At 39.3% G+C, this 72,089-nt stretch overlaps 1 protein-coding gene across 5 annotated transcripts; it reads right to left on the bottom strand.

Moving 5' to 3' along the window:
- Positions 1–20,331: 20,331 nt before the first annotated feature.
- On the bottom strand, positions 20,332–42,928 carry arhgef37 (Rho guanine nucleotide exchange factor (GEF) 37). 5 transcript variants are annotated; one of them, XM_079892887.1, is made up of 14 exons: positions 42,553–42,628; positions 38,141–38,553; positions 36,073–36,368; positions 35,388–35,517; positions 34,530–34,677; positions 34,178–34,377; positions 33,906–34,036; positions 32,638–32,742; positions 32,238–32,351; positions 30,219–30,536; positions 28,366–28,494; positions 25,140–25,335; positions 23,998–24,170; positions 20,332–20,875 (listed from the first exon to the last, which is right to left on the bottom strand). In XM_079892887.1, the coding sequence occupies exons 3-14, from the start codon at positions 36,355–36,357 to the stop codon at positions 20,666–20,668; spliced, it is 2,139 nt and encodes a 712-aa protein (XP_079749013.1). In that variant the 5' UTR covers positions 36,358–36,368; positions 38,141–38,553; positions 42,553–42,628; the 3' UTR covers positions 20,332–20,665. The 5 variants fall into 5 exon arrangements, with proteins under 5 accessions (XP_079749013.1, XP_079749015.1, XP_079749014.1 ...); XM_079892889.1 differs by having other exon boundaries at positions 38,165–38,553; XM_079892888.1 differs by having other exon boundaries at positions 42,541–42,556.
- Positions 42,929–72,089: the final 29,161 nt, after the last annotated feature.

Here is a 72,089-nt window from a genome sequence, read left to right as displayed (position 1 = left end):
AAAACAAAAAAAACATAGCACATAAAACCAAAGGCTATAGATATTTTGTAATGAAATCCTCAAGTTGTGGCTCACTGTAAGAGTCCAGCTGCTGAAAATGGAAACATCTTGTTAACACTCCAAATTTTCAACCTGCTAGATTCAATAATTTGACTCTACAGGCTAACAGTGGGAGCGATGATGAGCCAGACAGACTGTGGGTGAAACATATATTTATTTTAGAAGACCATGAGTGAGAGAGAGAGAGAGAGAGAGAGAGAGAGAGAGAGAGAGAGAGAGAGAGAGAGAGAGAGAGAGAGAGAGAGAGAAGGGGGGGGGGGGGTGTTAGTGTTTCCATTTTTTCCTTTGCTCTCCCTGTGGAACTGTTCCTGTCAGAACAGTGTCTCTGCATTAGCTCAGCGCTATACGCTTCCAGCTAGCTCAGCGAGGTGCACAACGTACCCCAGGCAACCCAAGTCACCTCAACACCTGGCTGAAGGCTTCTCATTAGACACAGTGCAAGCCATGCACCTGTAAATCAGGAGGGAACGCTTGCTGTAGGGCCATTCTGTTAGCATACACGCATAGAAACCAAACCCACTTAGAGATTTGATTAACACTTCCAACGTGGCACAACAATCACTGAAGCAAAGAAAGTCACATGTACTTTAGCCTATTAATATCTATAATGTTTAAAAGTTTGGGGTCAGTATTTTTTCTTTTATTTTAATTATTACTTTTATTCAGCAAGGAAAGGATGCATTAAATTGATCTGAAGCAAGGGTGTTAAACTCAACTCCTGGAGGAACACAGTCCAGCTCTGCTCCAACACATACCTGTAATTTCCAAATAAGCCTGAAGGATTGACTAGCTGGATCAGATGTGTTTAATAAGGGCTGAAAGCTAAACTCTGCAGGGCTGTGGTCCTCCAGGAACTGAGTTTGACACCTCTGATCTAAAGTGACAGAAAAGACACTTTAGATGCGTTCACAACATATTCATTAAACACAACGTATCTATGGCATACATCTCAAACAAACTGTATTTACATACGCTGCTTCCTTCTAGCTGAGTGACACATTACCAAATCCAACATAACTGGAAAACCAAGGAAAATAATCTAGCCTGCTAGTTTGTAGTAAGAATGATTTATATGAAGACAAACATTGCAAGCGTATTTGGTGCATGGTTTTCATAGTGATTCATGCAACTACATCCAATAAAGGAGTGACTATTTCTTTGTCTCCAACCTCTAGCGATTAAACGCGGATATGTGCGTGAATGTGTGTGTTTTTGTGGGGAGTGGGTGGAACGGCTGCACTGACTCACTATAGCAGAGACCAAGATCAGCTAAAACGCTGGTGACTAATGGAGGGAGAAGCTTGCCTTAAAAAAGAAGCAAGGAAACAGAAGAAGAGGTGGGCTTTGAAAAATGCATGCACCCCAAACCCAACACTGCTGGGTTTACCTCAACTGCTGCATTTCTCATAAGAACATGCAGATGTATTATTGAGCAGCACAGTTCCGGCCCAGGACATAGAGGTCACCACATCAATGCCGTCAGCTGAAATAGCCAGAAGTCAGTGTGCAAACGTGCACATGAGCAGCATGTGCACTGAGCTCAAAAACACTTCATTAGCATTGCCCTAAATAGCCATAAAGTCTGTCCTCTAAATAAAACTAGCGTTAAATATGCATTTCCTGTCTGGGATCTTTTTAAGAATGTAAAATTTAAATGTAAACATGAATAGCGTATGGGTGGGGCAGCCTGGTTGTATAAAAGCAATGTAGACATCATTGATGACAGGGGCGTTTTCTACTGCATTCAGTGAGGGATTTTTTTTTTTTTTACTCAAGCTCATTGTAGTAAAAGGGTTTGGCTGTATTTGTAGGAATCTTCTGCAGAACTTTATGATGTTAAAGTAGATATGGAGGCTATAAAGAAGACTTGAACTAGTTGCTACACACTTTTAAGGTTAATGCCTGTACATAAATGGTAAAGTCTTGACAACAGAAAAGCTACTGAATATATATACCATATATCTACAATATATCCACTGAATATATCCATATCCACCAAAGCTGATATAGCATGTTAAAGGGATAGTTCACCGATTTAAAAAAAAAAAAAAAAAATCTGTCAACAGTTAATCACTTATGTCATTCCAAATCCATAAAGCTTTCGTTCATCTTCAAAACACAAATTAAGATTTTTTGAATAAAACCTGAGAGACATTACTTTAAAATAATTTGGGTAACACTTTTATTTTAGGGTGTGATCCTCACTATTAACTAGTCGCTTATTATCATGCATATCACTAGGATATTGGCTGTTTATTAGTACTTATTAAGCACATATTAATGCCTTATTCTTCAAGACCATACTCTACATCCCTTAATCCTAATACCTAAACTTAACAACTAACTACTATTAATAAGCAGTAATTACGAGTTTGAGGCAAAAGTCATAGTTAATAGTTAATTAATAGTGAGAATTGGACCCTAATCTAAAGTGTGACCAAAAATGATTGTAATTTAAACGGTAAAAGACTGTAAACATGATACAGTAAAAACCTGTTAATTCCCTTACTATACACGGTGAATAACCGTAATAGATCTAACCTTACATTCCCTGAAATTTTACAGCAAAATACTGTTAAATGTACCATTTTGGAAGTAGAAAGAACAAATCATCTTATAATTTACAGTAAAAAAAACAAACAGTAATTTACATTTCCAGAATTCTCTGTGCAACACTTTACATCTTAATATCATATATGTATCTTTTGTTGTTAAATTAATGTTTATTGCCTAGTGTCATGACTGTTACCATGATTGCATTTTGTATTTGTGTGTGTGACACTGTGTACCTTATTAGTATTTACCTCAACTTGTGGAAAAGCTACTTGTGATTTGATTCATTGTGTGGTTTTCTCTTTACCCCCGTGTTATTACGGTGGTTGTCATTACGTGTTTTAGTAGCACCATGGCCTTGATAATTCAGCAGAAAAGGGCTGTTGGATTTATCGGTTTATTTATTTATTTGTAAATTACTGTTTTAAATTGTAAAATTTACAGGTTGTTCTGTTAATATGTTTGAATTTTTATTGTATTTTTTTCAAAATTATTCTGGCAACCACAGGTGCCGGGATTTTCCTACCCCAACTCCCCAATTAAAAACGTTAGGATTTTGTTTTAAAGAAATCGTTAAAGTAATCTATAATCAGTGGTTTAGACACTATCGCTTTATATGATAAACAGATTTAATTTGGGCTTTAATTCACAGATAAACATTGATCAACGCACATACATAGAGCACATCAGATATGGTAAACAGTAGCTCAGACCTGCTTGCTTACACGCTCAAGTTTATGTTTACCAAATTTTATGCACCCTATGCGTTGATGAATATTTATCACGTTTTGGTGGATTAGACTTTCAATGGAGGAACAGAGATCTCTCATCTTTAATTAAAATATCTTAACTTCTGTTTCAAGATGAACGAAAATCAGGTTTGGAACTACATGAGGGTGAGTATGATGACAGAATTTGCAGGAAAACTATCCTTTAAACACAGTGGTAGGGCATGATGTCACACTGGAACTTGCCATTTATACTGTACACCCTATTACAGGTTTTTCAGCAAATTTTAAACAATCTGTGAATCAGCCAAATAACACGTTACAACTTTAATTTGGAGGATAGAATTAACAAATGATCCTAAATTAAGACCTAGGCGTTTATAAAACCATTTGTGAAACTAAGGTGAAACTCCAAATCTTATAGTTACTGAAATGCAAATCTCCCCTATACTCAACTCTTCTAAATGAAAAAAGAGGCATATTTGCATGCTAACTGCTAATGCTTGTAATTTTAATATCCAGAGGTCACAGCTTTCTTATCTGTGAAATAATCATTTACAGATTGTGCTGGGAGCTACAGGCTCACCTTTATCCTGATAAGCGTTCACTGTTTTGTTAATAGTTGGCTTTGAATTAACCATGTGGTCTGCTGGTTGACTTTTGCATGAAGGGCAAGCGGGTGATAAACAGGTCATGGAGGTAAAAGAGACTGAAAAACAGGACCTGTACACATTAACTCAGGCTCTTCCTGGAATTACAGGGGACCAAGCAAACGGTCTCTTGCTGGAGGCTGTGCTGTCATAACAACGTTATGAGCTACGCTATAGCTCACGGGATGGAAAAAGAAATCATCCTTGCTTTATCCTCGCACACCACACCACACACGAGACGGTGTCTGATGTCACAGTGGGATACACTCTGGGATTACATCGTGCATCAGCTGGGAGGATGAATTAGGCAGGATAAACATCTGCCTGCATGCTTATCAGATTAGAGGCCAGAGATGGAGAGTTGGAAATATGGAAAAGTGGTTTGGTGTTATGATTATGGTCAACTTACATTTAAAAAGCATTTTTTCTATGAACATGTCAATCTGCCCAGTCAAGTATTAGATGCAAACAGCAGGACATTGGTGCATTCAAATAACAGTATTGGTTTGCACTGTCAGAGTTTTCCCTATACTAGCACTGACCAGTGAGGTTGGAAAGCACAGGAAGACTGTCCTGTCCTGTCCTGTCTTGTCTTGTCTTTGCTGTGGATTGCTGGACCGCTGAAGCGGCCATCCATTATTCAGCTCGTGGGGATGGGCGGCTTTATATCCTGGGATTAAGAACTCAGCACTGATGAGCACATCACGCTCTCCACTGACACACATACATACACACACACACAGCAGGAGGCAGGGACACAGAAAACACACCTCCTCCGCATGAGTGCATCAATTCTGGAGTGAAAGCCTGGATATCTTGGGATCGAAGCATCTAAACCTTGGCCATATCTTGAAGGCTGCTCTCTATGCGGTATTGAACGCATATAATTCATAACACAAGTATCAGCAAACGCAGGCATGAATGCATGACCAACATATTGCACTAAGTCCCAGGGTCCATACTTAGTCAGCATGAAATCAAAATTCACCCTGTGTATTTTCTAAAAGCATTTTACAGATCTTACTGTGAACAATTCATCCATGGATATGTATCATTAATCAAATGTTTTGACCTTGTAATGTTTAATCAAAATGTCGACAGACTTTTCTCTGGTGATGTGTGAGAGCGACCTTAAAAGGATAGTTCACCCAAAAAAATTCTGTCATCATTTACTCACCCTCACGTCATTCTAACCTTGTACAACTTTGCCACGTGGAACACAAGGAGAAAGTGTTTTTTTTTGGACCACAGCGACATTCATAATATGGACGAAACAGTTAATTTTTTGTAATTATATTTCACATAGACGTTGTAAGTGTGCCTTGTTCTTAAATGTCCTGGACTTTTACCCCTGGTTTCACAGACTAGGCTTAGGCTAGTTCCAGACTAAAATGCATGTTTGAGCTGTTAAAGCAACTTGCACTGACATGAAATATCTGAAAATATGTCATATCCATTGTTTTGTCTCAAGATGCACACTAATAATGTTTATTCTAAAACAAAAACTAAATGTCCTAATTGAACTAAGGCCTAATCTAAGCCTTGTCTGTGAAACCATTGTATACTTAAACTCAAACCAGTATGTCATGTCCATTTATTTACTTTAATTAGCTGTGTAATAAGAGAGATAATGTGCAGTCATGGTCATTAATAAAAAATAAACTCCTTTATGGATTTATTTTGCGATAATGACAGCTGACTGTACATTATGCCTTACTTACTTGATTCTTCCGATGTGAGGGGGTGGTTTTGAGCATCATGTTACCTCCAGGAAGAGTTACAGGAAATAAGAACAAATCCATTTCTTTTCTTTTTTTTTTTTTTGCATCAGCACATTGTTCCACCTTAGATATAGGTTAATAAAGGCTTAAAGCACGAGCAATCGATCGAGTTATGCAACGTTATCAAACAATCTCAACAGATAGTGTTTTGCGATCAATAGTAAAAGCATAAATCACAGATGCCAAAACATCTTTGGGAAAATATCCAGCTCTCACTTTAACCTACAGAAGCATTAAATCTGTAGTGTATTCAACAGCAGTGCTGATCAGAAGAGCCATCTGTTAGATTAGAGCCCAGCCTACAGGTGTTCTATTCATGGCACCTTCGCATCACTCATCACATACGCAGATGTGCAGAGGGCTTTTAGAAACCACACAGCAGCTCATGTTAAATTACACATATATTCAATTTAGACCCTATATTAAAGTTAGTTCGTCATTGCGGTTTTGGAAAATGCAAACAGCGATGGTTTGTACCAAATATCTCTGACTATGTTCGGAAAATAATGTTTCCATACAGCAAACTACTGTTTTAAAGGTCACATCCTGATAGCAATCAATAATAGAAGTGGTCTAAATATTTAAGATTTAAACACCATCAACGCCGAAATGAACGTGCAGTAGTCAGGTGGAAAAGGTCAGTGCTCTTTAAGATGTTTACATTCATTATTATTGTAATGTTATGTGCTTTGAGACATGAGGTAATTTAACACCGTCTCTCGTGACGCTTTGCATATTCTGCTGTGTGTTCATGTGTGGCGTGGCTTTGGAGACGCTCTGGGATCTTTCGAAGCTAGCTCTCCGAAATTGCCTAGCCTACCTTTAAAGGCAATATACAGTATGTAAACAGTATGGTGAATAAATATCTCAAAACGTAATATTCGATTTCGAAATTGTTTTCACATGAAATCAGAGAGTCTTTTACAGTTCTTTTGTATTTGTACTGTAATCATGTTTAAAAACAAATCGCTTATGGATACTTTGCCATACTATAAATGAAACGTTGAATACATTGCATTGTGGGACAAATATGCATATGTGTCAGTCAGTCATCATATTCCACGCATAGAGAAAATGTGCATATATGGAGATATATATATATATATATATATATATATATATATATATTGCAAACAGTGCAGTCATAGTACAGTAAAAACAATCAAACAAACAAAATATAATGGTACAGTGTATATTAGTACAGGTATGACAACATACTATATACAACACCATTCAATAGTCTGGGGTCAGATTCACCAAGAAAGATCATGTGACATTGAATCCTGGATTAATGACTACATTTTAAAACATATTCAAATAAATTATAATAATTTCACCATTACTGTTTTATTGTATGCAAAAATGCAGCCTTAGTGAGCATACGAGACTTCTTAAAAAAAAAAGCCACAAACATTTGAATGGTAGTGTACATTATTTTGCATATTGCTCCAATATTGTGTAAAACTGTCTTAATTTTGACATGTTGAATAAAAAAATGAATCCACAAGATGTCTAAAAGTGTTGATATCACTGCTGGCTCATTCTTCACAGAAATAAAAGGTAAAGTGAAGTGTGTAAGAAATTATTAGTCTGCCCCGACCCATATTCCACTCCAAGATAAGCGGTTGATCATGCTCATTCCCCAAAATGGCTAAATTATCATATACAAACAAAGTCAACCAGTTTTATTGTTTACTGCCCCATTTGAGTGGATCACACCATGAGCAAATGATTATCAACTGTAGAACGGGAGCAGGTGAGGTAAACTGAGAACCATCTCAGACAACATGAAGTCTGAACTTAACAAACAGAGCACAAGCAACTTCATTTACATTAGGGGTGCTAAACTGTCATGGGATAAAAGGTTTGAGATTTGGATGTTCTGGGTTCATTCGGACCTAAGGTGCTACATGTGTTTCGTCACTGCTCCGCAACAATAAACTTCTTCATCAAAATCATCAACGTCCTTATTTTTTTCTTCCAAGCGCATTGCATTATGGGACACGGTAGCCCATATCCAGCTGGTTCTGGTTGTATGTAACATTTTGGCAGAATGTTAAGAAAATGTGCATACTGTGTACAACATCCATACTGTAAAAATAAGATTTAGTATATAGATGGTAAAAATAAAAGTAAAATATATAAAAACAGAATAGTTTGGACAAGTCCATGGCCAAGAGAATGTGCCTCCATGGGGAATTTGCCCAAATATTTGTGTGACATTTGGACAGGTGATGTATATAGTCATGGGACCAAAAGCTTAGTGTTGACAAAACTAAATTTCATCATCCTTTTTCCACGGTGTCAATGTTTCACTGGACCGGTTAAAGCGGAGGACGGAAAAATGTCTTCCGGGACTCGTGTCAGACATGAGTGCTGTCGATCATGATGTAATTAAATTAGGCGTAAGACTCTTAGGGCTCGGTTTGCCATAGACCGAACAAACCTGGGCGACTTCAGGCATCTGCAGCAGGACAACGCAAAAAGGGAGGGAGAAATGGAGAGCAATTTCCTTGCAAGCCATAATCTGACGCAAATCCCAGCAGGGCAGCAGGGAACAGAGGTCAAGCAACTGCGGGCACTGAAATGACCCTGTCTCAGTTTATGAAAACTCGCCAGTGCTTCAGCACTGCACTCATGCTGACCTGCCCCTCTGTTTCCATATTGACAGCAATAACAGTAAACCGAAGACGAGTGCCGCTTGATGTCATTTCATGCTGATAAATTATTTTCTTCTGAAGTTCCTGGTTTTTAGTGACACTGTGCTCCACAAAACGGAATGATTTCAGAGTTCTGCTCACAGATATCAACTCTGATTTTTCATTTCTTTGCCTCGTCATTTTTTCCCCCCATTTAATATCAAAGAGCTGTGGAGAAAATGACTGGTTAATTTAAATCTCTACTCGCCACAGGCGGGAAGTCGAGGACACCTTAACCTTCAGATATGGCGCGCTGCCTCAGCAAGTGTGTGGAGCGTTTCATTACTGCCACTATGGAAAAGCATTATCTGCTTGTTATGATTTGCAGGCAGATTATTACAGATGAGAGACATAAAAAGGAAGGATATTTATTTGTTTTGCTGCAATGGCAGACAGAGCAGCACAAAACTCCCCCTAGTGGTCACATTAGTAGTCCATGAATACAGCTCCAGACAGCAATAGTACCAATCATTCACGTGACTGGTCGCCTGAGGGGATTCACAATTCCTGCTTCAACTCAAAGGCCAGGCGGTTATTACACAAAAACGGCACGTTTTAATATACTATTATTTTATACTCAAGCACAGTAGGATTTACACCTTCGCTCTGCCTGACTGTCTTTGTGAAAATTCATTGAGGTAAAATGAGCAAAAAGGACTTTGAATAATTCAAAAAAGAAAGTTAATTTTCCTTCATGCCTTTCTTGGGATTAGTTTAGGTTTGAATCAAAACTGGTTTAGACGGTGTTTTCATTTCTAGTTGTCTCCTGCAGATTATTGACACTGAAAACAGGGTTTTGTTGCGGGCTGTGTTTACACACTAAGCATATTACAGTAGGGGCAAAACAATAAGTCCCAAGTTTGCAGTAGTTGTACATCTGTGCAGAGGGGCCGGTTTAAAAAAAAGGCAGTAAATGCCAAGATTAGACTTCGAAATCCCTTCATCTGCACTAAAGATTATTTTGGCGAATTGAAACAGGTGTTTCCGGCAAGAGTGATTACTGTGTGACGAGCCAGAGGTGACCCCATAAACGGAGAGGTCTAAAAGAGCTCCATTGCAGTGGCTCGTGGTTATCGCATCCCCAAGAGGAGCCGTAATCTCTCTGGGCTGCAGGCTGCATGGAGCACTGCCCTCATGACAGGGACCAACGACATTTTTATTGCAGCTGCATTCCTCGACTGTCAGCGCTATTGTGCGGCTGACCTTGAGCTGCTGAGCAACCTTGACCAAGAAGCAGCAGGGCAGCTGCTACAGCGAATGTGAAAATGAAAGGTTACTTAATGAGATGGACAGATACCAGACCCACAGGGGGAAATGAAATGATTAAATGGCTTAACAAACGTGTGAAATGAGGAAGCTGTTCTTGGAACGAAGAATGATTGGTGGTGCTTGCTAAGGCGCGCTTCACCATTACTACTGCTCATGATTAAGGATTTAAACTTCACTGTGTAACTCGTCCCACTCAATTTGTGCTACAGACATGAATGATACCGCAAATGGCTTGCGATGTTCACCCAGTGGACATTCAAACGAGAGAGAGAGAGAGAGAGAGAGAGAGAGAGAGAGAGAGAGAGAGAGAGAGAGAGAGAGAGAGAGAGAGAGAGAGAGAGAGAGAGAGAGAGAGAGAGAGAGAGAGAGAGAGAGAGAGAGAGAGCTGCCAAGTAACACATTAGCAACCACCAATCAATGCCCTAGATACTACCTAGTAACACCCCAGCAACCACCTAATCAATGCCCTAGATACTACCTAGTAACACCCCACCACCTAATCAATGCCCTAACGACTACACAGATGAACCTTCCAAGATCTTAACAGCCACCAGAACAACACAGGAACCACCTAGAACACCCTTGCAATGCACTTGCAACAAGCCAGAACACCCTGGCAACTATACAGCAACACCTTAGTAACCACCAGAATGCTCTAATCAACCACTAGAACACATTTAGCAACCATATAAACTGCTGTCTTCACCAGCACCCAGAAAACCCTAGCAACCACCCATAATGCCATATTAACCACATAGCAACCAAAAGAAAGTGCTAACCACCAGAAACACTAGAAACCACCAGAAAGCATTTAACAACCACCCAGAACACCATCGTAACTACATAGCAACACCTAGCAACCCCATAATGCACTAACCATCACCACAAGACATTTAGCAAACCACCCAGAACATCCTATTAACCACATAGCAACACCTTAGCAACCAAAAGAAAGTGAAAAATCACCTGAACAAACTAGAACCCAGCCTTGCTATGCCTTAACCACCACCTAGAACAACCTAGCAACCACATACCAACATCTTAACAGCCACCATAATGTGCTAACCACCAGAACAACCACCTAGAAACTTCCTAACAACCACTTATCAATGCATTAGCAATTAAAAAACCCAACATCTTCGCAAATCGCATTGCAATGAATTTGCAACCTCCCCCGCCCCCCCCAAACTACCTAGTATTGTGGTGGTAAATGTTATCTTTTATGCAAAAATCTAGTTTACATTTATAACACACCAAAATGTTTCCAAATAATGCTAAACAGATCACATTAGAAACAGATAGATGCTTTTGGACAGACCGGTTTACTAACGTCTAATGAAAGTGTGTTAGGAGCAGCTCCATTGAGTTTCCATGGCAGACAGTTCAGTGTTTACATTCTGTTCATTGTTAATCTCCTCTGAACATTCTCAAAGTTCCTCCAAGCAAGTTCTCAAAACATCACCATGGGTGTATCTAAACAAAACAGTCTACCAACAACAGCTAAACCCAAATGATGTCTATTCGTTTCCCATCAGGCCCATTAAGGTGAGGATGGGAAAAGCTACTAACTCAAGAAAAAGGAGATGATGGATTCGGGAAGACAGGAGCTGGGCACATGATCACTGTGTCTCAAAACAAACCGTGAGATCAGACTCGGGCTGGGTAAAGACATGGGATCTGCAGCAGCAGTATTCCCTCCCCTCTCCCGCCTGGATACTTTCCCAGCCACCCGCCTTTGGGAAGGTGAACGACAGGGCTATTTTCCTCACACTTGTATGAAAAGATTGCGCATGTCAGTATTCAAAGAATGATGGCTGCTGGTATTTGAACTGCCAGCAATAACAGCTCTTCGCCAGCACTGAGGGGATTGTCACAACAGAAATAAGCAGCACGCAAACCAATATTATGAGCATTCCTAATTAATACACAGTGTAAATATCTCTGAATTAATTAGAGGATTCTAGGTAAGTAATGATTTGACAAATCTAGTGAACTGTAAAAGCCCTTAAGGTAACATTCTGGGTTCAGTTTAGCTCAATAACTCTAAACAGCTCACTGTAACTCTACACAGTGGCATAATGTTGACACACACACACACTAAAATAGTCACTGTTTCTAAAGTATAGCTAAAAGACGGTGAAAAAAACAGTGTGTCAAGGATTTTAGTTTAGACAAAAAATAAAATACCTTCAAAATAAAAATAAGAATTATATACAGCAAGGACACATTAGATTCAAAACAAAAGCTACCATAAAGAAACTTACAAAATGTTAAAATATTTCCATTTCAAATAAACACTGTTAATTTGAAATTCCAATTTATCAAAGAATCCTGAACAAACATATCATAGTTATGTTGCTGTAATATAAAAAATATTAAGCAGCACAACTGTTTTTGACATTGATGAAAAAAATTCATGAGCTTAAAATCAGCATATTTCTGAAGGATCGTGTGACACTCAAGACTGGAGGAATGATGCTGAAAATTCGATCACAGGAATAATTTACATGTTAAAATACATTCAAAACATATCTTTTACAATGTTACTGTTTTTACTGTATTGTTGAACAAATAATTGCAGCCATAATGAGATTAAGATACCTCTTTTAAACAAAAAATGAACAAAAAAAGATGCATCATATGTCCTTATGATGATCAGAAGAAGGACAGGTTTCCATAACATGACAGCCACAGGAACACTGGATACGAGGGCGTGAAATGGACTCTGAAAGGTCAACAGATCTTGCCTGCGTGGGCGAGCGGATGGGTCACTTCATTCCCACCGCCATTATGATCCCCATTTGTGGCTATAGCTTCCTTTATGGCTATAATCTGCTTTATGTGTTTTCAAATAGATAGGATAGGGTCTCTACACAAACTGCATTATCATGCAGCGCAAATACCGTCTGCAAACCTGAGTGGCTTCTTCAATCAATGCTTTAAGGCGCTAAGATATGTTGAGCCTTGCCAAGTGTTCTCAGCTTGACAGCCCAAAAAATATGATACAATATAAAACTTTTAAGATTATTGCAATCAGTAAACAACCTTGAGGGGGATCGAACAATTACTAGATGTTCTTGAAGAGGTTTTTGTGCTAGTAGACTAGAATCAGTCTGACATTAGGGCTACACGATTGGGGGAACAATGGAGATTTGTGATAATTTCTGATAAAAAGTGTAAAAAACGTTTTATGCTTGTTTGTGGGGCTGCACAATTTGGCCCGATTTCTTTATTATATATCAATATGACTATAACATACTTAAATAATAATAATATTTGTGTTCTTGTTGACCACAGCAGTTTCTAACACTGAGAGGTCAATATAGATGTGAAAGCTTGTACACAGAAATGCGTTTCAGATCAAAGCATTCAGCCGCGACATATTTGAAATCCACATAGTAAAAATAATTGACAGCCTGTAAGTTGATCAGACAAGAGTGATTAAGTATCTCATCAGATTACCAGAGGTGAAAATGCGCTAAAAACTAGAGCACTCATGAACATGACCCCCTAAACATATACAAACACCGCTCCTTTCCTTTTCCCACCCACCCCCCTGTTGATGCCTGACATCATTGACATTCTAGGCCAGCTCTGTTTACAAGAGCTTGAAAGGGAAGAGCAAAGGTAGAGAGATCTGAAAGAATGACAGGAATCTATATACAGGTTACATATGCATGGTTTAAATAGAGGTGGCCGCAAAATGACGTAAGTCTCAAGTTTGATGGTTGTGGCGCTCAACATGGTTCTTCTCCAGAACTCACACATACACAAAATTAAGGAAAATGACACTCCGATGGAACATTTCGCAGGGCAAGGAGTGTGTTTTTCGATATCCAGAGAAAACATTATGCCAACCTGGGGAAAATCAGAGACCACTGCAAATGGAGGCCCCATGTTTGGATCCTCAGTGAGCTGATTTTTTGGATCTGTTCTTGCCTGCTTGTGCTGGACGGGCTCCATGACTACGTGGTCTCACACTAAAAGGCCAATATGTTATTTAAGGGGACGAAAGTTCAACGGCCCAGTGTGCATGTAGGCCAACAGAAAGTCAACACATTCATCTCTATTTGCCAATATGATGTTTATGCACGTGACTTAAAACTTGACAAGATTTACAACTTATCTCCATGTAAAAATGGCAAGACTTTCCACATCGTACCCTCTAAAAATACACTAGCCTCTAATGTCAGATAGGCATGACCATGACCTCTGAACTTAAGCAGCTTAGAGTTCAGTCCTATAAACAGATGTGTGATCTGTTGAGTCTACATTCCCACTCACACAGACACGCTCAGAGGTCACTAAAGGAGGTGTCTGAGAAGTGTTGCTGTATTTCGCATTGGGACCACAAGGGACTTTGAGTGTAAACTGTGCACCAAGTCCCCCGTAATGAGGGGCTTCAGTTGGGCTTAAAAGGTAGGCTAGCAATAGCGAGCTAGCTTTGAAAGCATAAGATCCCACCCTCCCTTCAGAGCGTCTCCAAAACCACTTCTCCTTCAAAACACATGAGATACAGCAGGGAGCAAACAAAAGCATCACGAGTGACGGCATTAAACTACCTCATGTCTTAAAGCACATAACATTACAATAATAAATGAACATAAACAACTTAAAGAGCACCAACCTGTACCACCTGACTGCTGCAGATTCATTTCAGCATTGATGTTGCCATTGAAAGGCATAAATTCGAGTCACAAACTGCTCTTCCGAATCTCTTCTAAATTACAATAGTTATGGCGAGAGCGCAGACTCGTTGTTTTGGTTCAGGATGAACTGTAAATGGCGGCTGCTGTTTCAGTTTCGGTGCTCGGTGACTGATGTCTGTCTAACTCATAGCATGAAACGCACTGATGACGTGTGATGGGTGCACGGAGGTATGATAATATATATGTTGATTCGGACCGAATGCAATGATTGGACAAATATTTTATGGTCCTACACCTTCCACAGATGAGATATATACATATAAATACATTTAGACCTCTTAACTTAGTGATTGCTATCAGGATGTGAAGAGACTTTCAACCAGCATAACAAAAGTTTTCTGGAACAAATCGCCTATACTTTGCTTTTAAAGGAACACTCCACCGTTTTTTTTTTAAATAGGGCTTATTCACCGTCTTTCTTACATTTAGATCAGTGGGCAAACTCATTTTTGTCTCAGTGCATGCATTGTTTTAGTTTGGAAGCGCCACCACTAGCTTAGCTTAGCATAATGAATGGAATCCTTTGTTGCCAGCTAGCATGTCATGAGTAAAAGTGATTTAAAAAAAATAATTTAAAAAAACGAATTACTTCTTGTGGCCTGCGTATTCACAACGAGTACAAATAGCAATGCAGATTAAAGGAGAACTCCGGTCAATTTTAACATTGAGCTCATTTTTTTGTACATTTGGAGTGCTGTCAATACAGAGAACAACGACAAAAATCGGTGTTGCCTACACCGAGTTATTCTATTTTTAAAATTTGCACCCTGTTGACTTCAATGGGGCAAGTACTAAACCTGCTTTTAGCCTCTTAACATCCTTGATGTGTCATTACAAGTGCACAGAAAATGTGAGTGATTCCTTCTGAGTGAACACGAGTGAGTCTGACTGCAGTAGATGTGAAAGATATGTATAAAAATGATGTTATTTAAGCCAGCGCAAATACCTTTGTTTACATCCTGTTTTTCGGTTGAAGTCCAAAGTAGTCGATTGCAGAGTTCACACACATAGGTTTAATACCTATGATCACGCGCGTGAACTCGGCAATCGACTACTTTGGACTTCAACCGAAAAACAGGATGTAAACAAAGGTATTTGCGCTGGCTTAAATAACATCATTTTTATACATATCTTTCACATCTACTGCAGTCAGACTCACTCGTGTTCACTCAGAAGGAATCACTCACATTTTCTGTGCACTTGTAATGACACATCAAGGATGTTAAGAGGCTAAAAGCAGGTTTAGTACTTGCCCCATTGAAGTCAACAGGGTGCAAATTTTAAAAATAGAATAACTCGGTGTAGGCAACACCGATTTTTGTCGTTGTTCTCTGTATTGACAGCACTCCAAATGTACAAAAAAATGAGCTCAATGTTAAAATTGACCGGAGTTCTCCTTTAAGACTAGGCGATTTCCTAGGCAGATATTGACTATATTGGGGGGAAGCACAGGCGAAGCACTGCTACTTGGGCGAAGGGATATCACACTCACCACCAGTTCGTGTTGACTCTCATCCTCACGTCCTCAGGCTGTTGAGCGATCGCAACCTCCTCCTCCTGTCGTTCTATTTCCAAAGCACGCAGCTCCTCTTCTGAAAACTCTGGTTCATAGAGGTATGGTTCTGGCTCTTGACTGTCTGAGAAGTCACCCTCCTCGCCTCTCACAAAATCTGCCATGTTCATCGCCATTCACTATGTCTACTGTAGGAAAAATAGCCGGCTACTATTCACGCTGGTATGTTGACGGAAATTGTGGGATTTCATGTGTTGCGTGATATCTCTGTGCCCAAGTAGCAGTGCTTCGACTGTGCTTCCCCCCAATATAGTCCCAAGTCAATATCTGGCTAGGAAATCGCCTAGTGTTAATCTGCATTGCTATTTGTACTCGTTGTGAAAACGCAGGCCACAAGAAGTAATTCGTTTTTTTTAATTTTTTATCAATTTTACTCATGACATGCTAGCTTGCAACAAAGGATTCCATTCATTATGCTAAGCTAAGCTATCGGCGGCGCTGCCAAACTTAAACAATGCATGCACTGAGACAAAAATGCATTTGCCCACCTATCTAAATGTAGGAAAGACGGTGAATAAGCCCTATTTCAAAAAACGGTGGAGTGTTCCTTTAACATCTAGCCAAGATAAGCTTTGGTGTGGGTTAAAGTTGGTTGTGCCACAGATCAGCTGACAGCCCTAACACAATCATGACACCAGCGCCAAAAAGTTACTAAATACAGTCTGAGCATTAAGCCGGACAAGGCCACAGTGTCTATTTCTACACAGCAGCTTTTGACAGGTCAACTTACACAAGCTGTTCTTTGCTAACCTCAGGCTCTGGCATCTAGAGGATTCCTGATTGTGCCGGGACAAAAAGTCTTACTGGATATTGAATAAAATATGCAACCAATCCCTCCCTCCTACAGAAAAAAATCTTAATTAGTATTTTTGTCTATTTTTGTCTTTGTAGTAAAATACATTTACTTAAAATAATTAAAAATATATTTACTTAAAATTTCTAATATAACATTTACATAATATTTACATAAGATATTAAGATATTAATTTTTCTTAACCCATTAGGAAAATTCTTTTTTTCCTTGTTTTCATGATTTATGCTTAAAACAAAAAAGTATTAGCTATTATATAAGATATATTCAAAGATTTATTCTCAGAAAACATCTTAATATGTTAAGCAATTTTGCTTCTCAAGTACTGTAACTGCACCTCGTTTTAACACAGTTTATCTATTTACTGGAAAACGCAATGAATTTAGAAAATAATATAACAATAATAATATTTACTTTTAGTAAAATAATATTAACTTGTTAGATTTAGATTAACATGTTAGATTTAAGGCAGTAAGACTTATTTTACATGAATATATCTTATATATCTTAATTCATTTCCCAATTTTTCCATTTTAACCATAAATTCCATTGAATGCTGTTAGCTTCGAGCCATTGATATATTGGTGAAAATATTTTAATGTCTCATGCAATTTTACTTTAAATAAATGATTTTTGTTTTAAAGATGTTAAAGATACCATTTCTGGAAAACAAGACAAAAATACTGAAAATGAACTAAGCTTTAAGGTTGTTCAGATCAGGGTTGTTCAGTGCCACAAAGACAACCAATATTTACTGCAGACTTATAAACCCCTATTGCATGGCTTATCCTCCGTTATATCTCCGTCTAACACACACACAAACAAACATCTAAAGCAGGGAGTTAGAATAGGTGTGTTAGGTTTGCTTGCTCTCCGACTAGGAAATGCTTCATAGTATTTAATGTTGTGAGGGATACATATATCTAATTACCGTAGCATTTTCCCATGGCTCTTTAGCAAAGAGGAAGAGAAGGGCCAGGGCATGGATGTAATGTGAGAGACGCCACCTCCCAGAGGAGGAAGAGGAACAGCAGCTGCAGTTCCAAAAAGCTCCTACAGGGGGCGCCATAGAGGGATCCTGCCGACAAGCGGCTATTTTTAGACCATTGAATAGAGAAATGTATTTATAGAGCTTTGAGTTCTGTCGCATAGAGGAAGCAGTAGCTGTAGGGGTTCAGAGGATCAAAGCTTAGCTGACAAGCAGCTCTTAACGGAAGTAGGAGAGACTGACAGGCGGTGCACTCTTCGGACAACGAACCGCAGTGTGTCTACTCTGCCCGCAGCACGACAAAACACAGTCATCATCAGCTCTGCCGTGGTGACATTTGCACATTCTCACAGGAATAGCTGCACTTGGGCTAAAAGCAGCCTCCAACCCAATGCACATCTCCAAAAGAAACCTCTGCAGTAGACAGAAACACTCAGCCTTGTTCACGTCAGTGTTTTAATCTGCTGGTCACAAATAGAGCATTCCGAGGTCAGGCAGAAGATTTCAGCCAAAGCTGCTCGCTGTACAGCTTCTCAAAATAACAGCAGACATGTGAAGAAATGAGATGGATTTCAACAGTTCTGAAGGCTTAATTCAAGACTGAATCAGTTCAATTTTAGAGTGGACATGAGGAATAATAAATAGATATCTCTTAAAAGTCATATGTACAGATGATGCAATATTCAGGGGGTAATATCACCAGGAGGAAAGCAGCTGGGAGATGGATCCCTGTTAAGGCGATTGTGAAGATCAGATGAATAATACATGATTCTGTTTGGGGGATTAATCCAACACTGAGTAAAGGTAACTTCAAAAGGAGTCTTCACAGAGGATGCTCTGGTGCCTCTAGTGGACAGCAGATGCAACTGCAGGCAGACAGTTGTTTATGACGGACACTGCAGCAGATCCTCCGCACGTTTGAATCTTTCAATAAGTCCTTCATCACAGAGGTTATGAAGTAAGCAACACAAGAACAATGCAGTTCTGAATCTGCATGCAAGCAATACGAATAGCGAATAGCGAATTTCGACATCATTACAGTGTCTTTGATATCCACCACCCAGTGGCTCCAAAGAGTATTTGGACATTTAAGACGCAATTAAAAATGTATGAATGTCATTGCATTAATAAATAAATATCAATCCAACCAGCACATGCAAACAAATCATAATAATGTGTATTTCATCACATTAACTATTAACTACTAATGTTTGACAACTAGAAAGTATCACTACACTTTATTTTATAGTACATGCACTTATGTGTACTTACAGTGTACTTGCCTAAGAAAGTACTAGGTAATATAAGGTAACTACATGGGTTAAGGTTAGGTTTAGGGGTAAGGGCAGGGTTAGTACCTACTAGTTATTAACCAGTTAATACTAATAAGTACATAGTATGTACATGGGGAACAGGACTGTAAAATAAAGTGCTATCCTTTTTTGAGTGGTCGACTGATATAGATTTTTTAATGGTTGATAGCAATGCCGATATTTTTTGAGAGCAGGGAGGCCAATGGTTGATATAAAACTGATATATATGATATCATACAATTTAATGTAAAGATAGTAAATATCACATATTGCAATGAAATTTGTATTTATTTGATGCAATATTTACTAAATTGTATCAATATGAAAAAAATGACCGAACTTAATTTAAAAGTAAACCTGCAAAACAAAAAGATTTATACTTTAGATAGCAACTTCTTGATTCTGTAATCATATTATAGTATTTTTCACAAAAAAAACGTAAGACGTGAACTTTTCTCAAATAAAGACCTGCTGATGCTAATATTATATATAGCACAGCATAGTTTGAAGTGAAGAACTTAAAAAGTTTGTCGTTCATGCGTTTCCAGTGACAACAGAATTCTCTTTTCCGCATCCAATTTGGAGAACAGGAGATCCAAAGGCATTCTCATCACTGTCAAAATAAAAGTCTGCCAACATTTATCAGGCAAACAGAAAAACTCTTCAGCTGTTGCAAATATATTTTTAAAAATGACAATTACTGGCATAGGCAATTTATTGGTCGACCACTTTTTTGCCTTAATATTGAACCATATATCTATTGTTTAAAAATGTTCAACCTCACAAACTTCTTTATGTGAAAAGTACTGCTTGGTGTTTTTACGATATCAGTTGGATTGATATTTTGTTATCTATGCATTAATGACATGCATTATTTTATAGGACAATTAATTTGTGTCCTTAATGTCCAGATACTTTTTAGATCCACTGTATACATTTAAATAATAATAAAACTGTCCATCAAGTATTACTAAAATGGTGCAAAAGCACTAATTTTGTAAGAATATTTTGTCAAATCTTGCATGTTAGTCATCTCAAGTAAGCTGTAAACCAGTGCAAATGAGGTTTGACTCAAAATCCTTTGTTGTTGAAATAAAATCCATATTCTCAGTTTCTTCAATAATAAGACAGTGAAGCAGACAAGTTAGTACCAGGGCAGCCAAAAGCATCATTTCGACGGACGGCTGAGGTGTTGATCCAAGCGGTAAGTGCAGGAAACGGCACACTCCACCAGTAGCTGTGCGCTACAACAGCATGTCTGCATGCCCCTGCAGATCTTCTCTCATTGGATAAAACTATCTCCCACAGTAACAGCCCTGGGCAAAGCGGAGATCAAGTATATGGATGACCACTCCACAGCAGGGCACAAGCACCACTCCAGTACATACACCAGTCAAATGACGCATCAAACAGCAGCCATCCGCCCCCCTCACGTATGAAGAGCCCTAAAGGGAAAGTGCTTCTCATGGTCTGTGTGTGTTTGGATACTGGCTAGCAGCAGATGATGTTTTGTCATGGATATTATCCACAGCTAGCGATAAGGGAAGGTGGGTGAGGCGATCACAGAGGGGAGGATGGCAAGGTAGTTGGACGGGACGTAGCCTCTCTGGCCACGCGTCTCCACCAGACTCCATTCCTTGTTTCCACGCTTATCGTGAGGCTCCACCACCCGAACCGGCTCACCAGCCCTCAGAGAAATCTCCCGACTGCTACTCGCGGTGAAGTCATAGCCCGCGTACACCTGCAAATGGAGAACAGAGAGCGTTTCAGTCTGATTGGTAATAAGAGGAGTTATTTTCTGTGAGTTCTGAGAGTCAATGGCTGCGTTTACACTTGGCATTAACATGCGACCTGTATCCGGATGTTGTCCACATACACATTGAAAAGACAAGTGTAAACGCGCTTCTGATCGGAATGTTATCCGATCAGCGTGTCCAGGTTCGGAGGTAGTCGAGGACGCACTGTGATCGGATCTCAGTGTAATGTAAACGCAGTCCAGCCATCGTGTCTGCATTCACAGGTGGACATCACACAAAACCCCGCCCACTGTCCTCCTCTCTCCAGGAATTGCTGCACGTACCTGTGTGGTTTTGCGATACAGTCGAATGCGAAGTACATCGCAAATACACTGAAATGTTTGCCTTCGCACCTGAAAGTAGTGGAGCGGCTAAGTGATATAATCATTCAGTTTATGATACAAGCGTGAAAATTGGCATGAGCAGTCTCCATGGGTCACTTGACAAGAAAATTGTCCGAGCCACTTGAAATTTCAAGATTTTTCATTTTTCAATATGGCCGACACCTTAGTGGAGCAGTTAAGTGATATAGTGGTTTATTTGGTGATACAAGCAAGAAAATTGGCATCAGCAGTCTCTGATGGTCACTAGACAATAAGCCACCCACAGCTACTTGAAATTTCAAGATGGCGGCCATTTTTCAAGATGGCCACCACCTTAGTGGAGCAATTAGGCTTATGGCAATTTTCATGCTTGTATCACCAACTAAATGATTTCTTAAGCCTAATTGCTCCACTAAGGTGGTGGCCATCTTGAAAAATGGCCGCCATCTTGAAATTTCAAGTAGCTTTAGGTGGCTTATTGTCAAGTGACCCACAGAGACTGCTCATGCCAATTTTCATGCTTGTATCACCAAATAAACCACTATATCACTTAACTGCTCCACTAAGGTGTCGGCCATCTTGAAAAATGGCCGCCATCTTGAAATTTCAAGTGGCTCGGCCAATTTTCTTGTCAAGTAACCCATGGAGACTGCTCATGCCAATTTTCACGCTTGTATCATAAACTGAACGATTCTGCCAAACATAAGCACTTAGCCGCTCCACTAAAGTTGCAGAACCATTCATTTTCTGTAAAGAATTCACATTTTTCCCAGCACAGCTGGCAACGTTCTCGGACCCATACGTTTCTCTGTACTGTTTCCATTACGACATCTATCCACATTATTAGCACTTGCAGCCTCTTCATCCTCCTCATTTTGCGAGATTTGTAAAATGTCCCCCGACTGAAAACTGTTTTTAAAAGAAAACCCACCACTTCAGGTCGACTTTGCACCAGAGCCATCCTTTTTTTTTCTTTTCTTTTTTTCCCCGCGGGAATGCGAAATCCGATCTGAGATCCGATCTGTTATCCAGATACAGAAGCCACTTGATGAGGACAGGTGTAAATGCACCGTGTCCTGATTGGCTTATGATCCGACCTGCTTGATCGGATCACGGTGATCGCATGTTAATGCCAAGTGTAATCGCAGCCAATGGCAAAACCCACACAAACAGTAAAACCGAATAAGAAATCTGTCTAGAGAATGTATGTGTTTTTTGAGTGCTCTGTCGAGTATATGCAACATCTTTTTAGATTTGAAAGTTGAGAGGTATTTAGTGTTACACAATGTGCTTGAGACATGTTCAAGTGTTAAGAGTGGGATGTTTATGATATTACAGCTCATAAGAGAATAAAAATAGCTGGGTGGAAAAAAGAAAATCTGAAAGGATAAATTAGATGAAGTGCTCCCCCCTGTGGCTAATACCCATAATGCTTTATGAATCATGTTCATTAGTGGTGTTTGCTAAGGCTAGCATATTGATCACACCTTCTCCCAGGGATTTGAACAAACCTCAAGCCCTAAAAGTTGAATGAAAAAGTTGCAGCAGCAGACCTATCCTAATATCAATAACATGCATTTTAAAAAAAATAGGGAGGATATTCATTTCATGCCGACTTTACACAAGTGATATTGGTAACAAAAACTAAAAAATAATTCATTAACTAAAAAGACTAACATAAAACTAGACTAATATATTTGGTAACACTTTATTTTACAGTGTCCTTGTTACATATGTTACATGTACTTACCATAGTAATAACAGTATGATGCATAATTACATGCAACTAACCCTCAACCAAATCCTAACCCTATTGTAAGTACATGCAGTTACTTAATATTACTCAGTGCTTAAATATATAATTACACTGTAACAATTACACCTTCAAATAAAGTGTAACCATATATTTTAATGGCTAACTAATAAATAAAAATAGACAAACTCATTTTAGTTTTGATAGGTATATTTATAATTCATAGCATAAATGTCTAAATAAATGAAAAAAAAATCTATTCAAGAGAGCCCTAAAACATATCTAGGGAGATTATTTTTTGCCAATAAGCAACGTCATAAATATGCTAAAAGCCACCCAGAACACCACTGTGGCGAGTTCTGCATGGGCAAACAACTCACATTCTCTTCACATTCTTTTCTTGAAAAACAATGCTTTGTAAACGCAAAGATATAAAAAAAATCCACTAGAGACTACAAAAACTGGATATATAATTGATCTGGGAGCTGTAAATGTTAGCCAGTCGTGTTTTCTCACAAGCTGAAAGAGAATTTCTGCACTGTCACAGTCACAATGATAAACAACCTGTGAAGGTTGTTCAGAAAAATGTCACATTTTTACAGTCACAAAAGCAGTGCGTCTCCCACAGTCAAAATCTGCCTCCCACATTCTGCTTCCCTAAACATGAAGCCACAATGATATGGAACCATTTGACTGTCAGATCAAGCAGATGACTGAATCAGAGTGTGTATGTGTGGGTGCCGCGAGTGTGTGTGTAGGTGGCCGTGATCGAGTATATCACTTCTTCTGACAAGGAGCGGCAGTTCATTTCTGTTCTTCCAATACTGAATTCACAAATGCGGAAATGTGTGATTGATGATCATGAGATACGGAAAACCTGCCATCAATCTCCAAAGGTCTCGTTCTGTTTGACACACGAATCAGACCCAGTAACTAGGCGGCCTTATGACCCGTCAGTCAAAGCGCAGGTCTGTGCCTGTGTGTCACTCACCTGAAAACAGGGCGTGGTCACGCTGTTTAGGAGCGGCTGGGCTCCGGGTGTGTAGGAGTGTCTTCGGGGTCCTGGACCGGTGGGCACGACTTTCAGATGAGGAGACTGTGGAGGGTCAACGGTCATCTGGTGGTAGCGTGTCAGTTTTGAAGCAGGCACATATCCCCTCGGGCCTGAAGAAAATTAAAAACAAAGTCCTATCAAGACACTCAAATCCGCATATTTAAATAGTTTTATTCTGCAGATTGATGAAAGCTGATTTGAAAGAGTGCTTTAACTGTACTTGACCAGCAGATGTCAGTCATAACATTACCAAAGGCTTTCAGCAGCAATTGTTGTACTGGTAATACTATCTATACTGGGTGGGTATATGATATTTTTTATATATACTTACATAAAATAAGACATGTTGATCCCAGAACAACATTCCTGTCCAAAACCATAGTACGAACCCCTAAACCTAACCCATAATTTATCCCTTTAAATCAGAGGGAAATGATAGAGGTGAATAAGGAGTATAGAAGTGTAGAACCCACTAACCCTTGTTGTAAGCCTGAACTTGACATTAACTGTAAACCGATACCTAAAATCTGATTGGTTGATTTATGTTCACCTCTCTGGGTCCAAGGAACGTACTAAAGTCAAAACATTAACTACTAAGCAGAGCAACAGAAATGATATGAAAAGCAATTTTAGACAAAATATGAATGTTTAAAATACATTTAGACTATGTTCTCTATTATTACAGTACACCTCCATTATTGTCATTAGACCTGATCTTTCCATTTTGTAGATGCCACATGTTATGAAAATATCACTGCATTAAAGTAAGTGTAATTTGTATTATCACATGGTTTATATTTTGCTTTAAAGCGGTTTAATCAGATGGATTTTATATTGCATTAGAGAACGTGAAATCTATGTTGGCAGAGGGGTTGTTCTGAGCATTAAAGCAAGTTTGCATTTGCATAACTATTTTCCAATTTGTTCTTAGGCCCATTTGCATGCAGAATTTGAGAGAATCAAATGGATCAATCTTGTTCACCCAATAATACATGTTCAAGTATAAACTGATTCCAGCTCAGTTGTCTTTAAATGCACTATGACTTAATTCTCCACAGTTTTCCACATGCCAGTCTTACCTCCTGCATCAACCAGCCAGCGGCGACGGTCTCCTCGCGTGTCCATCTCACTGACGACAGCTACCAGCTCTCCCTTACTGAGGGTCAGGTCAAGGTCACGGGTGCCCACCACAGGGCCTGTCAGCTGGTAGATCTTCTCCGAGCCATGCTTAGCGTTCAGAGCCTTGAGACGCTGCTCACACGCGGGACTGGGCGGCTGAGACGTCACAGACATGAAACAGAAAAACATGTTTTATTTAGTATCTAATCAGATTTAACGTGATATTGGATGCAGCTGAATAAATTTTAGAATGAAAATGTACATGAAGTGCAGTAATTACAGTGCTGGATCACTTTGAACTAAGAAACAGAGAGAGGAAATGAACATGAGAGGAAGATACTCCAATGATTTACATCAGTGATCTACATTTTGATCCCTTTCAGGAAACACGCAGTACTGCTGAAGATTACAGGCCATCTCTCTGTTTGATCCTTCTGCCTTCACTCGAAACTTATCAGGACAGATTTCTTAGCAGGGCTGAGACTACCAAATATTATATTAATATGATATTTGGAAAAAATGACATTGCGATATTTTGCAATATACAGTATATTGCGATATGAAAACAATTTCACCAGATGACTTGAATAGCACTATTAGGAAAGAAGGAATCATTCTAGAATGACTGGGGTGATTTTGTAATGGAGTAAATCTGCATAGAAAGTAATAAACAAATTACACGCATAGATAAATACAATAGAACAAAGATATAAATGAAATAAACAGTGCTTTCATTTTTTCAGGTAAATCTAACTGTATTCAGGTACAGAGTCAGACATTGAATAATCAAATGTAAAATAACACAGCATAGTCTTCACTGTATAAATTAAATATAATTAATTTAATTAATTATCTTTGTTAAAGCAGCAAATGTCATTTTTTCTTTCTATTTTGTTGTTTGATTAACATTGGTGACAAACAGCTGTGAGTATATTATAGGGTATATTAAGACAAATGCAAGAATGAATCCAATATAATGAATGATATGCATCCGTTTTCTTTCTCAATTGTTTATAACACATAACCGACTGTTTATAAGGATATTCACCAAGACGGGCATTCTAACTTAATTTTGAATTCTCGTGTCCGTTCAAGCTCAGAAATAAGAGAAAGAGCACTGAACTTTGTGTCTGCCCGGCTCTGTGCGCACACAGAAAACAGCGTGCAGTTACAGTCTTAAACATGCGCTTGATGTTTAAACTTACAGGACTTAAAAACACATGCAAATGATAAACTTTCACACTTTGCAATTAATCCACGAATGGCCCGTACGGATCATGAATCACGGATCAACTATGATGCCTATTCTTGACATCGCACACCCTGCGATGTGACTATAGTGGATGCGCACATCGCAATATCGATGCTAAAACGATACATCGTGCATAGGGGTGTGACGGTTAGTATATAACCGTGAGACCGACGGTTATAGTCGAACACCGTCATTAGATCTCTATAACCGCCAAAACCGTGTTATTAAAATATTTTTTACAAACATTTTTTATCATAGAGAATGTTTAAACACTAATTAAAAACAATTGTTAACAGTCTGTGTCATTAATGGTCTACGTCGTTTCCAACTGTATTTGATTCTTTGCCAAGTACCAACGAAAGTTTTGTTTTGTAAATCGTCAGACATAATTTTTACCACTTCATTAAGTTTTTCTTTAGAAAGCCTTTCTTTAAAGCGAATTTCGTTTTGTATAAATTGTATATTAATTTTAATAAATGTTTCATCAACGAATTGCATGTATTTAATAAATAAAAAGAAAATATAGTAGACAATATAATAACGTGACATTGAGGCGACAGCGCGCCGCGTTCACTTGCATTGCATAGTTAAAAGCCTTTCTTTAAAGCGAATTTCGTTTAGTACAAATTGTATCTTAATTTTAATAAATGTTTCATCAACCAATTGCATGTATTTAATAAATAAAAAGCAAATGACAATATAATAACCGTGACATGGAGGCGCCGGTGCACCGCGTTCACTTGCATTGCATGGTGAACTAGAGCGCATCTCATTGTAAATGAATGAAACTCAGCGTAGGCCTATGCTATGCCTCATACATTAGCATTAAATATCTTTGCTGCATCCTTTCTAGAACAGACAAGGGCTTTCTTGCGGCTCGCATCAGCAGAGCACTGCATCGTCCATAGACCGCAAAACAATCAGCGGATGGTGGGCGGGTGCGGCTTTGAAATTTGGTCAAAAAACGTTGGTGCGGATGATGAGTTTTGTGATGCAGTTGAGGACGAAATAATACCCCATCCGCGTATCTCTATCGATAACAACATTGAACACTACACAAATATAAATTTTTTTTTTTTTTATTTAGGCGATCAAATAGCTAATCAGTGTCTGCTCGTTTATTCAAACTAAGTTGTCCTATAACAGATGAACACACAGACGGCACACCCCTAATCGTGCAGCCCTATTTCTTAGTGATGGCAGACATGATATTGATTAGAACCTGAACGCTGAGACTTTGGGTAATATCATCTGTTTGTGTCATTAGCTGTAGTGATGGTCTAATGCCCATGACATGACATCACAGACAGAGAAGAGTGAAATATGAAACGTGACAATGGTGCGGCCTCTGCTTACCTTGACAAAAGACGATGATATTAAAATATTTACACAACATGAAATCATAATGGACTCTATTTAATGTAATAAATGCTTCTAGTCTTAATTTCCTTAATTCATCAGTGAACATTTTGAAAAAACTTTCATCTCCTCTCAAACAGCTTTTCTTTTCTGATAATTAATCTTGACCCATAAATATCATAGCTCGGTTTTCACAAACCAATCAAGTTCTGAGGCATGATCAAGCCCCGTCCCCAACATTTTGGTCAAATACACTACCACTTTGACCGGTAGTATATCTTTGCTGTAATTTGCGTTTGACTAAATAAAAAGCAGCTGTTTAGGGCCACCCGTAATTCAGTAAACCCCAGGACATGACATATTTTACTACGGTATGTTCGAAATTAATGGATGAATTGATGTAAAACACATGAGGTCTAAATTACATCAAGATGAATGAATGGCTGCATTTAGCTATGGTTGTATTCAACACTGTCCACAGGCACCGTTAAACTGCAGTAAGGGGACAAAGTGTCCCGTAGGAAGACGTCTCCACCCGGCAACAGACAATAGTGCGTCTCTGTGATGGAACTGACCTGCACAATGGGAGCATTGAGCTCATCTTGAACACTCTGACACAGGCTCTCCATCCTCCTCGAACCCTCCAGCACCGAAGTCTCTGCCCACTTCCAGAACTCACCAGCTTCCAAATAACTGTGTGGGAGCTGCCAGGAGACAGAGAGCAATTCATAAACACTGCCAGCCTGCAAAAAGCTAAATTTAATAACACTTTTCCAACCACATGCTTGCAGTGTCGTTCAGTGGTGGATAGAGCGTTCAACAGTTCCTGAAATTGATAGGTATTCAAGTGTAATCATGAGGATGAAATAACTACATGACTGTGAAGGTGAATCTCGTGAAACCTATGAAGAACATGTCCAGGTTATAATTTACTCCAAAAATTTTTTTTTTTTATATATTTTTATATAATATTTTGCATGATGAAAAAATAAAATACAATGTTTTGCACCATTAAGATTTTTTGTATTGATATTTTCATGTGAAAAAAAAAATAATTCTTTAATTTGTAAATGTATATAGTAGTATATGTACTGCATTTAATTTATGCTGATTTAATATTGTTATTTTTTTGTTTTTGTGGTTGATCAAAAAATAAATATAGGATGATGGATCTAATTGAAAGTAATACGCTCATTTATAAATTATTCACCTGGGAATTAGGCACTATAGAAATTAAATATTCACTTGGTAATCTCTAGAGGTGTGTTCAGGTTTGGTTCGATTTAGGGTGTGTTCACACTTGTAGTTTGGTTCTCTAGGTTCTTTTGGTCCAGACCAAAAAATAAAATGACACATTTAGTACTGGTTCGCTTGGTGTTCACACTGCTCATTTTTAACACCTAACCTAAAGAAACAAAACAACAACAACAAAAAAAAAACTCTTAGAAATAAAGGTTCTAAAGCTGTCACTGGGGTGGTCATTTTTTAAAAGGTACACCTTTGAACCTAAAGAGTGCATATTAGTACCTCAAAGGTACATATTAGAACCTTTTAAAGGGTAGCGTCCCAGTGACAGCTTTTGTACCTTTTTTTCTTAGAGTGTATGTGCATACATATGCTAGTATATGATGGAGCTGAGAACTCGTGAAGAGCTTATAAAATGTGTAACGTAGTCAAAACAGTGGCAGGAATCCCTCCGTCACAAACACACACGGGGATCTGCTGCGAGGAGACGCGTTTCTGATCATAGTTTTTCTCATCATAGGAGCTATGTTGCCCACTATAGTTTGGTACAGGTGTCAGAAACGCCCTGTCCTTGCAAGTAGGGCTGGGCGATATATCGCATGAGATTGTTATGCGCATCTCGTCAGTAAAGCCGGTTCCTTGATTAGTAGTAAATCGCCATCACCTGCTTTCAGATGGAGCGGCATTTACAACAGTGCCGCAGGCGATACGTCCTCGATAATTAATGCGATATGGCTCAGCTTATCAGTTAACTACGATTTACTACTAATCAAGGAACCGGCTTTACTGACGAGATGCGCATAACAATCTCATGCGATATATCGCCCAGCCCTACTTGCAACAGATCTTAGTTTGAGTGTGTGAAGGCATTCCTGGCGCTGTTTTGACTCCTTTACACATTTACACTTAACGAGTTCTCAAATGGTAAAAATACCGCATGTAGCCCAGCAGGCAACATTGTTTTGGATGTTCGGTAAGTTCCAAAATGTACGATTTTAGATTCAGTGTTAAAAATGACAGAGTGAATGCTAAGTGAACCAGGACTAAATGTATCATTTGGTCTTTTGGTCCAAAACAAAAGAACCACGAGAACCAAACTATAAGCGTGAACTAAAGCTCACTGTATTTTGTCCTCAGCCTTTAGTAAAACCTGAGTATTTTTATCTTTTCCTGTAAAAGGTACCTGATGGGTAAAGCTGGTGGCGAGCTGCTCCATATCAGCCGCCAGGTCTCTCTGCAGGCAGCTGAAGGCCTCTAGCGTGGCCCACAGGAGCTGAAGGGCTTTCCCGTTGAACTGCGGCAGCTCGGTCAGCAGCAGAGTGTTGATGGTCTTGTAGGTGTTAGCTATAGCTTGCTCCTCAAAACTCAGGTTACTCTTCTCCTCGATTAGCTCATAGTCCAGGAGCTTGTCTTGACGTTTGCGGATGAGGTTTCGTGGTCCTGCCATCAGCTCTTGCAGTGAGCTCAAGGGCTTAAAGACTAGTGTCTTCAAACGACTCTCCTGTAAGTAGCAGCAAAAGTGGAGGAAAAAAGATGTACAAATTAAGTTCAGGAGGCAAGATACAGTATAAGAAATGTACATGGTTAATTTAATCAATAACCGATCGATAATATAATTTATTTTTTAATTTTTACACGTCACTTTAATGCATAAACCAGTGTCTTCCTCTCAAATAAGCAGCATTCTGCTAAAAAGGGTGCTGTGTGCGACCATTTCAACCATAAATACAATGGCTGGTGAACAGTTAAAAGATCTTGGCACAATTTGTATCCCTACATGATACATGGTGTTTTTGCAGCTGTATTGGTTCTAGCAGGGTTAGACATTGATGAATGGAGAAAACTAAAGTGGCGAATAGAGGCAACACAGAGAAGAAATACGGTGTCATGACAAATGTTGGTGATCCAGACTTTAGTAAAAGATGCCATATTTAATTTGACATGTACAAAAATTAGGCAGTGAGGGATAGAGGTACAGTGTGTAACAGAGAGCTGCAGGAATGAGTACTAAAAACCCGGAAACGAGTTAACATATTACTTACCGTTCAATTGTTCTAAAGTCAATTTCTTTTTGTTAAATGCCTGAAATAAGGTCTGTAGTTCACACAAACTCAAGATATTTTGAGGTTTTATCTTACAACATAAAATACATCGGTAATCCCCCTTTATGATTTTTTAAGGCTTATGTGTCTTGAAAAAGGCGGTTGCTAACAAGTGGCTAAACCGGCACAAACCCTCTTTTGGCGTTAAAAAACTACTGTCAGGATTTACTAAAGACACACAATGAAAAATAAGCACTGAAAAGGCGTGGACAGTTATTTTTGTGCCCGACCTTGCGCTCGCCAATTTACTGGTGTTTGCGCACTATTTATTTAACTCACAAAAAAAACATGTCTTAAACCAGACGCTAATTTGCACTGCTCTTGGTAGATTGCGTTGGTCATTATGGAAATGGCTGCGTCTGTGTTCTTTAATTTGCGTGTCGTCAGTAGATCATAGGCAGAACTTTCCACTCCCATTGGCGATTTTATGGGATTGCGCTCTCCACGCTAATTTGCCGTTTAGCAAATCTGGCCCTAAATATCATCACGCTGAACAGGTAAACTCATCTACTCACTATTCCGTTTTTACTGTCTTGTTTTGTTTTCTTGGAAAGCGACGGTATTTTAACTTAAACTAACTTGAAATTCATAACGTGTTATTTGTGAAAGTTACCTTAAACAAAACATGTCAGTTGTTGGTCACAGAGCTTATTTTCTGCAATTATCCAAAAGTCAATGGGAAAATCCATTGGCCTATTGTGATGCTTATATCCGTTTTGCCTACAAATTTACATCATCCCTGTACCACTCCAATATGTGTAAATTAATATGTGTGTTAAGCTCATGCACCTGGGTGTTGATTGCTCAGTCATCTCCAAGAAAAAAAAAAAATGAACATGACCTAAGACTTAATTTTTTTAGGTACAGTACAACATATTGACCAGTCATTCTGTCCATTCACGCCAAATAAAATGACTTATACTAAATTAAATTAAAACTCAAACTCGTTTTCGCTAGAGAAGCTGTAACGCTTGAAGATGTACACTAAGGATTTTAAGTTTCCCTCCCAAAAAACACAACTTAGTTTGAAAGATTCACAAGAACTAAATCTCTCCGAATGTCTCTGAAGGATGTGAACTGTAATCTCCTTAAGGTCTTACATATGAGGGGTAAATCCACTGTCTGAGTGCTACTGTGATTTCTTTAGAGAACAAGGCAGTTTTCTCCCCTTCCAGATCAAGATCAGCTTCCTCTGGTCTGCAGCTGAGGAACCGCTGTACACAGAAACAGAGCTCAGATGGTTAAATAAATCTTTACAAACACTCCAAGCGCACAGCCATAATCTCAACTTCACAATTTTCAGAAACCCCTTCCATCTGCCCTGGGATCAACCTTCACAACCCTATTTTTTATTCACCAGCTGGAATAACAATGGAAAATGTTGAAGATCCATGGGCGTACTTGCTTCACATTGAGGGAACACCAAAACAAATGAGAAGATCAAATCTTTAAGTTAATTTGTAACTATAGCCATTAAGAGAAAGAACAGTAAAAGCAAACCTGTAGATGGTGGAGATAAGCCTCCATGTTATAATGAAGCTCTGAGACGCCCCTCTCCAGGACAAAGAAGAAGCCAGCAAGAGCATCATATTCTTCATCCTTTACCTATGATGGGATTGATTTACAAATCATCATTTAATAATTATTTTTAAAAAGACATCTTATGTGGCAATGGTGTCTGATGCTTTATGGAAACAATGTGGTTCTTTCAACATGCCAAGCATTTCTGTTCCTTTGTTTACGCCAAGCATTGTTCTTCAGTGTAGTATCGTAGGGTTGGGTGCTGAAACCGGGCACCGATATGGAACCAGTAACTAAGTAACCAGTATGTAACCGGGCCGAATCAAAATGCAGATTTTGGTGCAACTTAAATGCCTCAGCTGTCGGTTGAAATATTTGCCCTCTGGTTCTCCGAAACAGACATAAGAAGCATCATCACCCATCAACCCTTTGACACATTTGATCGTTCACACCGATGGGATTAGAATGTTCAGATCGTGTGAACATCAACTTCTAAATTCAAATTTGCGTTTGCGCGTTGGCTGGCGCTGAGCCATAGACAGACGCTCTCAGCGCTGTCATATTATATCACAGCTTTTCAGTGTTTTCAACCACATAAGGTTTATTTTGGGTTTCAGACATTTAAATACACATAAGTACTAGTAAAATAACATTTATAGTTTGTAAAATACACACTGATGTCTATGGAAGAGGCAATAACAATCCTTTCAATTATAAATTGATGGCGTGTTTAGATAGGCTACACATTGTGTAGGTAACTATAAAATTTACTCTGTTCTTCTCACACTTCACCAGCCACTTTAATGCTCACCTTGTGCAGGACATGCAATAAGTCAGGAGAGGTGTCGTATTTGGCCAGAGAAGGCAAACATTTTTGAAAAGAATTGAATCTAAAGCTGTTTTGTAGCATACCAAATACAGACTACTTTGCTGTTATTAGTACTATAGTGTTATTTAGTGTTAAATTATTGTATTTGGGTTAGGTGGCTTAGGTTTTATTGTGAATTTGTTATGTAAATTTGTTGTGTTTTGTATTTAGACTATATATTTGCTCTAAAATTTTAATATATTCAATTTTAAGATTTTTTTATTTTATTTTTTTCAATAAAAAAGCCATTCTTTAATGTCATTCACCATCGTTTTGAGGCTCTCTTTTTTTTACCGGTACCGTTTAAAAAGTATCGAATTTGGCACCGGTATCAAAAAAAAAAAAAAAAGATACCCAACCCTAACTGTTTGTAAGTTACCTTTGGCACCATTCCTGTCTCATGCTTTATGTACTGGCTAAACCGGGCCGTCTTCTTGGCAATGCTGTGGCCACTGAGTCGATTGATCTTGTCCTTGATGGTCAGGTTCTCTGTCTTCTTGTACTTGTCAGCTGTGACAGTCAGAGAATGAGAATAATCAAGCAAATCAAAACCTCAAGCATTTCATTCATGTTTTCACGCTATTAATAACAATGGATTTGCATACTTTGCTTCGGTAAGCTTTGCTGTCTAAATTGCGTGCATGTTCTCACCCACTTCACGGAAGCGTTTGTATTCATTGATCCTGCAGTTGATCTGGACCGCAGTGTGAGCGGTGTGCTCCAGGATAAGGTAGGCTGGGTGTTGGGGGTCTGTGTGCTTCTGGATGGTCTGGAGCAGCAGGGGGTAACGGGCGATTCTCTGAACCGGCATCACCAGGAAGAAACTCAGAGTGGACGCATTCACATCAGGACTGAAGACAGATGGGATCAGGGGTCAAAAATGGAAGGAATGTTGGGTAATACACTGGTGTATTTGTCTAGGAAGTCATTGTGCTCTCAAGGAGTTGTTCGAGACATACACAACCTCAACACAACACAACATGGTTGTTGTTTATGAACTTACGCAGATGACTTGATGATTCGGGTCATTTCTAACCACAGGGCCTCTTTCTGTTTGTAGCTGTTCTCTAGACCAGTGATGTTGTTGTAGTTGGCAAGATATTCCTTATAGGCCATCTCTATATCTTGAGACAGACTAAGGAAAGAGTCACCTGAGAGAAAGAATAAGATACTTTAATAATAAAAAAATATACATTTTTATAATATAAAACAAGATTTACATCTTTTCCATACAACATACAGTACACTACCGTTCAAAAGTTTGGGGTGAGAATGATGTTTTTCTTTTTATAGAGAGGATGCAAAAGTGATAGAAAAGACATTTATAATGTTTCAAAAGATTTTCATTTAAAAAAAAAACCTTGAAAAAAGTCTCATGGTTTCCACAAAAATATTAAGCAGCAATGTCTTTAACACTGATGATAAGAAATGCTTCTTGAGCAGCAAATCAGCATATTAGAATGATTTCTGAAGGATCATGTGACACTGAAGACTGGAGTAATGATGACAAAAAATTAGCTTTGCCATTATAAAGAAAAAATGAAATTCTAAAATATATTAAAACAGAAAAGTTATTTTTCAATGAAATAATATTTCACAATATTACTGTTTTTACTGCCTTTTTGTTCAAATAAATGTAGCCTTAGTCAGCATAAGCGAGATCCAAACAAAAGGAATGTACACATAACATTCTAAACCTCAAACATCATCTTGAAATTCAAGTTCTAGATTCTTCAACCATGAGCTCAAGGAAAAAATATGTTAATCTGCAGGTGGGCATGACACACAGACAGCATGACTGCAAAAGAACCGAGGAAATCGAAAGTGAACTGGAAATTCCAGTCTGTCCGGCTGTACTCACAGAGAGTTTGCAGGTATTTCGGGTCGCTGTGAGGTATCTGTGCCTGGTCTAGGAGGCTCAGGAGTCTGCTGGAAACATCCATCACTTCATCAATGTGCTGGAACATGTTCTCTAGGTTCGGTGGAGGAGGCTGCAAGGGACCCAATAATATATGATATCATTAAAGCTCGTTTACCTACAATGGTTATACATTTCAAATATGAGAGAAGCAAAATAATTTAGTCCCAATTATGAGCCATTTCTGCTTTATGGCCCATTCCCTCCTGGTTTGAATCAAATATTAATATAAGTATAATCCCAATTCGATTGATTATTCTTATTATATGATGTCATTATTATTTTTTACTTACCTTTAATATTATTTCTTTGTATATTGTTTGTTGTTTATGTTTGCTTGGTTTTTGATCATGTCATAAGTTCTTGTTTTTATAGAAGTAGTATGTTGGCCTGTAACTAATGTAAGAACACATTTACTTAAAGTAGAGTTTAGAGGCTAATTGTTGTATTATCTGATTAGATTGTTAATATGTTTATATAGGAATGATAGAGTGCTTCAATGGTATTTCAGTGGTGGTGGAAGCAATACATATACAACACAGAAGGCAGTTGGTCTTGTAAATAACAGATGTGTGGCATCTTAACAGATATTTAATGAGTGAAAGTGACTACAAGAGAACTTGTGTACCTGGAGTTTCTGCAGGTTGCTGTTGATGGTGACTGTACAGAGCTGCATATGTTTCAGGTAGTTCCTCTCAGTCTGCACCAGCTCATCTATAGACATGAGCTGCCTCTGAGCGTCCCTCTCTCTGGCTGCTGTCTCTGTTGCGGCCCGTGCCTTTCTCTCTTCTTCATTCTCTTCCTCTTCTGCAGGCTCTTCCAGGCTGTCGTTCATTTCTTTAGTTCCTTCCTTCTCCTCTATGATCTCGTCCTTTGCCATCAATCTTACATTTGCCTTCAGCGAATTCGCCATAGCAGGAATGCCTAAAATGCATAGAGGTGGTTTAACAGCTTTTACATTTCTAAAGAACTTAATAGGTAGCACGGCTTACCTGTCCGATGGTAATGCACAATATGTATATAACCCTTAAGATATTCTGTGTTGTGTACTTGGACAGTAAAATAAAGACTGTAGCTTGATTCAGTGTAATTTTAGTATTTTTTTTTATACACTGTTACAGTTTATATTAATATTCTGAAGTAACTTTCAGCTTTCGGTTTAATAATTTTTTTTAGTAATTCTGTTATGCGTTTTTGCCATTTTATTAAGTTCATTCTGCTTTATTTTTATTTAATTATAGTACAAAATTAGCCATTTTGCCCTGGCAACTAACTGAAATAAAGTTTTTCATCTAATATTTATATTTTATTTCAGCTTCATTTTAATTACCAAGAACTTAAATAGGGATGCACGATATTGGATAAAAACGTGATATGCGATAACTCATTAAATAATGCGATATTCGATATGCGATACAGCTTAAAGTGTGTAAAAAACTTAAATTATATTTAAAATGATATAACCTACATACATGTTTCACATTATATTTGTCAGTAGAAAGCATCCCTACAACTTCTGAAAGTGTACAGCAGTTTTACTGTAGCATAAGAAGTAAGTGTCATTTTAACATCAGTGTGAAACGGGGGGTTTATTCAGAAACTGAATAATCAAATGTAAAAGTAAAACACTGCCTAGTCTTCACTGTATGAATTAAATACATACTGATTCTTATTAAAGCTACAAAAGTTATTCAGTCAAGTGAGGGATTTTGTTCATGACACCAGTTATTGCAAGCCGTTATGATATACATGTACATTTGCAATATTTTGATATATTGTGCAGCTCTACTTTTCACAAATTTTAAATAATTTTAGTTAACAATCGCTTGATTAGGCTAAAACCCACTGTAGGTAGTAACACATGTAAACATACTTGCACTCCCACTGACAGTCACTGTGCATTTGAATAATTTGAACTCAAATAGTCTCACTAAAAAATAATGACTTCCGATTGCTTTCCAGCTGCAATTAGTTGTCAGTGTGTAAAAAAAAAAGAATGCTGATCTTGGATTGTATGAACTGCATGAACTTCCCTTTTAAGCTCATTCATCACAATTATGCTAAAGCTGACCATCAATCAAGACTATTACACACATAAACCAGACTCGGCCATCACACTATAAGGACCACCCATAAAGGGCTGAGTGCTCTGTATTGTCACCTCCCAGAGGGGGTGAAACACCATGTGTCTGAAGAGTTCCACTTCCACGGATGATGCTATCAAAGACAGCTTTTGATTGCAATTGTAATAAAACGTACATTATATATCCAAAAAAGAAACAAACTCAAAACAACTGAGGACAAAGTCTGACTAAGCAAACTTTATGATATTTGCGCAGTCACTGAAGATAATTAAAGGTTCATAGACCATCAACACCTCTGTTACAATTCCAGCTACACCCACAAGCACATAGAAAAATATGCAAGCACATCTTACACAAACAAAAACTGTAAGCACAAATTTCACCACATCCGTAGCCATTAATAAGGAAACAACATACTTGTAACAAGTGCTCAAGACAAGCACACTCAAAGCGAAAACCACAAACTCAGCATGTAGCGCAGAGCTTACGCTCGCTCACTAAGAGCTTTAACAGTGGTGCACTGCAGTATGGCAAACCCGTTCTTAAGGACTAAAGAAATGACAGGTTTACTACAAGAACAATCCCCCAAAAAATAACCAAATGCATAATTACCTTTACAGAATGGGACAAACGAACCCTTGGAGTCTCTTGCGCTGGAAAAATTGAGGTGTGCAGCTGGGGAAAGCCCAGGCCAGACTCTCAGACTGGTGTAAGTTTGTCCACTGAGTCACACTGCAGGGCCTCATGTGGCACGGGTGTGTGAGGGAAGGGGGGATGGGTGGGTCAGCTGGGAGGTGGGATTTTAGCAGTGGGGATCCCAGATAGGACACACACTTTAATGAATACACAGATTGACTGCAGTATCCATTGGGAAGGAAGTGACGCCTGCGCAGGATGAAGCTGATTGGATGGCAGGAGTTCAAGAACTGGTGTACAACACACTCAGCTGTGCAGCAAATGCAGTAAACAAAAGCCCCATGTGGCCAGGAAAGAACACACCAACTTGAGTGAGTCAGAGGTCAGAGCTGGTAAAAAACAAAAGCCATTAAGCCAACTATTTTAGACACACTCTTCATGATGTAAATGGACACAAAGTGTTTTTAACATTAAGATTTTAAGTTAAAATTTGCACAAATTTAGATCATAACACTTATAATAGTTTGAAACCCCAATGAAAATCTAGGATTTTTTTTACTCGTTTAGACCTTGAAATAAACTGAATTTTAGGATTTGGGACCTTGCACTGTAGTATGGCCCAAGGTGTTGGGGGGGGGGGGGGGGGGGGGAATCCAAATACTAGAGGTTCGGTCACGCCAGCAAAATTTAATGGGCAAAAAAAAAGGTCCATTGTTATATTGTCAATAATATATTTAAATCACTTTCAAACCAAACTGTTTTCTGTTCGTCAAAGAGGCAAATCCGCATGACCAACTTGAACCTAGTGCGAAATCCACGTGCGGAAATATTTCACCTTTATTCGAAATTCTTAATCGCGTAGATTCCTATTGAAATGTGAAAATTTGATGAACAATGGTAAATTTGACCGCACCATAAGACATTAACAAATGCTTGTTCATTTTTTTCAACCAAACTTGTCTTCACATTGTTATGCTGTTAATGTAATTAATCATGAGAAAAAAATACTGATGTATATTGCAGTATTGAATTGTATAAGAACATTTAAAATATATATTTTTTTAGAGACAGATCTCCATTTGTTTTAAGCTTTTTGCAGTTCAATTAAAAAAGACTTTAAAATCTATACCTTAAATGCACTACAAATCACTTTAGATAAAAATGGATGGATACATGTGCCAAATTTAAAGTACAAATATTCAGAGTAATTTCTCAATTAATATGAGGTTTGTACTCATAATACATGTACATACATATAACATAAGTATTAGCCTAGATAACTTTGTTTAAAGTCACCAGGAAATCAAAATTGACATTTCCTATTTTTTTTATGGATTGCAGGATATTATAATTGATTTAAATTCATGTGCTCTCAAAATCTTTCATCAAAATAGCTTCCCCTCCCTTTTGCTTTCTACATCTCTTCTTATCAGGGCTGCGTTCAGCCCCGACAAAATGTTGCACAACGTTTTTTAAACAGAAATGGTGATGCGTTGAACACACTGTTCTGATGACGCAAGAGTTGCAACTATGGCAGCTGAGAAGGCCATTCTTTGTGTTCTTTGTGAAGAATCTTTTGAGCCTGATGAAGTCGGTATAAATATGTTTTTAATACTACAAAATATGCCCGATGTTACAGTTACTGCACTTGCCGCCCAGAACAAAAGAGAACATCCCAATCGAGTGAAGGGATTGCTGAAACTGAAATGGAAGCACACATCTTACCTAATTCAGACTAAAACACATCTAGTTAGCCTCACATACTGACTTTATTTGTAGTTCATACTGTTTTAATACCCTGTATTTTCTTTCTCATTTTTAGGAAAAGCACTTAATTACCATTTCTATACCAAATGTCATACACTTGCAATGAAGCTAAAAATATAAACAACTACATCATGTTGATACCCTATATTTTTTTAATAAAACTTACGACAAACATGTCTTCTAATATCCTCAGTTGTTGCATCGAACACATTTGTAAATTACTTTCATTGAACCCATTGTGCGAGTTCACTTTAATACCGCGTGCTTTATATACATGTTGCTGCTGATTGGACAGCAGTTCTGACACACCCACCAAACAAGAGAAAACGTATCTCAAACCCAGTTGCACACCGGTGCACGCCGTTTCCAGGAAACATGACGTTCAACCCGGAAACCGTAGCAAAACGTTGCGCACCGTTTTGAACTTGAACGTGCCCCTGTTTACTGGTGTGAGGACGGGGCGGGACATCCTGTGACTCACATGAGATTGACCAATAGCAAACCACAACCATCCAATCAATTCCCAGGGACAAAATCAAGTCCCGCCCTACATTCTTTCTTGCTCGAGAAGCCGTTTCATTCAGACATACCGGTATTTCACAATAGGGAAGAAAAGACTATCACAACTTTCGTTTCATGCCGCCTTTTAACTAGTTTTAACAAGGCCTAAAGGGCTAGTTCACCCAAAAATTAAAATTCTGTTACTTACCCTCATGTCGTTCCAAACCTGTAAGACTTTCATTCATCTTCAGAAAAACAAATAAAGATCGTTTTGATGAAATCTGAAAGCTTTCTGTCCTCCATTGACAGCTACACAACTAAGAATTTGACACTTCAAAAAGTTCAAAAAGAGATCGATATGAATTGAGCGGTTTAGTCCAAATTTTCTGAAAAGACACAATCGCTTTGTATGATGAAAAGATTGAATTTAGGCTTTGATTCAAATATAAACATTCATCAATTCACACATCAGTTGTAGTAAATGGAAGCTCAAGCATGTTTGCTTGACCTGCGAGAACCAATGAGGTTCATTCTCATGTTACGCAGCACCTTTGAGCTTCTGCAAGAACCAATGAGGTTCATTCTCGTGTTACGCAGCACGTTTGAGCTTCAGCAAGAACCAATGAGGTTCATTCTCGTGTTACGCAGCACGTTTGAGCTTCTGCAAGAACCAATGAAATTCATTCTCTTGTGTTACGCAGCACGTTTGAGCTTCTGCAAGAACCAATGAGGTTAATTCTCATCTTACGCAGCACGTTTGAGCTTCTGCAAGAACCAGCGAGGTTCATTCTCGTGTTACGCAGCACCTTTGAGCTTCTGCAAGAACCAATGAGGTTCACTCTAATGTTACGCAGGACGTTTGAGCTTCTGCAAGAACCAGCGAGGTTCATTCTCGTGTTACGCAGCACCTTTGAGCTTCTGCAAGAACCAATGAGGTTCACTCTAATGTTACGCAGGACGTTTGAGCTTCTGCAAGAACCAATGAGGTTCACTCTAATGTTACGCATCACGTTTGAGCTTCTGCAAGAACCAATGAAATTCATTCTCTTGTGTTACGCAGCACGTTTGAGCTTCTGCAAGAACCAATGAAATTCATTCTCTTGTGTTACGCAGCACGTTTGAGCTTCTTCAAGAACCAATGAGGTTAATTCTCGTCTTACGCAGCACGTTTGAGCTTCTGCAAGAACCAGCGAGGTTCATTCTCGTGTTACGCAGCACCTTTGAGCTTCTGCAAGAACCAATGAGGTTTATTCTCATGTTATGCAGCATGTTTGAGCTTCAGCAAGAGGGTCGTTCTTGCGAGTCAAGCAGGTTTGGTTGAGCTTCTGTTTCTGTTCATATGGATTAGTTTTACTATCCCTTTATGAAGCGTCAAAGTGTCAGTTGCGTAGCGGTCAATGGTGGGAGAGAAAGCTCTCAGATTTCATCAAAAAGATCTTCATTTGTGTTCTGAAGGTGAACGAAAGTCTTACAGTGTAATCTGAGAGCTTTCTGTCCTTCCATTGACAGGTTGGGAATGACATGGTGAGTAATTAATGAAAGAATTTTCATTTTTGGGTGGTCTATACCTTTAAGATGTCATGTCAACTGCACAAAACCTCAGACTGCAGCCTTAAATGGGAAGTGAAGTGGTATATTTTCTCAGTTTATTTATTACCATAACAATAAGAAAAGTACACTGTATAGATTTAACATAGGCTATAGTGATAACAAAACAAACAAGAAAAAATGCAAATACATTACATTGGTTAAAATTAAAATGTGAACTCATACACTCAATCCTCACTTAGTCACATAATACAAAATTCCACATTAAACATCGTAAAACAAATAGTTCACTCAACAATAGAAATTATGCAACTATTTTCACACCCTCGTGTAAGAGTTACAGTTCATAAATCCTTTTCTATAGACTTAAAGTAAATGGTGACTGACTGTCATTATGTGTCATCTTAATTTTCCACGTAATAAAGTCAGTCACACGGGATAGAAGCAAAATGAGCTTGAGTAAATAATGGCAGGAGTTTCATTTTGAGTGAGCTGTCCCTTTAATGTTATGTTTGAAATCTCGAATGTAGCATTAAATGTATTACACGTTTGCATCTCACCTGTGTTCTTACCTGTAATGTGTTTACAGCGGAGATTCCTCGGACGTGGAACACAGAAACATCGCATCTACGAGCACTTTAACGCTCTGCCAAGTTTAAGCCGACCTCGAAAGCGAGACTGACTGATGTTGCTTTTAATGTCACCTGTTCTTACGGTCCTCGCGCTCAGTAACAGGTTCACGCGCAAGGCCCAGCGTCACGCATTCCGATCATTCCGCGCGAGTGGCTTAGTCATGAGGAATATGACATACATTGTTTTTCTCATTCGCATATTAAATCGGATGAATGCTGCAGAGAGGCATCTGATGCGTTGATTTCTTAGAAATGTTAGTAGCCACGCAGTAGTGGTAAACCAGAAGACAAACCGCTGTTATGGTAAAGGTTATCTGGGAAACAGAGACATCGCGTGGACGCCTGGGGTACAGCTACTGATCTCTTTCATTTTAGACGGATCACTCTATATATAGATCAGTGGAAACAGCTCAGTGCTTATGGAATCTAATAGATGTAAGTAGGCTACACCTCAAATTCGGTTTTCAATAACGTTTTCGTAATATTTGCAATGTTTTAATTTTATATTACAGGCTTTCATTTGATATACTGTGTGTGTATAAAACCACATTGGTCAGTCAAAGGGTTGGGCACACTTTATATTTATGTTTCTCATGGTCAATATCTTAAGTCTCGACTAAAAAAATAGAGTTTTTTTTAATATACAGTAAGATGTATAAACAAATATAGCTTACTTAAGAGCTGTTTCCACATACACTCCACTAGTGTGGGTTATAACACTAAAATAAAACAGAGACATTTTGGTAACACTTTACAATAAGGTTAACATTAGTTAACTACCTTAGTTAATATGAAATAAGAATTAACAATACTTATCCAGCATTTATTAATCTTAGTTAATTAAAATCAAAGGTTGTATTTGTTAACATTAGTTAATGCACTGTGAACTTACATGAACAAACAGTGAACAGCTGTATTTGTTAGTTCATGTTAGCTATGCATTAACTTGATAGCTAATGAACCTTATTGTAAAGTGTGACCAACATTTTTGAATTTAGTCCATTAAAATTTGTGTGATTTTTTTTTTGTCCATCCTCTTACTGCCCCATAAACCAGACAATCTTACCACAGGTTTTTTTTTTTTTTTTTTTTTTTTCACATTTTCCATCTGCCTTGCTTGTCATTTACAGAAGGCTTACAGACAGAAGAAAATGCTATACAATATTCCCTTTACATGCTAAACAGTTTACTTTTCCTACAACAGCACCACAAATCTTCTTAAATTGTTCTTAGAAAGGTCTAATTTTGCATCCAGTTGACAGGCTAGCCATGACATTTAACGCAAAGTAAAAAATGAGGTAAAGTCGTGACTACGCACATTTAATTGTCTGACATTTAGTGCATTCCACACATAACTCTTCCATGAATGCATGTTTGATTCCAACTCAGATTGGAACCGCTGTGGTTTCCTGGTTATTGATATTGGTGAGGTAAATTGCAGCTTCTTCCGAGAAAAAGCAATTCAACACATGAGAATGAAGGCTGCGCACACATTATAGGTCAGTTTTACACTTCTATGGCAACAGATAACAGCCCAACCCTATCAAACAAACTACAGCTCAGAAACAGCAACCTGTCATTATGTCCTCTAACCACCAATGCAGTGAACAATAAACAAGAGTAGAGTGATAAAAAAAACATTATGAAAAAAAAAACTGTATATAATCATAATACGTTAGGCCTAAACAACAAGACATGAAATGACCGATTTCTTTTGGTAATGATATCCCCACTCTCCACATACTGTATATATTTGGTGGGAACATCTGTCTTTGGACAAAGTTAAGCAGAAATCCCTTAAGAGGGGATATTTTCTTTAATTTAAAATCATTCATTCAAAATGAGTATGGGTGAATCACTCACCAGAAAAGGCTAATTTAGTCCTCTGTCTCCTGATGATCCCCATCATTTGTAGTGTGATAGCCAACAGCATGAGTCACCTTTGTCATTTATATTAAGTGCTGACCATTATGTCCTTTGAGCACTGGGAAATTAGTTTCTCACCAGGGGGTCAATTTATGTAAGAAGTCTCACTCTGATAGCCAATGAATGACAATAAACATCCCATGTTCCTGTGTTCACCAGGAGGGGGCAGTATGAGCAAGTAAAAGCATTTGGAAGCAGCAAGCAGCCTCTCCTTAATTAACTGAACCAAAAAGAGGCGTGATTCATTTTATCAGGGGTTTATGTTTATAAAAAAAGTTTATGGAATATGATCGTCCATTTATTTTCATACGCTCCACTGATTTTCATACTCGGCAACAGGCAATAGACTGAAACCTATTCTTTTTTTTTTTCTTTGTGAGGGTACGCCAGGTCCAATGAGTCAAGAAAGAATTGGCTACCTTTGAAGTTCAACTTAAAAAAAAAACTAGAGAACCTGGACTAATGCACTCCAGGGCTTGTTCCAGCTCTCCCACATGTTCTTGCCCTGTATTTCACTATACCACATACAGTATAAACACACACAGAGAGACTCATACATATGAATTTGCGGTACATAAAGTCCCTCGAAACACCCAAGATAAACACCATCCATAGAGCGAGAGCCTCATATTGAGCAGGCTGTCGTTGATATTTCCACGTTTTATTTGATTTTGTCATAATATGTGTGCCCATGTAACGGATCATACTCGACCCGCTCCAAGCGGGATTCAAACCAGGGTCTCTGGCGTGGGAGGCGGGCGCGCTAACAAGGACGCTAAAGACTGCAGCCTCTTGAGGCTTAAACGCACAGCTCTTACTGGCCTACGTCTATTACATTTCACCCCCCTAAATCTCACTCACATCCTTGTCAATGGGAATCAAATGTAACCAGTACTACTCGACCCGCTCCGAGCAGGATTCGAACTGGGGTCTCTGGCGTGGGAGGAGGGCGCGCTAACAAGGACGCTAAAGACTGCAGCCTCTTGAGGCCATGGGAGTGAGGCTTAAACGCACAGCTCTTACTGGCCTACGTCTATTACATTTCACCCCCCTAAATCTCACTCACATCCTTGTCAACGGCATCAAATGTAACCAGTACTACTCGACCCGCTCCGAGCAGGATTCGAACTGGGGTCTCCGACGTGGGAAGCGCGCACGCTAACAAGGACGCTAAAGACTGCAGATGCTAGTGTCAGTCACTAGCACACCTCTTGAGGCCAGGGGAGTGAGGTTTACATGCACAGCTCTTATTGGCCTACGTCTGCTACACCCACACACATAAATATCAGTGAATGAGAAGCGACCGACGCTAAAGCAAGTAAACAGAGAGCTCATTCCTCAGGGGTGGGTGTTCAGATTGATTGGCACTGCAGTATTGGAACATATATCAACAGCTGCCTTTTATTCACCTGCCAGACAGAGGCACGGTCCACAACCTCCTCCTGGCTGTCTCGATTCCTGTGAAGATGTGCTTGAAGATTGGTAGAATATCCCTGGCTCACAATTTCCTTACCTGAGGGATTTCTTTGTGAGTAAGACTTGGTCAGATAGGAAGTAGGTCATAAGTGAAAGAGAGAACTGGAGCAGGAAGAGTTAGGGGTTGTTGGGTTTGAGAGTAAGGCTTCATTTTTATTTTACCACAAGCAAAAATAATCTCTTGGCTGGCAGAGACACCTGGCTTCACCCAGAGCCCATTAAAACATGTCAACTGTGTCATTGATTTTGGTTCAGCCCGCCATTGATTGGCGTCTAAGCCCAGTCAGCCCACATTTGCATAGCCGCGTCCCATAAGCTGCTAATTGGTAGTTTGCCAGCAATCATGGCTGAATGATGTGAACGAGCAGTCTGGGTTGATGTGAGGCAATTGTGGTTTATTTGCAGCTAAGGGGTATCCATGTCAAATAAAATATTGCTGGCCTGCTGGCCATGGTTTTTGCTTATATAAGTTACATGTTTATTGCCTTGTCTAATTGTATAATCGAGATTCAGCACAACACTCTGTCTCTTAGTCCAAATTTAGGTTGTAGGGAAACGTGGCCGTGCATGTCATGCCGTACATTGGTTTGGCAGCTTTAACAAACATGTTCTCTTTAATAAAATCAGGGAACGCAAGATAGAGGGGAGAAAAGAATGAACAAATAAATAGATAATGATGAATGATAATCAAACAAATAAATGGGGTTTGAAGGTCTGAGTACTGGTGAAAATCCTTCTATTAAATATGTTTGTTCCGTACCAATCTTAAATATGTAAGGGATAGTGTGCAGTCAGCCATTCATTATATATCATTAAATAAACCCCAACTGGGCGATCAGGACCTCGATGCAAAACTGAAATTATTTTATAATTTTACATGTCAGTCAGTATTTTTTTTTTTTTTTTTTAAATAAATTAATACTTTTATTCAGCAAGAATGCATTAAATTGATCAAAAGTGACAGTAAAGACATTTATAATGTGACAAAAGATTTTATTTCAAATAAATGCTGTTCATTCTATTCATCTAAGAATCATGGAAAAAGTATTACGGTTTCCACAAAAATATTAATCATCACAACTGGTTTCAACATTGATAATAATAAGTGTTTCTTGAGCATCAAATCAGCATATTATTATGATTTCTGAAGGATCATGTGACACTGAAGACAAAGTAAATGATGCAGAAAATTCTGCTTTGCCATCAAAGGAATAAATTACATTTCAAAATATATTAAAATAGAAAACAGTTATTTTAATTTTAATCATATTTAACAATATACATTTTTTTTCCTGTATTTACGAACAAATAAATGCTGCCTTGGTGAGCTTGAGAGTCTTTCTAAAACATTTTAAAAAATCTTATCGAGCCCAAATTTTTTAACAGAATCGTATATTATTTTAAAGCTCCAACTAAGAAATAATATTCTATTACATACAATATACAAAACAATAGGCCTAGTGACAAGGTGAACATGAAGGAGGAGACATTCACAGCTGAATGTACTGATCAATTAGAATAAAGTATTATTAAGTCATAAAGTTTCTTTGTTTTTATTCATTTTATTTTATTTTACATAAAACTGTCCAGGTTTTAGATTATATTTAGATTCTGATTTACATTTTTAATATGGCCTCAGACTTTTGAACGCCATTTTATAATAAAATTGTTTTTCAGAAGCATGTTTAATCAAAATGTTTAAACCAATCCTACTAACGTCCTTCAGTTTTGAAATTTAATGTAAATTTGAGCTATTCTAATTGTGTTTAAAGACATGGTGGTCAGTTGCTATGCAATATATTCATTTAAAGGTGAAAATGGATGTCCTGCAGCATAAGAAACAAGGCATACACTAGCCAAGCCACTATTGCGTAATGGTGCAGGCAAGAACGAATGTAGGCATTTATGAAATAATTCAGTCATTTCTGCTGTGGTTTGAGCCTTTTTCCTTTTTCGGGACTTTTAGGGCACAAATAATCTAAAGCGGTTGGCAGCACAATTTTCAGGTCCCTTTCAAGGAGTTTCTCAGTGAGCACATTTGACCTCAGCCTTTCAGAGTAGAGAATGCAGAATGAGAACAGATAAAGACGCATCGGTCAGCCATAGTGCTCTTCCTCCCGCACATCTGGATCTGAGTTGTTGGATAAAACCAGGTACCCAGAAAACTGGCCCTGCTAGGTAAAGGGGGCTTTTTGAGGAAAGGGGAGAGATTTACCATGAGCTGGGGAAATAAACCTGTATTAAACTGTAATAGGCCAAGTTGTAAAAGCATTACATTCTGCTCAACATAGCCGGAGGGTACCTTGGCCGACCCAGAAATGACTATGTACAGCCACGCCGAGTTAACAAACTCAATGAGCAGTCATACACACCGTAATCACAACCGTGTGGGTTTCTTAGTCACCGCTCAAACACCGTGCCACATGTATCTCTCGCATTGACCGTCTTCCAATCCTACACAATGGGCAACTGTTGGACACTCCACATGTTCATGTGTCATTGTTTAACTCATGAAAGTGTTGCTTGCTTGTGCATTTGTGTGTGTCTCTAGTTATGATTGAAACCTTGGAAATCTTTTGACATGATTATGATTATGAAATGATTATGACATCTTCTCAAAGGCCCCCCTTTACAGTCCATTCATTGGAAACTGTGATTTTTGAGCCTATTTCCTACATTAGTTTTTCTGCTGTGTGTAAAAACAAAAACATATTTTTCAAGATTTTTTACGATTTTAACATTTTCTGCACATTTTTTCTCCCTTTCATTTTTTTTCCACTTACATACTTGAGGTACATTGGAAGGGAAAAACATGGTAGAACAACCGGCACAATAACAGGAAAAAATCTGTACCCCCCAATGTCCAAAGTAGACACTACATGTTTTTTTTAGTTTTTTTTAGTTTTTTTCTGGAGAAGAGTCTGTCTGCATCCCACATTACTACAAACCACACCCCTACAAGTTACAGCCACTACAAGTTTCGCCTCCCGCAAAGAAACAAGCGTGAAACAATCTTTTTAAGTGCATTTATTTTTCTTTATGTATGAAATGTAAGGCTAACTTATTGTGGTGAAGTGCCCCTTTAAGCATGACTCCGCCCCATGATTATGTAGCGGGCCTTATTTGGACTATATAAAGGGCATTCCCAGAGTGGTAGGACATGGCGTCATCCTTTCGTTTTTCTGGGTGTCATGGTTGCTGGTGCCCGCTTGCTCTGTGAGCTGACTTTTCCACGCAGCTGATGTCTGTGTGGAGGTATGGAGCGTACTGCTTGAGGGTTTTTCTCCCTCTGCATTGCTGCTGTAGTTCCAGTGTAGAAAAGAGATCCGATCGCACGTATAACACGGCGTGCTGTGAATGACTGCTGCTCTTCGGCGCGGTAGGTCCATTGTATTAAATGCAGGCGTGGGACTGTATGTATTTTACAAATGTATGACGCGTGAATTCCTCTGTGTAGTAAATAGGATGAGGGAATGGTCTGCCGGATATTTGAACGGAAGTTCTGCTGATCGGTATGTAAACCCATTTCTGTCCACTTTGAAGCAAAGTGTGGTTTTAATTCTGTTTCTTGTGTATTTTAGGCCGTTAAAGATGGCGTTTGATCGCGATGCTGTCTAGCCTCAACGCTGCTGTTTTGTTTCTATTTGTTTTGCTTTTAGTTTTCTTTTCATTAATTGTTTTGTTTATTTTGATTTGTTTCTATCTGTTTTACTGATACTGTTTCGGACAACTGTTTTGCGTGCAACTGTCTTGAGTACAGCTGCTTGTTTTTGGTTTTCTTTTTCTCATTTTAATATTTGGCTCATGCTTAGATTCCGATATAATTGATTCTTTGTTTTTGTGCCCGTTGTCTTCGCTGTTGGTAAGCAACTGTTTTTGTGTGTTTATCTGCCGTTAATTGCCTATTGCTGGTAACATTAGTAATTAATGCTGTTTTCCATCTTTATGTTCTTTTGTTAAGTTACTTTCTTCTTTCTCTTCCAGGAGCAGGGGTGACCCAAAGGCGGGCAGGCTAGCCATCCGGTGCCTGGTGTACAGCAATCCTCCTTAAATGTGTGGTATAGGTTTTCTTGTAGTGGATTTCACCAGTGTGTGTGTGCTTTGGAAGTTTTGGGCACGGTGTACTCCTTGCGGGCTGATTCGAGCCTACTGCTCAGCCTGTCCAGCTAATGGTGCACCCCAGCTCCGTCACGAGAATCTACATGTCCGGTTATTGACTGAACTTCAATGCTCATATACAAACTAGTGGTCTTGCCATCCAGTACCATTGTTTTACGGACTCTAGTAGTCTTTTAAATTATATATGACCATCAAATAAAGAATTCTATTTTTCTGTACGTATTCACGTCTTGGTGTCTTGTAATTGTGGGAGGGAGAAACGAACTTGTGTGCCCTTTTTATGGGTATTTCCCCAGCTGGATTAATGCTGGGGTGGCGTAGTCGTGATTCATTATAGCTCAGTATTTGAGAACGTGTCTGTTGCCATTTAAAGCTCATACGTATTGCCACATCTGGCGTAGTCGGCAGGATTCTCCTTCTCCACATACTGACCTAAGACGTGGATATTTGTATTTGCATTGGTGTGGTTGATTCGTTGTTTGTTAATTATTTTCCTTTTTCTTTAGAAACAAAACAGCAGTGTTCATTTGGGCTGGGAGTGTGCTTTTTGTAGGAAGCTGAATTCCATCGTAATGCGTGATTCTCTATTCAAACTTGTGGTAAGTTCCCTTCTATTGTGTGAATTAACAATGGAAGATGAACCGCAGGAAACAAGAGAGTTAGTAGCTAAATTCAGAGCTGACAATTTTAAGTTGCGTCAAGATCAAGCCCTGGCCAGTTCGCCCGTTCCTAGCAGTGACCCCCCCCCCCCCCCCCCACCCCCCGAGGATACCTGGGCTACCTGTAGGTACACTTCAACTTGTAGAAACCGGCACATCGTTTGAGCGTTTCTTGTGTAGTCGTCGCCATCATCCCAGAGAACTTGTGTATCACTTGTTCCTCGTCATATAGCCATTATGGCAGAGTACTTGTAACAAGTATCTCATTTGTGTTTCTTGTTGTGTAGCTGTCATAGCTGAGAACTTGTGTATCACTTGTTCCTCGTCGTATAGCCGTCATGGCAGAGTACTTGTAACAAGTATCTCATTCGTGTTTCTGGTGTAGCTGTCATAGCTGAGAACTTGTGTATCACTTGTTCCTCGTCGTATAGCCGTCATGGCAGAGTACTTGTAACAAGTATCTCATTTGTTTTTCTTGTGTAGCTGTCATAGCTGAGAACTTGTGTATCACTTGTTCCTCGTCGTATAGCCGTCATGGCAAGACATGTAATAAGGGTCCCCTTTAGTGTTCGCTAGGTCCCATAGCAGAGGTGAGTCTCTTGGGTCTGGGGCCTAATCGTCGGGGCGACGATTCATAATGTGGTGGTAGATTGTGGTGAAGTGCCCCTTTAAGCATGACTCCGCCCCATGATTATGTAGCGGGCCTTATTTGGACTATATAAAGGGCATTCCCAGAGTGGTAGGACATGGCGTCATCCTTTCGTTTTTCTGGGTGTCATGGTTGCTGGTGCCCGCTTGCTCTGTGAGCTGACTTTTCCACGCAGCTGATGTCTGTGTGGAGGTATGGAGCGTACTGCTTGAGGGTTTTTCTCCCTCTGCATTGCTGCTGTAGTTCCAGTGTAGAAAAGAGATCCGATCGCACGTATAACACGGCGTGCTGTGAATGACTGCTGCTCTTCGGCGCGGTAGGTCCATTGTATTAAATGCAGGCGTGGGACTGTATGTATTTTACAAATGTATGACGCGTGAATTCCTCTGTGTAGTAAATAGGATGAGGGAATGGTCTGCCGGATATTTGAACGGAAGTTCTGCTGATCGGTATGTAAACCCATTTCTGTCCACTTTGAAGCAAAGTGTGGTTTTAATTCTGTTTCTTGTGTATTTTAGGCCGTTAAAGATGGCGTTTGATCGCGATGCTGTCTAGCCTCAACGCTGCTGTTTTGTTTCTATTTGTTTTGCTTTTAGTTTTCTTTTCATTAATTGTTTTGTTTATTTTGATTTGTTTCTATCTGTTTTACTGATACTGTTTCGGACAACTGTTTTGCGTGCAACTGTCTTGAGTACAGCTGCTTGTTTTTGGTTTTCTTTTTCTCATTTTAATATTTGGCTCATGCTTAGATTCCGATATAATTGATTCTTTGTTTTTGTGCCCGTTGTCTTCGCTGTTGGTAAGCAACTGTTTTTGTGTGTTTATCTGCCGTTAATTGCCTATTGCTGGTAACATTAGTAATTAATGCTGTTTTCCATCTTTATGTTCTTTTGTTAAGTTACTTTCTTCTTTCTCTTCCAGGAGCAGGGGTGACCCAAAGGCGGGCAGGCTAGCCATCCGGTGCCTGGTGTACAGCAATCCTCCTTAAATGTGTGGTATAGGTTTTCTTGTAGTGGATTTCACCAGTGTGTGTGTGCTTTGGAAGTTTTGGGCACGGTGTACTCCTTGCGGGCTGATTCGAGCCTACTGCTCAGCCTGTCCAGCTAATGGTGCACCCCAGCTCCGTCACGAGAATCTACATGTCCGGTTATTGACTGAACTTCAATGCTCATATACAAACTAGTGGTCTTGCCATCCAGTACCATTGTTTTACGGACTCTAGTAGTCTTTTAAATTATATATGACCATCAAATAAAGAATTCTATTTTTCTGTACGTATTCACGTCTTGGTGTCTTGTAATTGTGGGAGGGAGAAACGAACTTGTGTGCCCTTTTTATGGGTATTTCCCCAGCTGGATTAATGCTGGGGTGGCGTAGTCGTGATTCATTATAGCTCAGTATTTGAGAACGTGTCTGTTGCCATTTAAAGCTCATACGTATTGCCACATTATGAAGTATGAATTAACAGCAATTAGTAAAACATAAAAGAAATTACACAGGAACCGATCAGTCTGCTTAACGCCTCTTCAAGTCAAACATACCTAACTTGCAGTTGGGGCGTACTTTTTTAGGGTCATGGTTTGTAGTACTGCAAGATGCAGTCGGACACTCTACATCAGTGCGCACTGTTTCTGAACTCCTTGAAATGCCTCGACAGGTCTTGAATTTTCTTCTGGGAACGAAAATGTCACAATATTCCTCATCTAAATAATTCCCGCCAAATACATACGTAAAAAAGGGGGGCGAAGCCTGGTTGAGTTGGGTTTATTAGTGTGTTGAAACTCGCGGTTACGGTAAGGGGCGAAACACGCTCGGAAGTTGTTGACCAATCACAACACACTGGTCCAGCTGACCAATCAGAGCACAGTGTGGTTTTCTAAAGGAGGGGCTTCATAGAGACAGGAACTAATCAGGGGTGCGTTTCCCAAAAGCGTCGTTAGCCAACTATGGTCGCAAGTTCCGTCGTTATTATCAGCATAGTTTAACGAGTCGGTGTTTCCCGAAAACATAGTTCTAACGAACATTCGCAAACATCGCAAATTTTGTGGTCTGAACGACAGCTCTCAACCTGTGGTTAGAAGCATAGTTTCTTGTTTGCATGACATGTGGACTTAAAAAACCTTATCTTGAGCCAAATAAGCAAGCTGACATTCAGTAAAATCTATATCTTTTATTTAGAATACATACAAATGTCATTTACGTCTTTTAGTTTGTCAAAATTTTTTAAAAAAATCTTGTTTTCCCTAACATAAAAATAACATTAAAATGTAAAAATAGCATTTCTGAGAAACAAAACTCACTGTATTTACCAAAATTTGCTGAGATTAGAGGCATCAATGCTTTGAAACACATTTAAAGATGTGTTTAAGGCAGAATAAACAGAGAACTGTATATTGAGTTTTTTTTTAAATCTACTTATTATAGATTGACAAAGCCTATTAATATATACTATTTATAATATTTTAATTGGTGTATTCTGCCTATAGCCGCCTGCTGACTGACACTGCTGAGCAATTATTTAAATGTTAGACTATTTCTGCAATATCAGCTATTTTAGATAACCTACCCCCACAGAGTAAAAACAAAAAAAAAAGTAACTTTATGTCATTTTCTGACCATCTAATTAGACCTTTTCTGGACACAATAAGTGGCAAAGTGGAGCAGATTTTATGCTACAATTCAAAACTCTGGTGATTTTAAGGTAAAGACATAATTTTTGTTATTTTGACATCCTTTATGTTTCCCATGAGAGTAATACTCACAAACCTGGATCACAGGCAATGAGATGCATCATTACTTTGATTTGAAATATTCCCTCTCCAAACGAAACCATTATACCAGCCTACACCAAGCAGTGAGGTCACTCAAACTGACCGGCCTGTTTAATGAGTGTTGAAAGATACTCTAACGTCAGAGTTATGACTTTATACTCCACACTTTTCCAGTCTAGTCCTGCTGCACTGGGCCTGCCAGGATAAGTCAGAACATTTCTGCCACCACACTCGTAAAGATCATGTTTACCGCAACACATTAATTATACGAACACACATGCCCGTCGCTTAAGCGTTCACAGAAGTAAATGTGCAAAAATGGAAAAGACAAAAATAACGAACCATTGAAATATTCTGAGTCAAACTGCACAGGGTTGGCAGTGTTTTGTAAACGGAGGTCTAAAAGGTCATTGCAGAGAGGTCGGATTGAAGATTTATAGCTGCGTTGTTCCACAATCACACCCATCAAGCTGGTACAATGCATTTATGGGAGAAAAGCAAGCTTAACACAAACACTATTCTGCGACAAGGTGACAAACTCTGTGTAGCATTATTAGAAGCTTTATAACTACTATTTGTCATTTCATTTCCAGCCTGATGGTCTGTCTCAGAGGAGAGAAACTGAATTTAAAGTAAGAGAAAAAAAAGCACAGACTCTTTGCACCATATGCGTCCCATGTTGCGTTAGGTTTGCCTATACCTGTAAATCATCTGTCACGATCCATACTTATCAACAGTGTGTCCAGCATGAAAAATGTATAGGTTTGAGCATAGCAAAAGCATTCCACATTGATGTCGTTTCTATAAATTATTAAGCATACCAATTTAATGTGCTTTATTTTCCTATATGACTAGTGTGCTGATTTAAAGCCCTCTCGTTTTTTTGCGCCCCTTTACGTGAGATTACTTTCCTCATGTTTTAATCTTTTATGGCCTCATTTCTGCAAAGAGCCCGCAGTACATTAATGTTCACTCTCTCACCTGGAATTAAAAATGACTAAACCTTTGGCCAGGCTGTTACCTCAGCCAGAATTGTTGCACATAAACTTACCACAGGCCAGGATGGAGTGTGCGTTTTTGTGTTTGTTTTACTATATCTCCAACACCCTGGTTTTTCCTGACAACAGATATGAGACAAAAGAGCTTTTTGCAATGGAGCACTAAATACTTTTTCCTCCGTTGACAGCGTATGGCTGTGCAGACTGCAGCGAGGCACGTTTCCTTTATCACGAAAGATAATCAGGGAGGGAAGGTGACTATCATCGCCAGTGTTCCAGCTCTTTCCTCTTCCTTTCCCTTTTCAGGATGTCAGCCCAGTTCCCCCTGGATGAACTACACAGGGCTCGGCGTGACGGGGCCCGATCTCGATCCCGCCGCTGGATAACGCGCTCGTTTTGCGGTCAGATCTCACTGACAGGAGTCGAGTCAACAAAAGGGCATTTCTTTGCACAACACCTCTGACAATGACCGCTTTTCTCATTGACGACTGTTGCTAAAGCACATGCAGGGAAAATACGCCTTTGAAGTGCTTGCAGGTGATGAGTGTAATCTACCTTGCTTATGGAGGAGATTCACAGAAGAAGGGGAGATAAGTTCTGGGAGAGCCCCTCAAACAGCTGATAACACACTACGCTGTATGTTTTCTGGTGTTGCCATGCGCTGTCCTCTTTGATCCGCCATCTCTCTGTTCGAAGGCCATTCATCTATGTTGTCACACAGTCAATGTTGTTTACCCTGTTGCTATTGCTGCCAGTGTTGTTGTTGTGGCACTGCATTTTAAGAGCTCTGTAATGAGAAAGAGGGAATGCTTTGAGAGATTTATCAAAGATTACTAGTCCTGGCATGAATCACTGCAGCATTTTACACTATATTCACAGAATTCAGGCCCTTTTATTGAGATGTGTGATGTTTTTGTTTTCTGTTATGGGGATAATAATAAGGGAGCACAACAACGCCAAGTCAAATGCCAATGGAACAAGGTTTGGCTGGTTAGCGTGGTTATATTATTTCATTGCAATTCATCAGCTGAGAAACTGTCATTGAGATGACTGAAAATGCAAATGAAAGCTTTGATGCAAAACAAGTACAATCTGAGTGTCAACAACAGCTAAAACATTCTTCAAAATATTTTTTTCCATTTCACTGAGGAAAGCAAGTTGTACAGGTTTGAAACAACACGAGGGTGAGTAAACGATGAGAGCATTAAAAAAATTTGGGGGGTGAATTCATAATTAATTTCTCCACCACTACAAATAGTGGAGCGGCTAAGTGCTTATGTTTGGCAGAATCGTTCAGTTTATGATAAAAGCGTGAAAATTGGCATGAGCAGTCTCCATGGGTTACTTGACAATAAGCCACCTACAGCTACTTGAAATTTCAAGATGGCGGCCATTTTTCAAGATGGCCACCACCTAATTGCTCCACTAAGGTGGTGGCCATCTTGAAAAATGGCCGCCATCTTGAAATTTCAAGTAGCTGTGGGTGGCTTATTGTCTAGTGACCATCAGAGACTGCTCATGCCAATTTTCATGTTTGTGCACCAAATAAACCACTATTTCACTTAACTGCTCCACTAAGGTGTCGGCCATCTTGAAAAATGGCCGCCATCTCGAAATTTCAAGTAGCTGTGGGTGGCTTATTGTCTAGTGACCATCAGAGACTGCTGATGCCAATTTTCATGCTTGTATCACCAAATAAACCACTATATCACTTAACTGCTCCACTAAGGTGTCGGCCATATTGAAAAATGAAAAATCTTGAAATTTCAAGTGGCTCGGACAATTTTCTTGTCAAGTGACCCATGGAGACTGCTCATGCCAATTTTCACGCTTGTATCATAAACTGAACGATTATATCACTTAGCCGCTCCACTAAAATCAACCCCATTGGCTTATTTCAGAACACTTCTCCCATTATATAAACTGTATTATTAATTAAAGATATGACAGACTAGAGTAAGATTGTGAGTAGAGTAAGATATGACGGAGTAGAGTAAGATTGTGCTATTCTGAATTCAGCCTGTTTTCAAACCGGTTTTCTGAACACTCTGGTCTGTGTCCAAAATCGCGTATTGTGAAAAGTAATTACTTTGCTACTATTAACTCATTCCCCGCCATTGACGGAATTTTCCGGCAATCCATGTTTTCACTGTTATATGGTAGGGGGCGCTATTACGCATCTTCTAAACGAGTACAGAATCTACAGATCAAAACACAGGGAAAAAAAAGCAGAAAAAAGCGATAGAAGCATTGCCTATGCACATGTAAAATAGCGCAATCATCAAACATTCAACAGCTTATGAATCAAAACTGCTTAATGTTACTGACTGGCAACTTTAAAATAAATAAAATATAATAAAACAAAAGCTGGCGGGGAAAGAGTTAATTTAGGAGCAGGTGCATAAGAACATAAGAGCGGGTACAGCCAATTATAACTTGAATGTGTGGGGCTTTCTGAGTCCTCCAAAAACAGTCCATTATGCTGCTTGATAGTGCAAACTATTGCAAATTTACCATCGTAATCACAAATATACCGGTTTGTAGCGCAAATAGTTTTACCGTTTACTACACTTTGTTATTCTTCTAGTAATTTACCTATAGCATCTAATGAATCAAAAGTCTCACCTACTGTTTATGAGTACTGTGAATTCAGACATACTCTTTTCACATACTTTAACATAAGTATGCATATTGGGATACAGCAATGTTTTAATAACATTGCGACATTATTTATACTCTTTGGCGAAATCAACTCCTAAATGACTTATTTGTAGTTGTCTCTGCATATTAAACTGTGAGGGAAAAGTATTTTAACATCCCAAAAATTACACACTTCAGCTTTAATAAAAAGAGCATAGTGTCTTCATAAGTCTGTTCTTTCAGATGTGCTTCTGGGGATCATAATGTTCAGCAGATGTAGTGCTCTGCTCATTTCTCCATTATATGGTCCAGCCCTCGGTTTCATCTGATTTCTTATCAGTCTGAACCACCATCAGTCCTCTCAAGAAAAACACAACTCCTTCTCTCCCTAATTTAGATGTTTTCCAGACAACCTCGTAATGCTCTAGCACTAAATGCCTCCACCTCACCCAAGACCTCGATTTATTTGGACCAGCTAGTGACAGACTTGTGCAATCAAGCTGTTCAATATGATTTAAAGTTAAACACAGAGATAATGAAAAAGAATGTGTTTGTTAAAGGTAGGGTAGGCATTAGTTTTTCATAAACGCTTTTTGTTATTGGTTGAAACTCATCACATACTGATAGCAATCAATTATAGAAGTGGTCAAAATGTTAAAAAACATACGTATATCTTTTGTGGATATCTGAGGACCAAAAAATGTTGGATCAATCATTGCATTCGGTCCGAATGCAATGATACGATGTCAATACCTGCCTACTAGTGTATGCATTTCCATACCTCCACACACCCTGCTCGCGCAGACATCACAGCATCAGCGCAGAGTTGTAGTCAGTCACAGAGAGCTACAAACAAACAGCAGTCGCCTTTGACAGTTTCTCCTGAACCAAAACAACAAGCTGCTGCGTTCACGCCATGTCATAACCGTAATTACGAGATGGCAACCCCTGACGTTCTATTTATGGACTCGGATTTATACGGTTCTATGTCAACAAATCAACGCCGAAATTAATCTGTAGCCGTCAGGTGGTACAAGTAAGAGCTCTGCAAGTTATTTACATTCATTATTATTGTAATTTTATGTGCTTTGAGACATGAGGTAAGTTAACGTCATCTCTCGTGGCGCTTTGCAGACTCTGCTGTGCGCGTTCATGTGTTTTGAAGGAGGCGTGGCTTTGGAGACTCTCTGAAGGGAGGGTGGGATCTCATGCTATTAAAGCTAACTTGCTATTGTTAGCCTCTCCGAATTGCTCCTACACTCATGCTCCTATGATGTTTCTGGTAAATAAACAACCACAAGAAACCATTCACAGAAATCTAACTTGTGCATAAAAAGTAGTGTTTTGTTGAATGTAATATAGAAGCTGATCTGCTGTTGATGTTACAACATATCTGCCATAAGTATCTGCGGTTTAATATCACAAGCATAAGTCACTAGGCCTATATATAAAGCTGTTACTTTAAGTTTTTTTTTTTTTTTTTTTACCTGATCTGGCTCTTAAAAATGATTATCAGAATGATTTTAAATCCATCTTGTTTTGCCTGTGTAAGCACACATCGGTAGTATAATCTTATTCTAAACTAGTGTCGGCCTCTTTAATCAACAGGCCATATGAAGTGTAATTTCTCAAGCTGGTTTCCCCTGCAGTCAACTGAAAACTAGTAAACGGAATCATTTTTTTTTGACACAGTTTGCAAATATTATGACAAGCACGTAATGTTCCACCTTTAATTCCTAAAATATTCAGTAATCGGCTTTTGCAGCTATAAAAATTGGTTTGAGTTTTATGTTTGAGTACGTGCCAAATGTACATTTCGCTCTGGCATCCACAGAAATGATACGGCAATTATTTTTCCCACTCAGGAATCTCGGTAGTTATTCTAGCCATGGAAAAGGAATCTCTGAGAAATGTAGCCACACAGGAAGAAATGTTTCACGTCATATAAACTTCAGAAACATGTTATATTTTAACTTGATCAATCTCAGGAAAATACTAAGTGTTTAGAGGGGCTGCATTCCATAAAGTCCTCAAAAAACCATTGAGAAACGATTATAGCCATAACAGCTTTCCGGTTTTTCTAGCTGAGAAATGTTCTGGTAATAAACAATTCCTTAATAGCTGAGACTATTGCAGCCAGAAAAATGCCTTGCATTCTTTGAGTTACGCCAATCAATTATGCTTTATGTTTCAAGTCGTTAATTAAATCCAGTCAATGTCCTCATTTAATTTGACAGATGTAATGATATCATAGAATGTAATTCTCTTTATAAAGAGCCAACAAAAATATCTGAGACACACTCAAACCATGCTCTTATGGGAATTCCTGATGCGTTTTATTGCTTGATTACTTCTGATTGATTTGCATAGAAGTGTGACAAGCAATAACACATGCAATAAATCAAAAGCAAAATTTATACAGGAGTGGTGGAATTACGCAAAACCAAAATAGCTTTGTCGAGCTCCTTAACAAACCAAGGCTCCATTCCAGAGTGGTGTGAGAGATTGATGACCAAGCTTTGGATGGGGGGGTGTGGATTTGGGGGCTTCAGAATGCTCATAATTATTGGACTGCTGGGAAGGTGCTGAGGAAACAGATTGTGGCCCAATGGCAGACTCCGTGAGTCCTTAGCCTATAAAAGTGCTGACGCGTCACTTTTTTCCAAAGTGAGCTGTGTGAGGAGGAGCAGGGGGCTGGGAGAGGGGACATCCTGGTCCCCATGCATCCCTCCTGCAGTCTAGATTAGTGTGTCCAGAGTCTTTATCTTCATTTCACTTCTGCCCATTGTGATTTAAGGGAAGCACTTTCAGCAGAACTGAGCTGCCTTAACAAAACAACTATGTGGTAAATGGCAAGTGTCTGGGCATGACAGTGAAAGCGTTCTAGACTGTGGCGCCCCATGAGGTCGTGATTTATCGCTGAGCAAACAATGTTAAAGTCTGCCTGCATGCCTCAAAAATATCTGTTTGGTTGCCAAATTGGATGCCATAGGTGAAGATCATTATTATAGTCCACAAGGGGGCAGCGTTCTCAAAAATACGCATCAGTGATGCCAACACATGGGGCGAACAAGATTTTTTTTTTTATTCAGTGTATATTTTACATTGCAAACAAGTGTTTGAAGCATACCCAGATGAAAAGGGAATATATTTAAATTGTGCTTTTTTGGGCATAATATATTTAAATTATACCATACTAAGTGCAAATTAAATGTATTATTTTGAAACAACTTCAAGATATTAAGTGTATTTCAAGTGTTGCTTAAGATCAATTTTAAGCTATTCGCAATATATTTTAATATATTAAATTGTGCTAAAATGGAACCACTTCAAGTACATTAAGTGTATTTCTGTACAGTTCATTTAAATGTGCTTCTAGAACATTTCAATAGCATTTGAGCTCAGTAGAAATGTATTAGCATTACACTACTAGTTTATTATTAAGATGTTTTTTTTTTCAGTATTCAAAATGGTATATTAAAAGTACAAAAATAATGTACTTTTACATTATATAATAATGTTGAGACACACACTTTGAAATCAATAACACTTTAATTTAATATACTATCTTGTTGCGTATATTGCAAAATAAATACCCAGAGTATATATAACAACTATATAACAACTTAAACAAAATATAATACATGAAAGATCAGTGAAATGCTATGGCAGTGCTATTTTTATACATTTTTTGTAGAACATTTCTGTTATACCTGTATTACTGAAAACTATTAATATTACATCACTAAATAAGCATCACAAAAGTTACGGGAAAACAATATGCAGAAGTGAATAATGCATTATTTACAAACTTAGGCCTATAAATGGCTGAACCAAAGAAACAGATGAGTTTAAATGTCACATCTTCATCTCCAAGTGGACGGTCACTTCTTTGAGTATGACTTGCATTTCCACAACTGAGGGCTTGTGGTTCAGATACTGTAGAAGACTGCTTTATCATAGGATCTGTGAAAGGGAAGAAGAATTTATATAAATTGAACCAATGATTACCATTTTTGTATCCATGTTTGAATATGTGTATTATAATTTGCATAGATATGCATTAGAATTCCGTTGTCTTCTCAGTTTACCTTTCAAAGCTTTGACTATATCCTCATCAAGCTAGACATGAGTGTCCATTTTTATCCTCTTGTCTGTCGTCACTATACAGCACTCTGTGAGTTACATTGAACATAAGATTAGAAGCCCAACACCACTTACAGTGAGCAGAGTTCCATCAAAAAGTCACTGATAGTTATTTGCAGCAATAAAGCAACCTGTGAGTATTAGAGGGCATGTTGTATGTTGTATATTGATAATTGTGGTTTATTTAAACTAGGGTATTTCCCATGAATGTGTCTATTGTGTTCATGCTAACATGCACTCTCTTCATCTCTGTTAAAAAGATTTAAGGAAATTAGAAGTTGTGCACAATATTGTATTCCAGGACAACTAGGATAAGTGACTTGCAGCTTTACCAAAAAACAATTAAATAAACAGATTTTTACATGAATGACTCAAAGGAAGCACAAATTAGCCACCTGAAATGGACACATTGCTAACATTTTCCTACCAAGATTGACCGAATCACCTTCCATTAGGCCTGATTCAAAAATCTCTATAACAGAGGTGATATGAGATTAAACCATACTTACTACACCCTTCTTTGCTTGTCTCTGCACTCAGATTTCAGTTTTTCTTAGCAGCTAGTCTGAAAAACATCTCGGGATTACGAATGTAACCCTTGTTCCCTGAGAAGGGAACGAGACTGCGTCGATACAACACTTTGGGGAACACCCTTAGCGTTACGCATCTGAAGTACGAATGAAACTAATCCAATCCTGATTGGTGCTGCGCCATGACGTAACATGTGGCGGCATACACAGAAGCTACAAAGGGACGCCAGCACACAACAGAGTTAGCTTCTGCGATAAAGCAAGTTGCTCCCAGGCAGGGGAAGGCGTGGCGGAGGGACGCAGTGTCTCGTTCACTTCTCAGGGAATAAGGGTTACAGTCGTAACCCGAGATGTTCCCTTTCAAGGGAACTCGAACTGCATCGATACGACACTTTGGGGAACGAGTATCTCCTATGCCACAACGAGCCCTGCCTGTCCCAGTGTGAAGCTGTGCACAGGCACACTTAAGATAAGAGCACTAGAGTGCCTGGCATAGAAGGAATGTCCAGGCTATAAAATCTGATAAAAGTATGAGGGGTGGCCCATCCTGCTGCATCGCACACTTCTTGGATCGGGGCCCCTGAAAGGAGGGCTCTAGAGTACGCCATGCCTCTGGTTGAATGAGCCCTCATGGCCAAAGGTGAAGACAAGCTGCGCACCTGATAGGTCATAGAGATAGCCTGAACGATCCAGTTACTGATGGTCTGTTTGGACGTGGGAAGCCCCTTCTTGGGCGACCCGAAGCACACCAGCAACTGGTCTGACTTCCGCCATGAAGAAGACCTCTGGACATAAATCTTGAGAGCTCTGACAGGGCAGAGCAAATTAAGTCTTTCTTCATCCGCCATCACATGAGGTGGAGGATGAAAAGCCTGCAGAACTGTAGGCCATGCCACATTAGATGGCACTTTAGGAACATAGCCCGGCCTGGGATGCAAGATGCAAGATATGCAATGGCAGCCACGTACACCTTTAGTGTGGACGGTGTAAGACCAGCTGAGAAGCGATCTTGGAGGAGCTCCAGCACTGAAGCCAACGGGCAGTTAACTGGGTCCACCTCACGCTCTCTACACCAAGTGGAAACACATTCCACTTTAGGCCGTACAATCTCCTCGTGGAAGGAGGTCTGGAACTGAGTATGGTCTCAACCACTCCAGCCGACAGGCCAGCCTCTAGGTACTGAGCCCCCTCAGGGGCCAGGCCCATGGTTTCCACAGGTCTGGTCGAGGGTGAATAATGAGCCCCCGGCCTGTGGAAGCAGGTCCCTCCTCAGAGAGCAGAGCGATCGGGGGAAGAGCGTACTGGTGTAGCCTCGGCCACGTCTGTATCATGGTATCCAACCCCAATGGGGCTGGATGGGTGACAGAAAACCACAGTGGACAGTGGGACATCCCTCGAGACGCGAACAAATCCACTTCCACTGGGCCGAACCTCTTGAAAATTGACTTCACCACCTCGGTGTGAAGTCTCCATTCCCCGGACCTAAGCCCCTGCCTTGACAGGATGTCTGCTCACTGATTCTGGTCCCCTGGGACGTGCATTGCTCTGAGAGATAACAGTTTCCCCTGGGACCACAGGAGGATCTGATACGCCAATCTGGATAGAGGGCACGATCTCAGAACCCCCCGATGAATCAATTTGGAGACCACCGACACATTGTCTACGTGGTGACTCTTGAGATCTGGGAGGAAGCTCCTCAGAGCCCTGCCATCCATGACCATGCCCCAGCCTGTGAGGGAGGCGTCTGTCGAAACGGCTTTCCGGCAACATGACGGTCCCAGCACGGGGCCTTGGGACAGAAACCAAGCTTTTTTCCACATAGATATGGAACAAAGGCATCTGCGCATAACCCTGATCATGCAGAATGGGTTCCCGCTCAGGGAAAACCCCTTGGTTTTCAACCCCTGCGTGGCCCTCATGTGCAGCAGGCCGAATGGAATGACGTTGGACGCTTGCTGCCATGAGCCCTAACACTCTCTGAAAATGTTTTACAGTGATGGCTTGGCCTAGCTTTAGTGGTCACCGTGGCCAGGATGGACTTGGAACTTCCTGTGAGATGGAATGATGGATATGTGGAAGTATGCGTCCCTTAGATCTATCGTGACAAACCAATCCTCAGATTTGATCTGACTCACGATGATGGGAATAGTGAGCATCTTGAACCTGAATCTCCTCAGAGGCCGATTCAAGTGCCTTAGATCTAAAATTGGTGCAACCCCCCATCCTTTGCCAGCAGGGTGTTTCCTTCCTGTTCCAATACCGACCCTGCACTGGGTCGACTGCAGTCCACACCACCCCGCTGAATTTCGGTGGGCGGAAACGTACTGCAGCCTCTTGTGCACAGGAACCAAGGAGAAATATTTGGCTTGCCATGCTTTGAAATATTCTACTAAGGGAACCAGCCTCTCGCGATAATTTCGGGTATTAATCGAGATTCGTTCTCGATCCCCTGAAGCGGCTCTCCCGGAGGGTTTGGTCGAAATGATTCTCGATGTGGGGACGCGAGCGCTGCCTGGCCGCAAGCCTGTGGGGCAGACAGAGCAGCATGCGTTTGCTGGAAACCGATGTGTCCCGAAGCGCACTTGATGGCGGGATACAGATATCGATTTCCTGAGGGCTCCCCAGAGGGGAGCGGAGGACCGGCAGGGAAAAATCGAAAACGATTTTCGATGTGCGGATGGAACACTGCCTGGCCACAAGCCTGTGGGATAGACAGAGCAGCGTGCGTTCGCTGCTCATCATTTTAATTCCTCAGAATTAAATGCAGCCATAAACACTGGATAAGTGAAACACGGTCTGAATGGTAGGCTGAAATAAAAGATCTAACTTCTTGAAGTCAGATAATATTCCATCATTTTAATTTCTTAGAATTAAATGCAGCCATAATCACCAGACAATACTGTTTTAATATTTATTTATACGGTTTCATAATTTACACGCTGCCTCGGCAACGCAAGATCACAGCCACAGAATCTCTATTTTGATCATAATGACCATCTACCCATTATGTCCATATTAGTGAAGTTAATGTATGCTTTAATCACAGATTGGATTTCTACAGACTAAGCGTTTTTCTGAAATTCAAGCCCTGAAACAAGAACAACGGCAAACAAATCACGGCCAGAGGATCACACACTAAGACAAATAAACGCTGTTTACAAAATAGCGATTTGATCCAGAGATATTTAGAGGATCCAAAAATGACAAAATCATGTCAGCTACTCTTTAAGTGAATTTATAGCGATGGCTTTCATTGCAAGTCATGCTATATCATTATGTGGTTAGTGGTTACATTTATGCCTCCAAGCAACTGAGCCAACCCAATTCTGTTTAAACAAAAGCCTAATTTTCTCAGAATCTGCAGCTCTAGACCTGCTGCTTCCCTGAGATGAGCAGCAGAAGAGGCCACGGTTCAGGGGAGCAAAGTCTGTACAATGAAATTGTGTCCTACTGAGGGCCCTTAACATAAGCCACATTGCTTTGTCCATTCATCTCCGCAATGGCCGGTTCAGCACCTCCTGATTTTGGGATGAGGATTTTGGCACAGCTGTACAAAACAACAGCCTTGGGGTAAACCTGAATGACATGTTTTTCATATAAACTATTGAAACCTTTTTGGTCTCCCTCCGCCTATTTTTTTTCGACTCCTTTTTTTTTTTTTTTGTCCAACACTAATCTCTCATCTTTGACAAGGTCCAGATGTTGCCTTTGGAGGTGCTGGAGTGAGATTCACTTTCTCTCTGCCTAATAAAACGTCTGATATCTGTTGACCAGGTCAGTGTGTCTCCATTGATCATTTATTGCTAAAGGTTTTCATACTACGTTGAAAGAAAACTAGCCATGCGGGAGTGCTGTGTGTTATATATTATAACATATATATATATATATATATATATGACTTTAGTGATCAGTGCATGCTCACATAAACGCCTGCTTAAATGAAGGTGTACAGTAGTTGAAATGACATGCAAGATCACATAGTACAACTGACTGAATAGAGAGAAATATGTCCCTTCTTCCCATTTGCACTGCTGACCTGTATTTCCCTCCACAGTCAGTTGAGTTTTTGCCATGTGATCCATCACTCAGTTATGTTATCTGGCCTGTTATTGTAAAGAGACAACAGCTGTCGGTACCGGAATGGGATAATTCTCAAACCTTTCAACCAATCCTAAGAGGAAATGCCAAATCAAACACTAATGTCAGTGATGTCTTCTTTAATTTCAACCACATTCTCCATTCACAAGTAAACATTCATTTAAAACATGAATTAACTACATTAATATATCCGTTTTATTGCATTTCTGTGACCGTTTAATTAACTGTCATCATCTCACTTGTGGGGTGTACGTTTGCTATTAGCCTACATATTTCTATAATCTCTAAACCATTTTCAAACTATATAGGGGTGAATTCAGGGTGATTTGGACACTTTTTGCCATTGAGATGACTTGCATTGGGTTGCATTGGGACAGGGGATGTAAGCAGGAATGGTAAGGTCGGTACAGGTAACAGGCAACTTCATACCTCAGAAATCTGAAACAATAAAACTAAACACTGTATATATGCAGCTTAAAACATAAAACCTAATCCAATGTATGCATGTCATTACATACATTGTCATCATCAGTTGAATGTGAATGTGGTAGACAGGACAGGTACAAACAATCTTCTGTGACCGCACTTTCCTATCCTCATTAAATAATACTATAAGAGACAGCTTGAAAATAGTCTCTCTATCATCTATTTATATACATCATCTCTCATTATTCAAAACATGTGATGTTTCTATGGAGTTTATGAATCTAAAATCATATGGTACATCTGTGAATTTTGTTTTGCGTTTGTGAAATGCATTTTATAAATATATTATTTTATTTTATGCTCATGAATTGCTTTTTGTGAATATATACTTTTTTTTTTTGTGCATGTGAATTGTTTTTTGTGCACGTGAATTAGGTTTCATGCATGTGAAATTGGCTACGCATGTGTGCATCATGTCTTTTGCGTGAATTATTATTGAGACTAATCTCGCTCCATAACCTATGCATCAATCTGCCCCTGTTTGGAAATGTCATTTTCAGGTATGCTCAAAGTGTGAGACTAACAGTTAACACTGGTTAAAGTGCACATGACCTTTACGAGCCGTAAACGATCATTGGTTATAACAGGCATTATAATAGGTCATACACATAAAGGCATCGGACCAAACAGACTCCGAAGGAAGCATGGAAGTTTCGAAATGCCCCGCCTCAATGTGACTTCACATGCACGCAGTTTTCTTACTGCTTTTAATAAAATGTTAAGTTGTAGAGAACCTCATTGGTTCTCGCACATCAAGCAAGCATGCTTGAGCTTCCATTTACCATAACTGATGTGTGGGTCGATGAATGTTTATATGTATGGAATGCACAGGATTGTGGGATATTAAAGGCAGTGAGGAATACATATATGATGCCTTCAAAAATCAATCAGATGAAGGTATGTCAGGAGATATGAAGTGAAGTTAACATTGGATTCGTTTGTGCCTTGATGCCTTCCTAGCTTGTAATGCATCCTACGAAGGCAGCATTTTTTTAAGCTTTTGAAGCCAGCCACCATCTCTGGTGCTTCTTCTTTCTTCGTCTTGTGTTTAATGGTGATTAACATTCAAGTATATATCACCATCTACTGAGTGGTTGCGCAATCATTTTACAATCTTTTTATTTATTAGTGTGAACAAGAATTATGTTGTTTGTTTGATGCTAAATATATAAATTGTCACAGTTGTAAACACAACATATTTCTTCTTCCATGAGGGGGTCTGGCGTCATAACGTCTTTGTTTCCAGGCGTAGGATTCAACCAATCAGATGACGACTTTGAAACTCCCAAAGTGTTTCCCATTTTGTGTGCCTTATGCATCATACATTCAACCAACGGTTCTGCCAAAGGCTGAGAGTTATCCGTTGACTTATCCTTAATCATACCTGGGAATGACTATGACGCATAACCTGCTCTCTGGAATACCTCCCAGATAGAAGTGCTGGGGTGTACAGTTCAACAAGGATGGCCCACTGGCTTGGTCTCTAAGGAAAAATGTACTAAGGAAAAATAGAAAACAGTGAAGTTTGTAAACCTAATCACAAATCTAAATAGTTACAGCAAATATAAAAATACATTGCAAATGAAAAAGTTGGCAGGCCCAGTAAACAAACAAAAAGAGACATTTCTGAATGTATAAGTAATCTGACACTATCAGTGTATCATGGAACATATTTTTTTGTTTCATACTCTGCCTGTCTGCCGATTATTATGAATTATCTTATTTCATCATGTACTATTTATAAACTCAAAAGTAGAAAATTCAAAGAAAAATTTGATGTGCAATTTTAAAACATGCAGCTATTTGCTGACTACAATAAACTCATAAATTGGTGCATTCTTTTAATATCAAAATTGGCAGAAGGTCACTGGAGAAGAGAACTGTTGCTCTGTGCTTTTGGCCATACGCGTTGTGGCATTCATACTGTTTAATTTCGTGAGGAAGCAGCATGTGTTTGTTTTTCACACTGCTGCTACTCAAACTCAAACCAGTCCAGATCTGCAGCCAAAAAGCCTTTTTGTGGGGTTTGTTTTTGCCCTTTGGCCCCAAAGAACTGGCACTTGTGGAGAGTAGAGGAAGGGAAGTCTAAAATGGTTCTCAGGAGCATCTTAAATATTTTTATTGTCATTTTAGAGTGTGTGTTTTGCACTGCCAAATGTGTTTTGGCAAACTGTTTTCCTGCAACTATTTGGCAGTAAAATGTGTAAAGGAATAATTTTTGGGCTGTTGTGAGAGCAAACAGCAAGGCGGGAGTTGTAGAGGAGAGAATATCGACTGCTTGAATTCCTGTTAAACAACAGTAAACAAATTAACCTGCACCCGAAGCAGCTTCTATTCTGAGCTCTTTTTGACTGTGAACAATTTCTTCAAAGAACCCGGCAGATTAAAAGCCTGTTACTTAATGTATGCTTGTTAAATAATCGTTAAAAAATGCGTCCAATAGGAATGCTTGGCTTTATCAGAAGCTGAAATTGCTTCCAGTCTCACTTGAAAACTGACTATTATATGGATTTAATGCTGGCCCCATGCAGAGTGGCTTTTGGGAACGCTCAGCAGGTGTCTTGCTGATTATTATCTGACACCTCAGTTTTGGATAACAAGATTCATACCATACACCACTAAAGCTGTTTCAGCTAACACACTGTTAATACTCCTTTACTTTTCAGAGCTTACATTGACTTTCTGCAACTGTCCTCCACAAGTGGTGAAGCAATTTAACATGGTTTTAGTCACAGATGTTGGCCTCTTAGTCGTTTGATATTTATCTGTGATATTATTATTAATTTTAAATTGCCAGTTTGTAATGTTACCCAATCATGAGTGTAATCATGTTTATCAAAAGTTTAATAAAAAATGAAAATGGGGAGGAAAAAAAGATCAGTCATATTTACTGTAACTGTCAGACCGGCTGTTGATTATTCCTCTGTTGCCAATCTTTGGACAAGTTTTAAAGTTGCATCCAATCTATGGCAACATGGTAGCAGCCTTTCATCCACAATGTAGTTTTTCTCACTTTGATATCTGGAAAAGAGAAAAGCAAGATGGATATCTCATCATGCCTCTCTGTGGGGGGTGGAGGGGGGCATGATGAGATATCATTCTTTCAGTTTTCTGTAGTTTGATGTCAGAGGGTTTCAGACTCCCACATCAGTTACATTGCCACTGAAAGACTGTTTACAAATAGCTACAAACAAGATGTTATCCTGCTCCCCACCCCCAGTGGATCATCAGTAAAAAAGTGGGTAGAATGGCCCTAAAATTGACTTTATCTTTAACGCAGACCAGATGAATGAGGTGAACCACTGTTAGGGGTTTAGTCTGATGGCTTTGGGACTCGTGATAAAGCCTGCCGTTTGAAGAAAAGCTGAAATCAAATCTGTATGTCTTATCTGCAGTTCTCACTGCCTCTTTGATCAGACTGAAGCAGCAGTGGGACATGGGGACAAATGCAAAGGTCTTCTCCCCAGGACCAATATGTTCACATTCTCTAGCCCTTGGCATGGCTCTTGAACCATGGCGCTCTGAAGAGCACTCGCCCGGTCCTAAAACACACTGGATACACTGGCATCCCCCTCTCCCAAACCCGATATACACATCTGAAAGCAATTCTAGGTCTGTGTGTGGGGGCTGCCGGATTCCAGCAGGACCCCCTCACCGACAGAAAGGAGGGAGGTAAAGAATTGGGAAAAACAGGGATGGCAATTAAACAATCGCTGGCCTTTTGATGGAATTCCCAGTGGAGTTAGTCAAAGCAGGATTAATCACGGGACTAATCCTGGTTATCCCACCACATATCTTTTTTACAAGCTTGTACCATTTCCTTATTATTATTATTATCCTGGGAAAGGAAATCTATGACAGGTAATGAAAACTGAAACATTATGAAAGTACAAATGAGTTTTTAACATCCCTATGTGTTAAAACTGAAGGCATACCACTTGGATTGTGATTCAATAAACTGGCCTGAAATTACTGTGCAAAGCATCCTAATTAAAATCTTAAAATTAAGTTAAGTATAAAACTAGTATTAAGAGCCACCACAGAATTATTTTGCTGCTTAGCCTCCCCAGTTATCAGCTCATGGCAAGCATTGTAGCCTATTACAACCAGCAATTTAGTTTACTTTCTACCCAAGCGACTGGATAATTACATACTGTAGATTTATATTCAAAATGACTATGTTGCCTTTGTAAAAATCAAGATAAATGCATTTTCTCCCTCCATGTCACACAAATTTTGCTAACTGTAAATCTGAACATATGTTTTTATCCTAACAGTTATCTGCTTAATGTAACTTCAGTGCAATCTTATAAACTTGGTCAAAGTTTCCTGTTCTTATGAAGCATCATTTATCAACCTTTTTAGATGGCGTGTGTATAATTGTCGGATGTGTTTTCGGTAACACACGGACAGACACATATGGCTGTGATCACTTGTGTGTGTGTGTGTGTGTGTGTGTGTGTGTATTTCTTCCATGTCCTTATGCGATGAGTCAGACAACAGCATTGATGTTTTATGGTACAGCTCACCCAGCCTTGGCAGGAGTAGAGACAGAGCGATACACAGGATGAATGTTTTACATCATGTGTTTTACGGCCTCATTTGGAGACAACAGCTTGTACTGTGACCTCAAGACAAACACCACTCCAGAGGGACCCCATCTTTAGAGAGAGAGAGAGAGAGAGAGAGAGAGAGAGAGATAGAGAGAGAGAGCATTTAAGAGAGAAGAAAGGAGGAGGCCCCAATAAAAGAACATCACACCTGGAGCTGAGACACCCGACACTAGCCTCGGTTTCCCCTGCCGGCAAGTTAGAAGTTCTCTCAGTGGCTAGACGTCTGCTGTAACTTGAAGCATGTGGTGAGATGCAGTAGCCCAGTGCTGGGACTCTTCACTGTCATGAAAAGGGACGGTTTTATTTGATAAAAGGAGCTGGAGATTAAAGGGACCTGAATGGACATCCTCCAATGGCAGGCCTTGA

The sequence above is a fragment of the Squalius cephalus genome, assembly GCF_949319135.1.
Source record: "Squalius cephalus genome assembly, chromosome: 14".
Lineage (NCBI taxonomy): Eukaryota > Metazoa > Chordata > Actinopteri > Cypriniformes > Leuciscidae > Squalius > Squalius cephalus.
Note: the sequence above shows the minus strand (reverse complement) of the source record. Positions and strands in the feature narration are given on the sequence as shown.

Coding starts and splice junctions, on each gene's coding strand:
- arhgef37 (XM_079892885.1), bottom strand. CDS start 42,607: ATGCGATGTTTCTGTGTTCCACGTCCGAGGAATCTCCGCTGTAAACAC. Junction 24,171..25,139: donor CTGGCTGGTTGATGCAGGAG/GTAAGACTGGCA, acceptor AATTTTCTTCAG/GCCCGAGGGGATATGTGCCT. Junction 20,876..23,997: donor TGACCACGCCCTGTTTTCAG/GTGAGTGACACA, acceptor CTCCATTTGCAG/GTGTACGCGGGCTATGACTT.